The sequence below is a fragment of the Heterodontus francisci genome, chromosome 39 (assembly GCF_036365525.1).
Source record: "Heterodontus francisci isolate sHetFra1 chromosome 39, sHetFra1.hap1, whole genome shotgun sequence".
In the NCBI taxonomy this organism is placed as follows: domain Eukaryota; kingdom Metazoa; phylum Chordata; class Chondrichthyes; order Heterodontiformes; family Heterodontidae; genus Heterodontus; species Heterodontus francisci.
The window spans coordinates 30,924,757-30,996,845 of record NC_090409.1 but is presented as its reverse complement, the minus strand read 5'-3'; positions in this window follow the sequence as shown (position 1 = coordinate 30,996,845).

Below are 72,089 nucleotides of genomic sequence, written 5' to 3'. Positions count from 1 at the left end.
CACAGTCCCACATCCCACTCACCGAGTCTAATTTACCACTCACCCAGTCCAATATCCCACACACACGGTACCGCATACTAATCACCCAGTCCCACATCCCACTAACCCAATCCATTATCCCACTCACCCAGTCCCACATTCCACTCACCCATTCCCACATCCCAATCACCCAGTCCCTCATCCCACTAACTGATTCCCACATCGCATTCACCCAGTCCAATATCCCACTCACCCAGTCCCACATGCCATTCACCCAGTCCCACATCCCACTCACCCAGTCCCACATCCCACTCACCCAGTCCCACATCCCTCTCACCCAGTCCGATATCCCACTCACCCAGTCCCTGATCCCTCTCTCCCAGTCCAATATCCCATACACCCAGTCTCGCATCCCACTCACCCAGTCCCACATCCCTCTCACCCAGTCCAATGTCCCACTCACCCAGTCCCACATCCCACTCACCCAGTCCAATATCCCATACACCCAGTCCCGCATCCCACTCACCTAGTCCCACATCCCTCTCACCCAGTCCAATATCCCACTCACCCAGTCCCACATCCCACTCACGCAGTCCCACATCCCACTCACCCAGCCCACATCCCAATCACCCAGTCCCACATTACACTCACCCAGTCCAATATCCCACTCACCCAGTCCAATATCCCACTCACACAGTCCCACATCCCTCTCACCCAATCCAATATCCCACTCACCCAGTGCCACATCCCACTCACACAGTCCCACATCCCTCTCACCCAATCCAATATCCCACTCACCCAGTGCCACATCCCACTCACCCAGTCCCACATCACACTCACCCATTCCAATACTGCACACACCCAGTCCAATATCCCACACACACAGTCCCGCAACCCACTCACCCATTCCCACATCCCACTCACCCAGTCCAATATCCCACTCACCCAGTCCAATATCCCACTCACCCAGTCCCGCATCCCACTCACCCATTCCCACATCACACTCACCCAGTGCAAAATCCCACTCACCCAGTCCCACCTCCCACTCACCCAGTCCCACCTCCCACTCACCCAGTCCCACATTCCACTCATCCAGTTCAATATCCCACTCTCCCAGTCCCACAATCCACTCTCCCAGTCCAATATCCCACTCACCCAGACCCACATTCCATTCACCCAGTCCCACATCCCACTCACCCAGTCCCACATCCCACGCACCCAGTTCCACATCCCTCTCACCCAGTCCGATATCCCACTCAACCTGCCCCTCATCCCTCTCCCCCAGTCCAATATCCCAGACACCCAGTCCAACATCCCTCTCAACCTGTCCAAAATCCCACTCACCCAGTCCCTCATCCCACTCACCCAGTCCCACATCCCACGAACCCAATCCAATATCCCACTCACCCAGTCCCACATCCCACTCACCCAGTCCAATATCCCACACACCCAGTCCCGCATCCCACTCACCCATTCCCACATCCCACTCACCCAGTCCAATATCTTACTCACCCAGTCCCTCATCCCACTCACTCAGTCCCACATCCCACTCACCCAGTCAAATATCCCACTCACCCAGTCCCACATCCCACTCACCCAGTCCAACATCCCACTTATGCAGTCCCTCATCCCATTCACCCAGTCCAATATCCCACTCACCCAGACCCACATTCCAATCACCCAGTTCCACATCCCTCTCACCCAGTCCGATATCCCACTCAACCTGTCCCTCATCCCTCTCTCCCAGTCCAATATCCCAGACACCCTGTCTAACATCCCTCTCAACCAGTCCAATATCCCACTCACCCAGTCCAATATCCCACTCACCCAGTCCAATATCCCACTCACCCAATCCAATATCCCACTCACCCAGTCCCAGATCCCACACACCCAGTCCCGCATCCCACTCACCCATTCCCACATCCCACTCACCCAGTCCAATATCTTACTCACCCATTCCCACATCCCACTCAGCCAGTCCAATATCCCACTCACCCAGTCCAATATCCCACTCACCCAGTCCAATATCCCACTCACCCAGTCCCGCATCCCACTCACCCAGTCCCGCATCCCACTCACCCATTCCCACATCACACTCACCCAGTGCAAAATCCCACTCACCCAGTCCCACCTCCCACTCACCCAGTCCCACATTCCACTCATCCAGTTCAATATCCCACTCTCCCAGTCCCACAATCCACTCTCCCAGTCCAATATCCCACTCACCCAGACCCACATTCCATTCACCCAGTCCCACATCCCACTCACCCAGTCCCACATCCCAGGCACCCAGTTCCACATCCCTCTCACCCAGTCCGATATCCCACTCAACCTGCCCCTCATCCCTCTCCCCCAGTCCAATATCCCAGACACCCAGTCCAACATCCCTCTCAACCTGTCCAAAATCCCACTCACCCAGTCCCTCATCCCACTCACCCAGTCCCACATCCCACGAACCCAATCCAATATCCCACTCACCCAGTCCCACATCCCACTCACCCAGTCCAATATCCCACACACCCAGTCCCGCATTACACTCACCCATTCCCACATCCCACTCACCCAGTCCAATATCTTACTCACCCAGTCCCTCATCCCACTCACTCAGTCCCACATCCCACTCACTCAGTCCCACATCCCACTCACTCAGTCCCACATCCCACTCACCCAGTCCCATATCCCACTCACCCAGTCCCACATCCCACTAACCCAATCCAATATCCCACTCACCCAGTCCCACATCCCACTCACCCAGTCCAATATCCCACTCACCCAGTCCCACATCCCACTCACCCAGTCCAACATCCCACTTATGCAGTCCCTCATCCCATTCACCCAGTCCAATATCCCACTCACCCAGACCCACATTCCAATCACCCAGTTCCACATCCCTCTCACCCAGTCCGATATCCCACTCAACCTGTCCCTCATCCCTCTCTCCCAGTCCAATATCCCAGACACCCTGTCTAACATCCCTCTCAACCAGTCCAATATCCCACTCACCCAGTCCAATATCCCACTCACCCAGTCCAATATCCCACTCACCCAATCCAATATCCCACTCACCCAGTCCCAGATCCCACACACCCAGTCCCGCATCCCACTCACCCATTCCCACATCCCACTCACCCAGTCCAATATCTTACTCACCCAGTCCCTCATCCCACTCACTCAGTCCCACATCCCACTCACTCAGTCCCACATCCCACTCACTCAGTCCCACATCCCACTCACCCAGTCCAATATCCCACTCACCCAGTCCCACATCCCACTAACCCAATCCAATATCCCACTCACCCAGTCCCACATCCCACTCACCCAGTCCAATATCCCACTCACCCAGTCCCACATCCCACTCACCCAGTCCAACATCCCACTTATGCAGTCCCTCATCCCATTCACCCAGTTCAATATCCCACTCACCCAGACCCACATTCCAATCACCCAGTTCCACATCCCTCTCACCCAGTCCGATATCCCACTCAACCTGTCCCTCATCCCTCTCTCCCAGTCCAATATCCCAGACACCCTGTCTAACATCCCTCACAACCAGTCCAATATCCCACTCACCCAGTCCAATATCCCACTCACCCAGTCCAATATCCCACTCACCCAGTCCAATATCCCACTCACCCAGTCCAATATCCCACTCACCCAGTTCCACATCCCTCTCACCTAATCAAATATCCCACTCACCCAGTGCCACATCCCACTCACGCAGTCCCTCATCCCACTCACCCAGTCCCTCATCCCACTCACCCAGTCCCACATCCCACTCACCCAGTCCCACATCCCACTCACCTAGTACCTCATCTCTCTCACCCAGTCCCACATCCCACGAACCCAATCCAATATCCCAGTCACCCAGTCCCACATCCCACTCACCCAGTCCAATATCCCACACACACGGTACCGCATACTAATCACCCAGTCCCACATCCCACTAACCCAATCCAATATCCCACTCACCCAGTCCCACATTGCACTCATCCAGTCCCACATCCCATTCACCCAGTCCCACATCCCACTCACCCAGTCCGACATCCCACTCACTCAGTCCCACATCCCACTCACCCAGTCCAATATCTCACTCACCCAGTCCCTCATCCCACTCACTCAGTCCCACATCCCACTCACTCAGTCCCACATCCCACTCACTCAGTCCCACATCCCACTCACTCAGTCCCACATCCCACTCACTCAGTCCCACATCCCACTCACTCAGTCCCACATCCCACTCACCCAGTCCAATATCCCACTCACCCAGTCCCACATCCCACTAACCCAATCCAATATCCCACTCACCCAGTCCCACATCCCACTCACCGAGTCCAATATCCCACTCACCCATTCCCACATCCCACTCACTCAGTCCAACATCCCACTTATGCAGTCCCACATTCCACTCTCCCAGTCCAATATCCCACTCACCCAGACCCACATTCCATTCACCCAGTCCCACAACCCACTCATCCAGTCCCACATCCCATGCACCCAGTTCCACATCCCTCTCACCCAGTCCGATATCCCACTCAACCTGTCTCTCATCCCTTTCTTCCAGTCCAATATCCCAGACACCCTGTCAAACATCCCTCTCAACCTGTCCAATATCCCACTCACCCAGTCCCTCATCCCACTCACCCAGTGCCACATCCCGCTCACCCAGTCCAATATCCCACTCACCCAGTGCCACATCCCCTCACCCAGTCCAATATCCCAATCACCCAGTCCCTCATCCCACTCACCCAGTGCCACATCCCCTCACCCAGTTCAATATCCCACTCAACCAGTGCCACATCCCCTCACCCAATCCAATATCCCACTCATCCAGTGCCACATCCCCTCACCCAATCCAATATCCCACTCACTCAGTCCCACATCCCAATTACCTAGTCCCACTTACCACTCACCCAGTCCAATATCCCACTCACCCAGTTCCACATTCCTCTCACTCAGTCCAATATCCCAATCACCCAGTCCCACATCCCACTCACCGAGTCCAATATCCCACTCACCCAGTCCCACATCCCACTCACCCAGTCCCACATCCCACTCACCTAGTACCTCATCTCTCTCACCCAGTCCCACATCCCACGAACCCAATCCAATATCCCAGTCACCCAGTCCCACATCCCACTCACCCAGTCCAATATCCCACACACACGGTACCGCATACTAATCACCCAGTCCCACATCCCACTAACCCAATCCAATATCCCACTCACCCAGTCCCACATTGCACTCATCCAGTCCCACATCCCATTCACCCAGTCCCACATCCCACTCACCCAGTCCCACATCCCACGCACCCAGTCCCACATCCCTCTCACCCAGTCCGATATCCCATTCACCCAGTCCCTCATCCTTCTCTCCCAGTCCAATATCCCATACACCCAGTCTCACATCCCACTCACCCAGTCCCACATCCCTCTCACCCAGTCCCACATCCCTCTCACCCAGTCCAAGATCCCACTCACCCAGTCCGACATCACACTCACTCAGTCCCTCATCCCACTCACTCAGTCCCACATCCCACTCACTCAGTCCCACATCCCACTCACTCAGTCCCACATCCCACTCACTCAGTCCCACATCCCACTCACCCAGTCCAATATCCCACTCACCCAGTCCCACATCCCACTAACCCAATCCAATATCCCACTCACCCAGTCCCACATCCCACTCACCGAGTCCAATATCCCACTCACCCATTCCCACATCCCACTCACTCAGTCCAACATCCCACTTATGCAGTCCCACATTCCACTCTCCCAGTCCAATATCCCACTCACCCAGACCCACATTCCATTCACCCAGTCCCACAACCCACTCATCCAGTCCCACATCCCATGCACCCAGTTCCACATCCCTCTCACCCAGTCCGATATCCCACTCAACCTGTCTCTCATCCCTTTCTTCCAGTCCAATATCCCAGACACCCTGTCAAACATCCCTCTCAACCTGTCCAATATCCCACTCACCCAGTCCCTCATCCCACTCACCCAGTGCCACATCCCGCTCACCCAGTCCAATATCCCACTCACCCAGTGCCACATCCCCTCACCCAGTCCAATATCCCACTCACCCAGTCCCTCATCCCACTCACCCAGTCCCACATCCAACTCACCCAGTCCCACATCCCCTCACCCAGTTCAATATCCCACTCAACCAGTGCCACATCCCCTCACCCAATCCAATATCCCACTCATCCAGTGCCACATCCCCTCACCCAATCCAATATCCCACTCACTCAGTCCCACATCCCAATTACCTAGTCCCACATACCACTCACCCAGTCCAATATCCCACTCACCCAGTTCCACATTCCTCTCACTCAGTCCAATATCCCAATCACCCAGTCCCACATCCCACTCACCGAGTCCAATATCCCACTCACCCATTCCCACATCCCACTCACTCAGTCCAACATCCCACTTATGCAGTCCCACATTCCACTCTCCCAGTCCAATATCCCACTCACCCAGACCCACATTCCATTCACCCAGTCCCACAACCCACTCATCCAGTCCCACATCCCATGCACCCAGTTCCACATCCCTCTCACCCAGTCCGATATCCCACTCAACCTGTCTCTCATCCCTTTCTTCCAGTCCAATATCGCAGACACCCTGTCAAACATCCCTCTCAACCTGTCCAATATCCCACTCACTCAGTCCCACATCCAAATTACCTAGTCCCACATACCACTCACCCAGTCCAATATCCCACTCACCCAGTTCCACATTCCTCTCACTCAGTCCAATATCCCAATCACCCAGTCCCACATCCCACTCACCCAATCCAATATCCCACTCACCCAGTCCCTCATCCCAAACACCCAGTCCCGCATCCCACTCACCCATTCCCACATCCCACTCACAGAGTCCAATATCCCACTCACACAGTTCCACATCCCACTCACCCAGTCCAATATCCCACTCACCCAGTCCAATATCCCACACACCCAGTCCCGCATCCCACTCACACATTCCCACATCCCACTCACCCAGTCCAATATCTCACTCACCCAGTCCCACATTCCACTCATCCAGTCCCGTATCCCACTCACCCAGTCCCTCATCCCAAACACCCAGTCCCGCATCCCACTCACCCATTCCCACATCCCACTCACAGAATCCAATATCCCATTCAAACAGTCCCACATCCCACTCACCCAGTCCAATATCCCACTCACCCAGTCCAATATCCCACACACCCAGTCCCGCATCCCACTCACCCAGTCCCTCATCCCACTCACCCAGTCCCACATCCCACTCACCCAGTCCCACATCCCACTCACCTAGTACCTCATCTCTCTCACCCAGTCCCACATCCCACGAACCAAATCCAATATCCCACTCACCCAGTCCAATATCCCACACACACGGTACCGCCTACTAATCACCCAGTCCCACATCCCACTAACCTAATCCAATATCCCACTCACTCAGTCCCACATCCCACTCACTCAGTCCCACATCCCACTCACTCAGTCCCACATCCCACTCACCCAGTCCAATATCCCACTCACCCAGTCCCACATCCCACTAACCCAATCCAATATCCCACTCACCCAGTCCCACATCCCACTCACCCAGTCCAACATCCCACTTATGCAGTCCCTCATCCCATTCACCCAGTCCAATATCCCACTCACCCAGACCCACATTCCAATCACCCTGTTCCACATCCCTCTCACCCAGTCCGATATCCCACTCAACCTGTCCCTCATCCCTCTCTCCCAGTCCAATATCCCAGACACCCTGCCCAACATCCCTCTCAACCAGTCCAATATCCCACTCACCCAGTCCAATATCCCACTCACCCAGTCCAATATCCCACACACACGGTACCGCATACTAATCACCCAGTCCCACATCCCACTAACCCAATCCAATATCCCACTCACCCAGTCCCACATTGCACTCATCCAGTCCCACATCCCATTCACCCAGTCCCACATCCCACTCACCCAGTCCCACATCCCATGCACCCAGTCCCACGTCCCTCTCTCCCAGTCCAATGTCCCACTCACCCAGTCCCACATCCCACTCACCCAGTCCAAGATCCCACTCACCCAGTCCGACATCCCACTCACTCAGTCCCACATCCCACTCACCCAGTCCAATATCTCACTCACCCAGTCCCTCATCCCACTCACTCAGTCCAATATCCCACACACCCAGTCCCGCATCCCACTCACCCATTCCCACATCCCACTCACCCAGTCCCTCATCCCACTCACTCAGTCCCACATCCCACTCACTCAGTCCCACATCCCACTCACTCAGTCCCACATCCCACTCACTCAGTCCCACATCCCACTCACCCAGTCCAATATCCCACTCACCCAGTCCCACATCCCACTAACCCAATCCAATATCCCACTCACCCAGTCCCAAATCCCACTCACCCAGTCCAATATCCCACTCACCCAGTCCCACATCCCACTCACCCAGTCCAACATCCCACTTATGCAGTCCCTCATCCCATTCACCCAGTCCAATATCCCACTCACCCAGACCCACATTCCAATCACCCAGTTCCACATCCATCTCACCCAGTCCGATATCCCACTCAACCTGTCCCTCATCCCTCTCTCCCAGTCCAATATCCCAGACACCCTGTCTAACATCCCTCTCAACCAGTCCAATATCCCACTCACCCAGTCCAATATCCCACTCACCCAGTCCAATATCCCACTCACCCAGTCCCACATCCCTCTCACCTAATCAAATATCCCACTCACCCAGTGCCACATCCCACTCACCCAGTCCATCATCCCACTCACCCAGTCCCACATCCCACTCACCCAGTCCCACATCCCACTCACCTAGTACCTCATCTCTCTCACCCAGTCCCACATCCCACGAACCCAATCCAATATCCCAGTCACCCAGTCCCACATCCCACTCACCCAGTCCAATATCCCACACACACGGTACCGCATACTAATCACCCAGTCCCACATCCCACTAACCCAATCCAATATCCCACTCACCCAGTCCCACATTGCACTCATCCAGTCCCACATCCCATTCACCCAGTCCCACATCCCAATCACCCAGTCCCACATCCCACGCACCCAGTCCCACATCCCTCTCACCCAGTCCGATATCCCATTCACCCAGTCCCACATCACTCTCTCCCAGTCCAATATCCCATACACCCAGTCTCGCATCCCACTCACCCAGTCCCACATCCCTCTCACCCAGTCCCACATCCCTCTCACCCAGTCCAAGATCCCACTCACCCAGTCCGACATCCCACTCACTCAGTCCCACATCCCACTCACCCAGTCCAATATCTCACTCACCCAGTCCCTCATCCCACTCACTCAGTCCCACATCCCACTCCCTCAGTCCCACATCCCACTCACTCACTCCCACATCCCACTCACTCAGTCCCACATCCTACTCACTCAGTCCCACATCCCACTCACTCAGTCCCACATCCCACTCACCCAGTCCAATATCCCACTCACCCAGTCCCACATCCCACTAACCCAATCCAATATCCCACTCACCCAGTCCCACATCCCACTCACCGAGTCCAATATCCCACTCACCCATTCCCACATCCCACTCACTCAGTCCAACATCCCACTTATGCAGTCCCACATTCCACTCTCCCAGTCCAATATCCCACTCACCCAGACCCACATTCCATTCACCCAGTCCCACATCCCACTCATCCAGTCCCACATCCCATGCACCCAGTTCCACATCCCTCTCACCCAGTCCGATATCCCACTCAACCTGTCTCTCATCCCTTTCTTCCAGTCCAATATCGCAGACACCCTGTCAAACATCCCTCTCAACCTGTCCAATATCCCACTCACCCAGTCCCTCATCCCACTCACCCAGTGCCACATCCCGCTCACCCAGTCCAATATCCCACTCACCCAGTGCCACATCCCCTCACCCAGTCCAATATCCCACTCACTCAGTCCCTCATCCCACTCACCCAGTGCCACATCCCGCTCACCCAGTCCAATATCCCACTCACCCAGTGCCACATCCCCTCACCCAGTCCAATATCCCACTCACCCAGTCCCTCATCCCACTCACCCAGTCCCACATCCAACTCACCCAGTCCCACATCCCCTCACCCAGTTCAATATCCCACTCAACCAGTGCCACATCCCCTCACCCAATCCAATATCCCACTCATCCAGTGCCACATCCCCTCACCCAATCCAATATCCCACTCACTCAGTCCCACATCCCAATTACCTAGTCCCACATACCACTCACCCAGTCCAATATCCCACTCACCCAGTTCCACATTCCTCTCACCCAGTCCAATATCCCACTCACCCAGTGCCACATCCCCTCACCCAGTCCAATATCCCACTCACCCAGTCCCTCATCCCACTCACCCAGTCCCACATCCAACTCACCCAGTCCCACATCCCCTCACCCAGTTCAATATCCCACTCAACCAGTGCCACATCCCCTCACCCAATCCAATATCCCACTCATCCAGTGCCACATCCCCTCACCCAATCCAATATCCCACTCACTCAGTCCCACATCCCAATTACCTAGTCCCACATACCACTCACCCAGTCCAATATCCCACTCACCCAGTTCCACATTCCTCTCACCCAGTCCAATATCCCAATCACCCAGTCCCACATCCCACTCACCCAATCCAATATCCCACTCACCCAGTCCCACATTCCACTCATCCAGTCCCGTATCCCACTCACCCAGTCCCTCATCCCAAACACCCAGTCCCGCATCCCACTCACCCATTCCCACATCCCACTCACAGAGTCCAATATCCCACTCACCCAGTTCCACATCCCACTCACCCAGTCCCACATCCAACTCACCCATTCCCACATCCCACTCACCCAGTCCAATATCTCACTCACCCAGTCCCACATTCCACTCATCCAGTCCCGTATCCCACTCACCCAGTCCCTCATCCCAAACACCCAGTCCTGCATCCCACTCACCCATTCCCACATCCCACTCACAGAATCCAATATCCCATTCAAACAGTCCCACATCCCACTCACCCAGTCCAATATCCCACTCACCCAGTCCCAAATCCCACTCACCCAGTCCAATATCCCACTCACCCAGTCCCACATCCCACTCACCCAGTCCAACATCCCACTTATGCAGTCCCTCATCCCATTCACCCAGTCCAATATCCCACTCACCCAGACCCACATTCCAATCACCCAGTTCCACATCCATCTCACCCAGTCCGATATCCCACTCAACCTGTCCCTCATCCCTCTCTCCCAGTCCAATATCCCAGACACCCTGTCTAACATCCCTCTCAACCAGTCCAATATCCCACTCACCCAGTCCAATATCCCACTCACCCAGTCCAATATCCCACTCACCCAGTCCCACATCCCTCTCACCTAATCAAATATCCCACTCACCCAGTGCCACATCCCACTCACCCAGTCCATCATCCCACTCACCCAGTCCCACATCCCACTCACCCAGTCCCACATCCCACTCACCTAGTACCTCATCTCTCTCACCCAGTCCCACATCCCACGAACCCAATCCAATATCCCAGTCACCCAGTCCCACATCCCACTCACCCAGTCCAATATCCCACACACACGGTACCGCATACTAATCACCCAGTCCCACATCCCACTAACCCAATCCAATATCCCACTCACCCAGTCCCACATTGCACTCATCCAGTCCCACATCCCATTCACCCAGTCCCACATCCCAATCACCCAGTCCCACATCCCACGCACCCAGTCCCACATCCCTCTCACCCAGTCCGATATCCCATTCACCCAGTCCCACATCACTCTCTCCCAGTCCAATATCCCATACACCCAGTCTCGCATCCCACTCACCCAGTCCCACATCCCTCTCACCCAGTCCCACATCCCTCTCACCCAGTCCAAGATCCCACTCACCCAGTCCGACATCCCACTCACTCAGTCCCACATCCCACTCACCCAGTCCAATATCTCACTCACCCAGTCCCTCATCCCACTCACTCAGTCCCACATCCCACTCCCTCAGTCCCACATCCCACTCACTCACTCCCACATCCCACTCACTCAGTCCCACATCCTACTCACTCAGTCCCACATCCCACTCACTCAGTCCCACATCCCACTCACCCAGTCCAATATCCCACTCACCCAGTCCCACATCCCACTAACCCAATCCAATATCCCACTCACCCAGTCCCACATCCCACTCACCGAGTCCAATATCCCACTCACCCATTCCCACATCCCACTCACTCAGTCCAACATCCCACTTATGCAGTCCCACATTCCACTCTCCCAGTCCAATATCCCACTCACCCAGACCCACATTCCATTCACCCAGTCCCACATCCCACTCATCCAGTCCCACATCCCATGCACCCAGTTCCACATCCCTCTCACCCAGTCCGATATCCCACTCAACCTGTCTCTCATCCCTTTCTTCCAGTCCAATATCGCAGACACCCTGTCAAACATCCCTCTCAACCTGTCCAATATCCCACTCACCCAGTCCCTCATCCCACTCACCCAGTGCCACATCCCGCTCACCCAGTCCAATATCCCACTCACCCAGTGCCACATCCCCTCACCCAGTCCAATATCCCACTCACTCAGTCCCTCATCCCACTCACCCAGTGCCACATCCCGCTCACCCAGTCCAATATCCCACTCACCCAGTGCCACATCCCCTCACCCAGTCCAATATCCCACTCACCCAGTCCCTCATCCCACTCACCCAGTCCCACATCCAACTCACCCAGTCCCACATCCCCTCACCCAGTTCAATATCCCACTCAACCAGTGCCACATCCCCTCACCCAATCCAATATCCCACTCATCCAGTGCCACATCCCCTCACCCAATCCAATATCCCACTCACTCAGTCCCACATCCCAATTACCTAGTCCCACATACCACTCACCCAGTCCAATATCCCACTCACCCAGTTCCACATTCCTCTCACCCAGTCCAATATCCCACTCACCCAGTGCCACATCCCCTCACCCAGTCCAATATCCCACTCACCCAGTCCCTCATCCCACTCACCCAGTCCCACATCCAACTCACCCAGTCCCACATCCCCTCACCCAGTTCAATATCCCACTCAACCAGTGCCACATCCCCTCACCCAATCCAATATCCCACTCATCCAGTGCCACATCCCCTCACCCAATCCAATATCCCACTCACTCAGTCCCACATCCCAATTACCTAGTCCCACATACCACTCACCCAGTCCAATATCCCACTCACCCAGTTCCACATTCCTCTCACCCAGTCCAATATCCCAATCACCCAGTCCCACATCCCACTCACCCAATCCAATATCCCACTCACCCAGTCCCACATTCCACTCATCCAGTCCCGTATCCCACTCACCCAGTCCCTCATCCCAAACACCCAGTCCCGCATCCCACTCACCCATTCCCACATCCCACTCACAGAGTCCAATATCCCACTCACCCAGTTCCACATCCCACTCACCCAGTCCCACATCCAACTCACCCATTCCCACATCCCACTCACCCAGTCCAATATCTCACTCACCCAGTCCCACATTCCACTCATCCAGTCCCGTATCCCACTCACCCAGTCCCTCATCCCAAACACCCAGTCCTGCATCCCACTCACCCATTCCCACATCCCACTCACAGAATCCAATATCCCATTCAAACAGTCCCACATCCCACTCACCCAGTCCAATATCCCACTCACCCAGTCCAATATCCCACACACCCAGTCCCGCATCCCACTCACCCAGTCCCTCATCCCACTCACCCAGTCCCACATGCCACTCACCCAGTCCCACATACCACTCACCCAGTCCCACATCCCACTCACCCAGTCCCACATCCCACTCACCTAGTACCTCATCTCTCTCACCCAGTCCCACATCCCACGAACCCAATCCAATATCCCACTCACCCAGTCCAATATCCCACACACACGGTACCGCCTACTAATCACCCAGTCCCACATCCCTCTAACCTAATCCAATATCCCACTCACTCAGTCCCACATCCCACTCACTCAGTCCCACATCCCACTCACTCAGTCCCACATCCCATTCACCCAGTCCCACATCCCACTAACCAAATCCAATATCCCACTCACCCAGTCCCACATCCCACTCACCCAGTCCAACATCCCACTTATGCAGTCCCTCATCCCATTCACCCAGTCCAATATCCCACTCACCCAGACCCACATACCAATCACCCAGTTCCACATCCCTTTCACCCAGTCCTATATCCCACTCAACCTGTCCCTCATCCCTCTCTCCCAGTCCAATATCCCAGACACCCTGCCCAACATCCCTGTCAACCAGTCCAATATCCCACTCACCCAGTCCAATATCCCACTCACCCAGTCCAATATCCCACTCACCAAGTCCCACATCCCTCTCACCTAATCAAATATCCCACTCACCCAGTCCCTCATCCCACTCACCCAGTCCCACATCCCACTCACCTAGTACCTCATCTCTCTCACCCAGTCCCACATCCCACGAACCCAATCCAATATCCCAGTCACCCAGTCCCACATCCCACTCACCCAGTCCAATATCCCACACACACGGTACCGCATACTAATCACCCAGTCCCACATCCCACTAACCCAATCCAATATCCCAGTCACCCAGTCCCACATTGCACTCATCCAGTCCCACATCCCATTCACCCAGTCCCACATCCCACTCACCCAGTCCCACATCCCATGCACCCAGTCCCACATCCCTCTCTCCCAGTCCAATGTCCCACTCACCCAGTCCCACATCCCACTCACCCAGTCCAAGATCCCACTCACCCAGTCCGACATCCCACTCACCCAGTCCCACATCCCACTCACCCAGTCCAATATCTCACTCACCCAGTCCCTCATCCCACTCACTCAGTCCCACATCCCACTCACTCAGTCCCACATCCCACTCACTCCGTCCCACATCCCACTCACTCCGTCCCACATCCCACTCACCCAGTCCAATATCCCACTCACCCAGTCCGACATCCCACTCACTCAGTCCCACATCCCACTCACCCAGTCCAATATCTCACTCACCCTGTCCCTCATCCCACTCACTCAGTCCCACATCCCACTCGCTCAGTCCCACATCCCACTCACTCAGTCCCACATCCCACTCACCCAGTCCAAGATCCCACTCACCCAGTCCGACATCCCACTCACTCAGTCCCACATCCCACTCACCCAGTCCAATATCTCACTCACCCAGTCCCTCATCCCACTCACTCAGTCCCACATCCCACTCGCTCAGTCCCACATCCCACTCACTCAGTCCCACATCCCACTCACCCAGTCCAAGATCCCACTCACCCAGTCCGACATCCCACTCACTCAGTCCCACCTCCCACTCACCCAGTCCAATATCCCACTCACCCAGTCCCACATCCCACTAACCCAATCCAATATCGCACTCACCCAGTCCCACATCCCACTCACCGAATCCAATATCCCACTCACCCATTCCCACATCCCACTCACTCAGTCCAATATCTCACTCACCCAGTCCCTCATCCCACTCACTCAGTCCCACATCCCACTCACCCAGTCCGACATCCCACTCACTCAGTCCAATATCTCACTCACCCAGTCCCACATCCCACTCACTCAGTCCAATATCTCACTCACCCAGTCCCACATCCCACTCACTCAGTCCCACATCCCACTCACTCAGTCCCACATCCCACTCACCCAGTCCAATCTCCCACTCACCCAGCCCCTCATCCCACTCACTCAGTCCCACATCCCACTCACCCAGTCCAATCTCCCACTCACCCAGTCCCTCATCCCACTCACTCAGTCCCACATCCCACTCACCCAGTCCAATATCCCACTCACCCAGTCCCACATCCCACTAACCCAATCCAATATCCCACTCACCCAGTCCCACATCCCACTCACCGAATCCAATATCCCACTCACCCATTCCCACATCCCACTCACTCAGTCCAATATCTCACTCACCCAGTCCCTCATCCCACTCACCCAGTCCCACATCCCACTCACCCAGTCCCACATCCCACTCACCCAGTCCCACATCCCACTCACCCAGTCCCACATCCCACTCACCCAGTCCCTCATCCCACTCACCCAGTCCCTCATCCCACTCACTCAGTCCCACATCCCACTCACTCAGTCCCACATCCCACTCACTCAGTCCCACATCCCACTCACTCAGTCCCACATCCCACTCACCCAGTCCAAGATCCCACTCACCCAGTCCAAGATCCCACTCACCCAGTCCGACATCCCACTCACCCAGTCCGACATCCCACTCACCCAGTCCGACATCCCACTCATTCAGTCCCACATCCCACTCACCCAGTCCAATATCTCACTCACTCAGTCCCACATCCCACTCACTCAGTCCCACATCCCACTCACTCAGTCCCACATCCCACTCACCCAGTCCAAGATCCCACTCACCCAGTCCGACATCCCACTCACCCAGTCCGACATCCCACTCACCCAGTCCGACATCCCACTCACTCAGTCCCACATCCCACTCACCCAGTCCAATATCTCACTCACCCAGTCCCTCATCCCACTCACTCAGTCCCTCATCCCACTCACTCAGTCCCACATCCCACTCACCCAGTCCAATATCCCACTCACCCAGTCCCACATCCCACTAACCCAATCCAATATCCCACTCACCCAGTCCCACATCCCACTAACCCAATCCAATATCCCACTCACCCATTCCCACATCCCACTCACTCAGTCCAACATCCCACTTATGCAGTCCCACATTCCACTCTCCCAGTCCAATATCCCACTCACCCAGACCCACATTCCATTCACCCAGTCCCACATCCCACTCATCCAGTCCAATATCCCACTCACCCAGTCCCTCATCCCACTCACCCAGTCCCACATCCAACTCACCCAGTCCCACATCCCACTCACCCAGTTCAATATCCCACTCAACCAGTGCCACATCCCCTCACCCAATCCAATATCCCACTCATCCAGTGCCACATCCCCTCACCCAATCCAATATCCCACTCACTCAGTCCCACATCCCAATTACCTAGTCCCACATACCACTCACCCAGTCCAATATCCCACTCACCCAGTTCCACATTCCTCTCACCCAGTCCAATATCCCACTCACCCAGTCCCACATTCCACTCATTCAGTCCCGTATCCCACTCACCCAGTCCCTCATCCCAAACACCCAGTCCCGCATCCCACTCACCCATTCCCACATCCCACTCACAGAGTCCAATATCCCACTCACACAGTTCCACATCCCACTCACCCAGTCCAATATCCCACTCACCCAGTCCAATATCCCACACACCCAGTCCCGCATCCCACTCACCCATTCCCACATCCCACTCACCCAGTCCAATATCTCACTCACCCAGTCCCACATTCCACTCATCCAGTCCCGTATCCCACTCACCCAGTCCCTCATCCCAAACACCCAGTCCTGCATCCCACTCACCCATTCCCACATCCCACTCACAGAATCCAATATCCCATTCAAACAGTCCCACATCCCACTCACCCAGTCCAATATCCCACTCACCCAGTCCAATATCCCACACACCCAGTCCCGCATCCCACTCACCCAGTCCCTCATCCCACTCACCCAGTCCCACATCCCACTCACCCAGTCCCACATACCACTCACCCAGTCCCACATCCCACTCACCCAGTCCCACATCCCACTCACCTAGTACCTCATCTCTCTCACCCAGTCCCACATCCCACGAACCCAATCCAATATCCCACTCACCCAGTCCAATATCCCACACACACGGTACCGCCTACTAATCACCCAGTCCCACATCCCACTAACCTAATCCAATATCCCACTCACTCAGTCCCACATCCCACTCACTCAGTCCCACATCCCACTCACTCAGTCCCACATCCCACTCACCCAGTCCCACATCCCACTAACCCAATCCAATATCCCACTCACCCAGTCCCACATCCCACTCACCCAGTCCAACATCCCACTTATGCAGTCCCTCATCCCATTCACCCAGTCCAATATCCCACTCACCCAGACCCACATTCCAATCACCCAGTTCCACATCCCTTTCACCCAGTCCGATATCCCACTCAACCTGTCCCTCATCCCTCTCTCCCAGTCCAATATCCCAGACACCCTGCCCAACATCCCTCTCAACCAGTCCAATATCCCACTCACCCAGTCCAATATCCCACTCACCAGTCCAATATCCCACTCACCCAGTCCCACATCCCTCTCACCTAATCAAATATCCCACTCACCCAGTCCCTCATCCCACTCACCCAGTCCCACATCCCACTCACCTAGTACCTCATCTCTCTCACCCAGTCCCACATCCCACGAACCCAATCCAATATCCCAGTCACCCAGTCCCACATCCCACTCACCCAGTCCAATATCCCACACACACGGTACTGCATACTAATCACCCAGTCCCACACCCCACTAACCCAATCCAATATCCCACTCACCCAGTCCCACATTGCACTCATCCAGTCCCACATCCCATTCACCCAGTCCCACATCCCACTCACCCAGTCCCACATCCCATGCACCCAGTCCCACGTCCCTCTCTCCCAGTCCAATGTCCCACTCACCCAGTCCCACATCCCACTCACCCAGTCCAAGATCCCACTCACCCAGTCCGACATCCCACTCACCCAGTCCCACATCCCACTCACCCAGTCCAATATCTCACTCACCCAGTCCCTCATCCCACTCACTCAGTCCCACATCCCACTCACTCAGTCCCACATCCCACTCACTCAGTCCCACATCCCACTCACTCCGTCCCACATCCCACTCACTCCGTCCCACATCCCACTCACCCAGTCCAATATCCCACTCACCCAGTCCGACATCCCACTCACTCAGTCCCACATCCCACTCACCCAGTCCAATATCTCACTCACCCAGTCCCTCATCCCACTCACTCAGTCCCTCATCCCACTCACTCAGTCCCACATCCCACTCGCTCAGTCCCACATCCCACTCACTCAGTCCCACATCCCACTCACCCAGTCCAAGATCCCACTCACCCAGTCCGACATCCCACTCACTCAGTCCCACATCCCACTCACCCAGTCCAATATCTCACTCACCCAGTCCCTCATCCCACTCACTCAGTCCCACATCCCACTCACCCAGTCCAATATCCCACTCACCCAGTCCCACATCCCACTAACCCAATCCAATATCGCACTCACCCAGTCCCACATCCCACTCACCGAATCCAATATCCCACTCACCCATTCCCACATCCCACTCACTCAGTCCAATATCTCACTCACCCAGTCCCTCATCCCACTCACTCAGTCCCACATCCCACTCACTCAGTCCCACATCCCACTCACCCAGTCCAATCTCCCACTCACCCAGTCCCTCATCCCACTCACTCAGTCCCACATCCCACTCACCCAGTCCAATATCCCACTCACCCAGTCCCACATCCCACTAACCCAATCCAATATCCCACTCACCCAGTCCCACATCCCACTCACCGAATCCAATATCCCACTCACCCATTCCCACATCCCACTCACTCAGTCCAATATCTCACTCACCCAGTCCCTCATCCCACTCACCCAGTCCCACATCCCACTCACCCAGTCCCACATCCCACTCACCCAGTCCCACATCCCACTCACCCAGTCCAATATCTCACTCACCCAGTCCCTCATCCCACTCACTAAGTCCCACATCCCACTCACTCAGTCCCACATCCCACTCACTCAGTCCCACATCCCACTCACCCAGTCCAAGATCCCACTCACCCAGTCCAAGATCCCACTCACCCAGTCCGACATCCCACTCACCCAGTCCGACATCCCACTCACCCAGTCCGACATCCCACTCACCCAGTCCGACATCCCACTCACTCAGTCCCACATCCCACTCACCCAGTCCAATATCTCACTCACTCAGTCCCACATCCCACTCACTCAGTCCCACATCCCACTCACTCAGTCCCACATCCCACTCACCCAGTCCAAGATCCCACTCACCCAGTCCGACATCCCACTCACCCAGTCCGACATCCCACTCACTCAGTCCCACATCCCACTCACCCAGTCCAATATCTCACTCACCCAGTCCCTCATCCCACTCACTCAGTCCCTCATCCCACTCACTCAGTCCCACATCCCACTCACCCAGTCCAATATCCCACTCACCCAGTCCCACATCCCACTAACCCAATCCAATATCCCACTCACCCAGTCCCACATCCCACTCACCAAATCCAATATCCCACTCACCCATTCCCACATCCCACTCACTCAGTCCAACATCCCACTTATGCAGTCCCACATTCCACTCTCCCAGTCCAATATCCCACTCACCCAGACCCACATTCCATTCACCCAGTCCCACATCCCACTCATCCAGTCCAATATCCCACTCACCCAGTCCCTCATCCCACTCACCCAGTCCCACATCCAACTCACCCAGTCCCACATCCCCTCACCCAGTTCAATATCCCACTCAACCAGTGCCACATCCCCTCACCCAATCCAATATCCCACTCATCCAGTGCCACATCCCCTCACCCAATCCAATATCCCACTCACTCAGTCCCACATCCCAATTACCTAGTCTCACATACCACTCACCCAGTCCAATATCCCACTCACCCAGTCAGACATCCCACTCACCCAGTCCGACATCCCACTCACTCAGTCCCACATCCCACTCACCCAGTCCAATATCTCACTCACCCAGTCCCTCATCCCACTCACTCAGTCCCTCATCCCACTCACTCAGTCCCACATCCCACTCACCCAGTCCAATATCCCACTCACCCAGTCCCACATCCCACTAACCCAATCCAATATCCCACTCACCCAGTCCCACATCCCACTCACCAAATCCAATATCCCACTCACCCATTCCCACATCCCACTCACTCAGTCCAACATCCCACTTATGCAGTCCCACATTCCACTCTCCCAGTCCAATATCCCACTCACCCAGACCCACATTCCATTCACCCAGTCCCACATCCCACTCATCCAGTCCCACATCCCATGCACCCAGTTCCACATCCCTCTCACCCAGTCCGATATCCCACTCAACCTGTCCCTCATCCCTTTCTTCCAGTCCAATATCCCAGACACCCTGTCAAACATCCCTCTCAACCTGTCCAATATCCCACTCACCCAGTCCCTCATCCCACTCACCCAGTGCCACATCCCGCTCACCCAGTCCAATATCCCACTCACCCAGTGCCACATCCCCTCACCCAGTCCAATATCCCACTCACCCAGTCCCTCATCCCACTCACCCAGTCCCACATCCAACTCACCCAGTCCCACATTCCCTCACCCAGTTCAATATCCCACTCAACCAGTGCCACATCCCCTCACCCAATCCAATATCCCACTCATCCAGTGCCACATCCCCTCACCCAATCCAATATCCCACTAACTCAGTCCCACATCCCAATTACCTAGTCCCACATACCACTCACCCAGTCCAATATCCCACTCACCCAGTCCCACATTCCTCTCACCCAGTCCAATATCCCAATCACCCAGTCCCACATCCCACTCACCCAATCCAATATCCCACTCACCCAGTCCCACATTCCACTCATCCAGTCCCGTATCCCACTCACCCAGTCCCTCATCCCAAACACCCAGTCCCGCATCCCACTCACCCATTCCCACATCCCACTCACCCATTCCCACATCCCACTCACACAGTTCCACATCCCACTCACCCAGTCCAATATCCCACTCACCCAGTCCAATATCCCACACACCCAGTCCCGCATCCCACTCACCCATTCCCACATCCCACTCACCCAGTCCAATATCTCACTCACCCAGTCCCACATTCCACTCATCCAGTCCCGTATCCCACTCACCCAGTCCCTCATCCCAAACACCCAGTCCTGCATCCCACTCACCCATTCCCACATCCCACTCACAGAATCCAATATCCCATTCAAACAGTCCCACATCCCACTGACCCAGTCCAATATCCCACTCACCCAGTCCCACATTGCACTCATCCAGTTCCACATCCCATTCACCCAGTCCAATATCCCACTCACCCAGTCCCACATCCCTCTCACCCAGTCCAATATCCCACTCACCCAGTCCCACATCCCACTCACCCATTCCCACATCCCACGCACCCAGTCCCACATCCCTCTCACCCAGTCCGATATCCCACTCACCCAGTCCCTCATCCCTCTCTCCCAGTCCAATATCCCATACACCCAGTCTCGCATCCCAATCACCCAGTCGCACATTCCTCTCACCTAGTCCCACATCCCACTCACCCAGTCCAATATCCCATACACCCAGTCCTGCATCCCACTCACCTCGTCCCACATCCCTCTCACCCAGTCCAATATCCCACTCACCCAGTCCCACATCCCACTCACCCAGTCCAATATCCCACTCACACAGTCCAATATCCCACTCACACAGTCCCACATCCCTCTCACCCAATGCAATATCCCACTCACACAGTCCCACATCCCACTCACCCAGTCCCACATCCCACCCACTCAGTCCAAAATCACACTCACCCATTCCAATATTGCACACACCCAGTCCAATATCCCACACACCCAGTCCCGCAACCCACTCACCCATTCCCACATCCCACTCACCCAGTCCAATATCACACTCACCCAGTCCAATATCCCACTCACCCAGTCCAATATCCCACACACCCAGTTCCGCATCCCACTCACCCATTCCGACATCGCACTCACCCAGTGCAAAATCCCACTCACCCAGTCCCACATCCCACTCACCCAGTCCCACATCCCACTCACCCAGTCCCACATCCCACTCACCCAGTCCCACATCCCATTCACCCAAACCCACATCCCTCTCACCCAGTCCAATATCCCAACCAGACATTCCCACCTCCCACTCACCCAGTCCCACATTCCACTCATCAGTTCAATATCCCACTCTCCCAGTCCCACATTCCACTCTCCCAGTCCAATATCCCACTCACCCAGTCCCACATCCCACTCACCCAGTTCAATATCCCACTCATCCAGTGCCACATCCCCTCACCGAATCCAATATCCCACTCACTCAGTCCCACATCCCAATTACCTAGTCCCACATCCCTCTCACCCAGTCCAATATCCCACTCACCCAGTCCAATATCCCATTCACCCAGTCCCACATTCCTCTCACTCAGTCCAATATCCCAATCACCCAGTCCCACATCCCACTCACCCAATCCAATATCCCACTCACCCAGTCCCACATTCCACTCATCCAGTCCCGTATCCCACTCACCCAGTCCCTCATCCCAAACACCCAGTCCCGCATCCCACTCACCCATTCCCACATCCCACTCACAGAGTCCAATATCCCACTCACACAGTTCCACATCCCACTCACCCAGTCCAATATCCCACTCACCCAGTCCAATATCCCACTCACCCAGTCCCGCATCCCACTCACCCAGTCCCGCATCCCACTCACCCAGTCCAAGATCCCACTCACCCAGTCCGACATCCCACTCACCCAGTCCGACATCCCACTCACTCAGTCCCACATCCCACTCACCCAGTCCAATATCTCACTCACCCAGTCCCTCATCCCACTCACTCAGTCCCTCATCCCACTCACTCAGTCCCACATCCCACTCACCCAGTCCAATATCCCACTCACCCAGTCCCACATCCCACTAACCCAATCCAATATCCCACTCACCCAGTCCCACATCCCACTCACCAAATCCAATATCCCACTCACCCATTCCCACATCCCACTCACTCAGTCCAACATCCCACTTATGCAGTCCCACATTCCACTCTCCCAGTCCAATATCCCACTCACCCAGACCCACATTCCATTCACCCAGTCCCACATCCCACTCATCCAGTCCAATATCCCACTCACCCAGTCCCTCATCCCACTCACCCAGTCCCACATCCAACTCACCCAGTCCCACATCCCCTCACCCAGTTCAATATCCCACTCAACCAGTGCCACATCCCCTCACCCAATCCAATATCCCACTCATCCAGTGCCACATCCCCTCACCCAATCCAATATCCCACTCACTCAGTCCCACATCCCAATTACCTAGTCTCACATACCACTCACCCAGTCCAATATCCCACTCACCCAGTCAGACATCCCACTCACCCAGTCCGACATCCCACTCACTCAGTCCCACATCCCACTCACCCAGTCCAATATCTCACTCACCCAGTCCCTCATCCCACTCACTCAGTCCCTCATCCCACTCACTCAGTCCCACATCCCACTCACCCAGTCCAATATCCCACTCACCCAGTTCCACATCCCACTAACCCAATCCAATATCCCACTCACCCAGTCCCACATCCCACTCACCAAATCCAATATCCCACTCACCCATTCCCACATCCCACTCACTCAGTCCAACATCCCACTTATGCAGTCCCACATTCCACTCTCCCAGTCCAATATCCCACTCACCCAGACCCACATTCCATTCACCCAGTCCCACATCCCACTCATCCAGTCCCACATCCCATGCACCCAGTTCCACATCCCTCTCACCCAGTCCGATATCCCACTCAACCTGTCCCTCATCCCTTTCTTCCAGTCCAATATCCCAGACACCCTGTCAAACATCCCACTCACCCAGTCCAATATCCCACTCACCCAGTCCCTCATCCCACTCACCCAGTGCCACATCCCGCTCACCCAGTCCAATATCCCACTCACCCAGTGCCACATCCCCTCACCCAGTCCAATATCCCACTCACCCAGTCCCTCATCCCACTCACCCAGTCCCACATCCAACTCACCCAGTCCCACATTCCCTCACCCAGTTCAATATCCCACTCAACCAGTGCCACATCCCCTCACCCAATCCAATATCCCACTCATCCAGTGCCACATCCCCTCACCCAATCCAATATCCCACTAACTCAGTCCCACATCCCAATTACCTAGTCCCACATACCACTCACCCAGTCCAATATCCCACTCACCCAGTCCCACATTCCTCTCACCCAGTCCAATATCCCAATCACCCAGTCCCACATCCCACTCACCCAATCCAATATCCCACTCACCCAGTCCCACATTCCACTCATCCAGTCCCGTATCCCACTCACCCAGTCCCTCATCCCAAACACCCAGTCCCGCATCCCACTCACCCATTCCCACATCCCACTCACCCATTCCCACATCCCACTCACACAGTTCCACATCCCACTCACCCAGTCCAATATCCCACTCACCCAGTCCAATATCCCACACACCCAGTCCCGCATCCCACTCACCCATTCCCACATCCCACTCACCCAGTCCAATATCTCACTCACCCAGTCCCACATTCCACTCATCCAGTCCCGTATCCCACTCACCCAGTCCCTCATCCCAAACACCCAGTTCTGCATCCCACTCACCCATTCCCACATCCCACTCACAGAATCCAATATCCCATTCAAACAGTCCCACATCCCACTGACCCAGTCCAATATCCCACTCACCCAGTCCCACATTGCACTCATCCAGTTCCACATCCCATTCACCCAGTCCAATATCCCACTCACCCAGTCCCACATCCCTCTCACCCAGTCCAATATCCCACTCACCCAGTCCCACATCCCACTCACCCATTCCCACATCCCACGCACCCAGTCCCACATCCCTCTCACCCAGTCCGATATCCCACTCACCCAGTCCCTCATCCCTCTCTCCCAGTCCAATATCCCATACACCCAGTCTCGCATCCCAATCACCCAGTCGCACATTCCTCTCACCTAGTCCCACATCCCACTCACCCAGTCCAATATCCCATACACCCAGTCCTGCATCCCACTCACCTCGTCCCACATCCCTCTCACCCAGTCCAATATCCCACTCACCCAGTCCCACATCCCACTCACCCAGTCCAATATCCCACTCACACAGTCCCACATCCCTCTCACCCAATGCAATATCCCACTCACACAGTCCCACATCCCACTCACCCAGTCCCACATCCCACCCACTCAGTCCAAAATCACACTCACCCATTCCAATATTGCACACACCCAGTCCAATATCCCACACACTCAGTCCCGCAACCCACTCACCCATTCCCACATCCCACTCACCCAGTCCAATATCACACTCACCCAGTCCAATATCCCACTCACCCAGTCCAATATCCCACACATCCAGTTCCGCATCCCACTCACCCATTCCGACATCGCACTCACCCAGTGCAAAATCCCACTCACCCAGTCCCACATCCCACTCACCCAGTCCCACATCCCACTCACCCAGTCCCACATCCCACTCACCCAGTCCCACATCCCATTCACCCAAACCCACATCCCTCTCACCCAGTCCAATATCCCAACCAGACATTCCCACCTCCCACTCACCCAGTCCCACATTCCACTCATCAGTTCAATATCCCACTCTCCCAGTCCCACATTCCACTCTCCCAGTCCAATATCCCACTCACCCAGTCCCACATCCCACTCACCCAGTTCAATATCCCACTCATCCAGTGCCACATCCCCTCACCCAATCCAATATCCCACTCACTCAGTCCCACATCCCAATTACCTAGTCCCACATCCCTCTCACCCAGTCCAATATCCCACTCACCCAGTCCAATATCCCATTCACCCAGTCCCACATTCCTCTCACTCAGTCCAATATCCCAATCACCCAGTCCCACATCCCACTCACCCAATCCAATATCCCACTCACCCAGTCCCACATTCCACTCATCCAGTCCCGTATCCCACTCACCCAGTCCCTCATCCCAAACACCCAGTCCCGCATCCCACTCACCCATTCCCACATCCCACTCACAGAGTCCAATATCCCACTCACACAGTTCCACATCCCACTCACCCAGTCCAATATCCCACTCACCCAGTCCAATATCCCACTCACCCAGTCCCGCATCCCACTCACCCAGTCCCGCATCCCACTCACCCAGTCCCGCATCCCACTCACCCATTCCCTCATCCCAAACACCCAGTCCCGCATCCCACTCACCCATTCCCACATCCCACTCACCCATTCCCACATCCCACTCACCCAATCCAATATCCCACTCACCCAGTCCCACATTGCACTCATCCAGTTCCACATCCCATTCACCCAGTCCAATATCCCACTCACCCAGTCCCACATCCCTCTCACACAGTCCAATATCCCACTCACCCAGTCCCACATTGCACTCATCCAGTTCCACATCCCATTCACCCAGTCCAATATCCCACAACCCAGTCCCACATCCCACTCAGCCAGTCCCACATCCCACGCACCCAGTCCCACATCCCTCTCACCCAGTCCGATATCGCACTCACCCAGTCCCTCATCCATCTCTCCCAGTCCAATATCCCATACACCCAGTCTCGCATCCCACTCACCCAGTCGCACATCCCTCTCACCCAGTCCCACATCCCACTCACCCAGTCCAATATCCCATACACCCAGTCCTGCATCCCACTCACCTAGTCCCACATCCCTCTCACCCAGTCCAATATCCCACTCACCCAGTCCCACATCCCACTCACCCAGTCCAATATCCCACTCACCCAGTCCAATATCCCACTCACCCAGTCCAATATCCCACTCACCCAGTCCAATATCCCACTCACCCAGTCCAATATCCCACTCACACAGTCCCACATCCCTCTCACCCAATGCACTATCCCACTCACCGAGTGCCACATCCCACTCACCCAGTCCCACATCCCATCCACCCAGTCCAAAATCACACTCACCCATTCCAATATTGCACACACCCAGTCCAATATCCCACACACCCAGTCCCGCAACCCACTCACCCATTCCCACATCCCACTCACCCAGTCCAATATCCCACTCACCCAGTCCAATATCCCACTCACCCAGTCCAATATCCCACTCACCCAGTCCAATATCCCACACACCCAGTTCCGCATCCCACTCACCCAGTCCCACATCCCACTCACCCAGTCCAATATCCCACTCACCCAGTCCAATATCCCACTCACCCAGTCCAATATCCCACACACCCAGTTCCGCATCCCACTCACCCATTCCCACATCGCACTCACCCAGTGCAAAATCCCACTCACCCCGTCCCACATCCCACTCACCCAGTCCCACATCCCACTCACCCAGTCCCACATCCCATTCACCCAAACCCACATCCCTCTCACCCAGTCCAATATCCCAACCAGACATTCCCACCTCCCACTCACCCAGTCCCACATTCCACTCATCAGTTCAATATCCCACTCTCCCAGTCCCACATTCCACTCTCCCAGTCCAATATCCCACTCACCCAGACCCACATTCCATTCACCCAGTCCCACATCCCAATCACCCAATCCAATATCCCACTCATCCAGTGCCACATCCCCTCACCCAATCCAATATCCCACTCACTCAGTCCCACATCCCAATTACCTAGTCCCACATCCCACTCACCCAGTCCAATATCCCACTCACCCAGTCCAATATCCCACTCACCCAGTCCCACATCCCTCTCACCCAGTCCAATATCCCACTCACCCAGTCCAATATCCCACTCACCCAGTCCCATATCCCAATTACCTCGTCCCACATCCCACTCAAACAGTCCAATATCCCACTCACCCAGTCCCACTTTCCTCTCACCCAGTCCAATATCCCAATCACCCAGTCCCACATCCCACTCACCCAATCCAATATCCCACTCACCCAGTCCCACATTCCACTCATCCAGTCCCGTATCCCACTCACCCAGTCCCTCATCCCAAACACCTAGTCCCGCATCCCACTCACCCATTCCCACATCCCACTCACCCAGTCCAATATCCCACTCACCCAGTCCAATATCCCACACACCCAGTCCCGCATCCCACTCACCCATTCCCTCATCCCAAACACCCAGTCCCGCATCCCAAACACCCAGTCCCACATCCCACTCACCCAGTCCAATATCTCACTCACCCAGTCCCACATTCCACTCATCCAGTCCCGTATCCCACTCACCCAGTCCCTCATCCCAAACACCCAGACCTGCATCCCACTCACCCATTCCCACATCCCACTCACAGAATCCAATATCCCATTCACACAGTCCCACATCCCACTCACCCAGTCCAATATCCCACTCACCCAGTCCAATATCCCACACAACCAGTCCCGCATCCCACTCTCCCAGTCCCTCATCCCACTCACCCAGTCCCTCATCCCACTAACCCAGTCCCACATCCCACTCACCTAGTACCTCATCTCTCTCACCCAGTCCCACATCCCACGAACCCAATCCAATATCCCACTCACCCAGTCCCACATTGCACTCATCCAGTTCCAGATCCCATTCACCCAGTCCAATATCCCACTCACCCAGTCCCACATTGCACTCATCCAGTTCCAGATCCCATTCACCCAGTCCAATATCCCACTCACCCAGTCTCGCATCCCACTCACCCAGTCGCACATCCCTCTCACCCAGTCCGATATCCCACTCCCACTCACCCAGTCCAATATCCCATACACCCAGTCCTGCATCCCAATCACCTAGTCCCACATCCCTCTCACCCAGTCCAATATCCCACTCACACAGTCCCACATCCCTCTCACCCAATGCAATATCCCACTCACCGAGTGCCACATCCCACTCACCCAGTCCCACATCTTACCCACCCAGTCCAAAATCACACTCACCCATTCCAATATTGCACACTCCCAGTCCAATATCCCACACACCCAGTCCCGCATCCCACTCACCCATTCCCACATCCCACTCACCCTGTCCAATATCACACTCACCCAGTCCAAAATCCCACTCACCCAGTCCAAAATCCACTCACCCAGTCCAAAATCCCACTCACCCAGTCCAATATCCCACTCACCCAGTCCAATATCCCACACACCCAGTCCCGCATCCCACTCACCCATTCCCACATCGCACTCACCCAGTGCAAAATCCCACTTACCCAGTGCCACATCCCTCTCACCCCGTCCAATATCCCAACCAGACATTCCCACCTCCCACTCACCCAGTCCCACATTCCAATCTTCCAGTTCAAAATCCCACTCTCCCAGTCCCACATTCCACTCTCCCAGTCCAATATCCCACTCACCCAGACCCACATTCCATTCACCCAGTCCCACATCCCACTCATCCAGTCCCACATCCCACGCACCCAGTTCCACATACCTCTCACCCAGTCCGATATCCCACTCAACCTGTCCCTTATCCCTCTCTCCCAGTCCAATATCCCCGACACCCTGTCAAACATCCCTCTCAACCTGTCCAATATCCCACTCACCCAGTCCCTCATCCAACTCACCCAGTCCAATATCCCACTCACCCAGTCCCTCATCCCACTCACCCAGTGCCACATCCTGCTCACCCAGTCCAATATCCCACTCACCCAGTGCCACATCCCCTCACCCAGTCCAATATCCCACTCACCCAGTCCCACATCCCACTCACCCAGTCCCACATCCCCTCACCAAGGCCAATATCCCACTCACCCAGTGCCACATCCCCTCACCCAATCCAATATCCCACTCACCCAGTGCCACATCCCCTCACCCAATCCAATATCCCACTCAATCAGTCCCACATCCCAATTACCTAGTCCCACATCCCACTCACCCAGTCCAATATCCCACTCACCCAGTCCAATATCCCACTCATCCAGTCCCACATCCCTCTCACCCAGTCCAATATCCCACTCACCCAGTCCCACTTCCCAATTACCTAGTCCCACATCCCACTCACACAGTCCAATATCCCACTGACCCAGTCCCACATTCCTCTTACCCAGTCCAATATCCCAATCACCCAGTCCCACATCCCAATTACCCAGTCCCACATCCCACTCACCCAGTCCAACATCCCACTCACCCAGTCCAATATCCCACTCACGCAGTCCCACATCCCTCTCACCCAATCCAATATCCCACTCACCCAGTCCCACATTCCACTCATCCAGTCCCGTATCCCACTCACCCAGTCCCTCATCCCAAACACCCATTCCCACATCCCACCCACCCAGTCCAATATCCCACTCACCCAGTCCCACATTCCACTCATCCAGTCCCGTATCCCACTCACCCAGTCCCTCATCCCAAACACCCAGTCCTGCATCCCACTCACCCATTCCCACATCCCACTCACAGAGTCTAATATCCCACTCACACAGTCCCACATCCCACTCACCCAGTCCAATATCCCACACACCCAGCCCCGCATCCCACTCACCCAGTCCCTCATCGCACTCACCCAGTCCCACATCCCACTCACCCAGTCCCACATCCCACTCACCCAGTCCCACATCCCACTCACCTGGTACCTCCTCTCTCTCACCCAGTCCCACATCCCACGAACCCAATCCAATATCCCACTCACCCAGTCCGATATCCCACTCACCCAGTCCCTCATCCCTCTCTCCCAGTCCAATATCCCATACACCCAGCCTCGCATCCCTCTCACCCAGTCCAATGTCCCACTCACCCAGTCCCACATCCCACTCACCCAGTCCCACATCCCAATCACCCAGTCCCACATCCCAATCACCCAGTCCCACATTCCACTCACCCAGTCCCACATCCCACTCACCCAGTCCAATATCCCATACACCCAGTCCCGCATCTCACTCACCTTGTCCCACATCCCTCTCACCCAGTCCAATATCCCACTCACCCAGTCCCACATCCCACTCACCCAGTCCCACATCCCACTCACCCAGTCCCACATCCCACTCACCCAGTCCCACATCCCAATCACCCAGTCCCACATTCCACTCACCCAGTCCCTCATCCCAAACACCCAGTCCCGCATCCCACTCACCCATTCCCACATCCCACTCACAGAGTCCAATATCCCACTCACACGGTCCCACATCCCACTCACACAGTCCAATATCTCACTCGCCCAGTCCAATATCCCACTCACCCAGTCCCTCATCCCACTCAACCAGTCCCACTTCCCACTCACCCAGTCCCACATCCCACTCACCCAGTCCCACATCCCACTCACCCAGTCCCACAGCCCACTCACCCAATACCACATCCCATTAACCAAATCCAATATCACACTCACCCAGTCCCACATCCCACTCACCCAGTCCCACATCTCTCTCACCCAGTCCCACATCTCTCTCACCCAATCCCACATCTCTCTCACCCAGTCCCACATCTCTCTCACCCAGTCCCACATCCCACTCACCCAGTCCAATATCCCACACATACGGTCCCGCATACTCATCACCCAGTCCCACATCCCACTAACCCAATCCAATATCCCACTCACCCAGTCCCACATCCCGCTCACCCAGTCCAATATCCCACTCACTCAGTTCCACATCACACTAACCCAATCCAATATCCCACTCACCCGGTCCCACATCCCTCTCACCCAGTCCAATATCCCACTCACCCAGTCCCACATTCCTCTCACCCAGTCCAATATCCCACTCACCCAGTCCCACATCCCTCTCATGCAGTCCAATATCCCACTCACTCAGTCCCACATCCCAAACACCCAGTCCCACATCCCAATCACCCATGCCAATATCCCACTCACCCATCCCACATCCCACTCACCCATCCCACATCCCACTCACCCATCCCACATCCCACTCACCCATCCCACATCCCAAACACCCAGTCCCACATCCCAATCACCCAGTCCCACATCCCAAACACCCAGTCCCACATCCCAATCACCCATGCCAACATCCCACTCACCCATCCCACATCCCACTCACCCATTCCACATCCCACTCACCCATCCCACATCCCACTCACCCATCCCACATCCCAAACACCCAGTCCCACATCCCAATCACCCATGCCAATATCCCACTCACCCATCCCACATCCCACTCACCATCCCACATCCCAAACACCCAGTCCCACATCCCAAACACCCAGTCCCACATCCCAAACACCCAGTCCCACATCCCAATCACCCAGTCCCGCATCCCAATCACCCAGTCCCACATCCCAATCACCCATGCCAATATCCCACTCACCCAGTCCCGCATCCCACTCACCCAGTCAAATATGCCACTCACCCAGTCAAATATCCCACTCTCCCAGTCAAATATCCCACTCTCCCAGTCAAATATCCCACTCACCCAGTCCAATATCCCACTCACCCAGTCCAATATCCCACTCACCCAGTCCCACATCCCACTCACCCATTCCCACATCCCTCTCACCCAGTCCGATATCCCACTCAACCTGTCCCTCATCCCTCTCTCCCAGTCCAATATCCCAGACACCCTGTCCAACATCCCTCTCAACCTGTCCAAAATCCCACTCACCCAGTTCCTCATCCCACTCACCCAGTGCCACATCCCACTCACCCAGTCCAATATCCCACTCACCCGGTGCCACATCCCCTCACCCAGTCCAATATCCCACTCACCCAGTCCCTCATCCCACTCACCCATCCCACATCCCACTCACCCAGTCCCACATCCCCTCACCCAGTCCAATATCCCACTCACCCATCCCACATCCCACTCACCCAGTCCCACATCCCCTCACCCAGTCCAATATCCCACTCACCCAGACCCACATTCCAATCACCCAGTTCCACATCCCTCTCACCCAGTCCGATATCCCACTCAACCTGTCCCTCATCCCTCTCTCTCAGTCCAATATCCCAGACACACTGTCCAACATCCCTCTCAACCAGTCCAATATCCCACTCACCCAGTCCCACATCCCTCTCACCTAATCAAATATCCCACTCACCCAGTGCCACATCCCACTCACCCAGTCCCACATCCCACCCACCCTGTCCAAAATCATACTCACCCAGTCCAATATGCCACTCACCCAGTGCCACATCCCACTCACCCAGTCCCACATCCCACCCACCCTGTCCAAAATCATACTCACCCAGTCCAATATGCCACTCACCCAGTCCCACATCCCCTCACCCAGTCCAATATCCCACTCACCCATCCCACATCCCACTCACCCAGTCCCACATCCCCTCACCCAGTCCAATATCCCACTCACCCAGACCCACATTCCAATCACCCAGTTCCACATCCCTCTCACCCAGTCCGATATCCCACTCAACCTGTCCCTCATCCCTCTCTCTCAGTCCAATATCCCAGACACACTGTCCAACATCCCTCTCAACCAGTCCAATATCCCACTCACCCAGTCCCACATCCCTCTCACCTAATCAAATATCCCACTCACCCAGTGCCACATCCCACTCACCCAGTCCCACATCCCACCCACCCTGTCCAAACTCATACTCACCCAGTCCAATATGCCACTCACCCAGTGCCACATCCCACTCACCCAGTCCAATATTGCACACACCCAGTCCAATTTCCCACACACCCAGTCCCGCATCCCACCCACCCAGTCCAATATCCCACTCACCCAGTCCAATATGCCACTCACCCAGTGCCACATCCCACTCACCCAGTCCCACATCCCAGTCACCCAGTCCCACATCCCTCTCACCCCGTCCAATATCCCAACCAGACATTCCCACCTCCCACTCACCCAGTCCCACATTCCACTCTTCCAGTTCGAAATCCCACTCTCCCAGTCCCACATTCAACTCACCCAGTCCAATATCCCACTCACCCAGACCCACATTCCATTCACCCAGTCCCACATCCCACTCATCCAGTCCCACATCCCATGCACCCAGTTCCACATCCCTCTCACCCAGTCCGATATCCCACTCAACCTGTCCCTCATCCCTTTCTCCCAGTCCAATATCCCAGACACCCTGTCAAACATCCCTCTCAACCTGTCCAATATCCCACTCACCCAGTCCCTCATCCCACTCACCCAGTGCCACATCCCGCTCACCCAGTCCAATATCCCACTCACCCAGTGCCACATCCCCTCACCCAGTCCAATATCCCACTCACCCAGTCCCTCATCCCACTCACCCAGTCCCACATCCAACTCACCCAGTCCCACATCCCCTCACCCAGTTCAATATCCCACTCACCCAGTCCCACATCCAACTCACCCAGACCCACATCCCCTCACCCAATCCAATATCCCACTCATCCAGTGCCACATCCCCTCTCCCAATCCAATATCCCACTCACTCAGTCCCACATCCCAATTACCTAGTCCCACATCCCACTCACCCAGTCCAATATCCCACTCACCCAGTCCCACATCCCTCTCACCCAGTCCAATATCCCACTCACCCAGTCCCACATCCCAATTACCTAGTCCCACATCCCACTCAAACAGTCCAATATCACACTAACCCAGTCCCACATTCCTCTCACCCAGTCCAATATCCCAATCACCCAGTCCCACATCCCAAACACCCAGTCCCGCATCCCACTCACCCATTCCCACATCCCACTCACAGAGTCCAATATCCCACTCACTCAGTTCCACATCCCACTCACCCAGTCCAATATCCCACTCACCCAGTCCAATATCCCACACACCCAGTCCCGCATCCCACTCACCCATTCCCACATCCCACTCACCCATTCCAATACCTCACTCACCCAGTCCCACATTCCACTCATCCAGTCCCGTATCCCACTCACCCAGTCCCTCATCCCAAACACCCAGTCCTGCATCCCACTCACCCAGTCCCACATCCCACTCACAGAATCCAATATCCCACTCACCCAGTCCAATATCCCACACACCCAGTCCCGCATCCCACTCACCCAGTCCCTCATCCCACTCACCCAGTCCCACATCCCACGAACCCAATCCAATATCCCACTCACTCAGTCCCACATCCCACTCACCCAGTCCAATGTCCCACACACACGGTATCGCCTACTAATCACCCAGTCCCACATCCCACTCACCCAGTCCAATATCCCACTCACCCAGTCCCACATCCCTCTCACCCAGTCCAATATCCCACTCACCCAGTCCCACATCCCACTCACCCAGTCCCACATCCCACGCACCCATTCCCGCATCCCTCTCACCCAGTCCGATATCCCACTCACCCAGTCCCTCATCCCTCTCTCCCAGTCCAATATCCCATACACCCAGCCTCGCATCCCACTCACCCAGTCCCACATCCCTCTCACCCAGTCCGATATCCCACTCACCCAGTCCCACATCCCACTCACCCAGTCCAATATCCCATACACCCAGTCCTGCATCCCACTCACCTAGTCCCACATCCCTCTCACCCAGTCCAATATCCCACTCACCCAGTCCCACATCCCACTCACCCAGTCCCACATCCCACTCACCCAGTCCAATATCCCACTCACACAGTCCCACATCCCTCTCACCCAATGCAATATCCCACTCACCGAGTGCCACATCCCACTCACCCAGTCCCACATCCCACCCACCCAGTCCAAAATCACACTCACCCATTCCAATATTGCACACACCCAGTCCAATATCCCACACACCCAGTCCCGCAACCCACTCACCGATTCCCACATCCCACTCACCCAGTCCAATATCCCACTCACCCAGTCCTATATCCCACTCACCCAGTCCAATATCCCACACACCCAGTTCCGCATCCCACTCACCCATTCCCACATCGCACTCACCCATTCCCACATCGCACTCACCCATTCCCACATCGCACTCACCCAGTGCAAAATCCCACTCACCCAGTCCCACATCCCACTCACCCAGTCCCATATCCCATTCACCCAAACCCACATCCCTCTCAACCAGTCCAATATCCCAACCAGACATTCCCACCTCCCACTCACCCAGTCCCACATTCCACTCATCAGTTCAATCTCCCACTCTCCCAGTCCCACAATCCACTCTCCCAGTCCAATATCCCACTCACCCAGACCCACATTCCATTCACCCAGTCCCACATCCCACTCACCCAGTCCAACATCCCACGCATCCAGTTCCACATCCCTCTCACCCAGTCCGATATCCCACTCAACCTGTCCCTCATCCCTCTATCCCAGTCCAATATCCCAGACACCCTGTCCAACATCCCTCTCAACCTGTCCAAAATCCCACTCACCCAGTTCGTCATCCCACTCACCCAGTGCCACATCCCACTCACCCAGTCCAATATCCCACTCACCCAGTGCCACATCCCCTCACCCAGTCCAATATCCCACTCACCCTGTCCCTCATCCCACTCACCCAGTCCCACATCCCACTCACCCAGTCCCACATCCCCTCACCCGGTCCAATATTCCACTCACCCAGTGCCACATCCCACTCACCCAGTCCAATATCCCACTCACCCAGTGCCACATCCCCTCACCCAGTCCAATATCCCACTCACCCAGTTCCTCATCCCACTCACCCAGTGCCACATCCCACTCACCCAGTCCCACATCCCTCTCACCCCGTGCAATATCCCATCCAGACATTCCCACCTCCCACTCACCCAGTCCCACATCCCACCCACCCATTCCCACATCGCACTCACCCAGTGCAAAATCCCACTCACCCAGTGCCACATCCCTCTCACCCCGTCCAATATCCCAACCAGACATTCCCACCTCCCACTCACCCAGTCCCACATTCCAATCTTCCAGTTCAAAATCCCACTCTCCCAGTCCCACATTCCACTCTCCCAGTCCAATATCCCACTCACCCAGACCCACATTCCATTCACCGAGTCCCACATCCCACTCATCCAGTCCCACATCCCACGCACCCAGTCCCACATACCTCTCACCCAGTCTGATATCCCACTCAACCTGTCCCTTATCCCTCTCTCCCAGTCCAATATCCCAGACACCCTGTCAAACATCCCTCTCAACCTGTCCAATATCCCACTCACCCAGTCCCTCATCCAACTCACCCAGTCCAATATCCCACTCACCCAGTCCCTCATCCCACTCACCCAGTCCCACATCCCCTCACCAAGGCCAATATCCCACTCACCCAGTGCCACATCCCCTCACCCAATCCAATATCCCACTCACCCAGTGCCACATCCCCTCACCCAATCCAATATCCCACTCAATCAGTCCCACATCCCAATTACCTAGTCCCACATCCCACTCACCCAGTCCAATATCCCACTCATCAAGTCCCACATCCCTCTCACCCAGTCCAATATCCCACTCACCCAGTCCCACTTCCCAATTACCTAGTCCCACATCCCACTCACACAGTCCAATATCCCACTGACCCAGTCCCACATTCCTCTCACCCAGTCCAATATCCCAATCACCCAGTCCCACATCCCAATTACCCAGTCCCACATCCCACTCACCCAGTCCAATATCCCACTCACGCAGTCCCACATCCCTCTCACCCAATCCAATATCCCACTCACCCAGTCCCACATTCCACTCATCCAGTCCCGTATCCCACTCACCCAGTCCCTCATCCCAAACACCCAGTCCCGCATCCCACTCACCCATTCCCACATCCCACACACCCAGTCCAATATCCCACTCACCCAGTCCCACATTCCACTCATCCAGTCCCGTATCCCACTCACCCATTCCCACACTCCACTCATCCAGTCCCTTATCCCACTCACCCAGTCCCTCATCCCAAACACCCAGTCCTGCATCCCACTCACCCATTCCCACATCCCACTCACAGAGTCCAATATCCCACACACCCAGCCCCGCATCCCACTCACCTAGTACCTCATCTCTCTCACCCAGTCCCACATCCCACGATCCCAATCCAATATTCCACTCACCCAGTCCCACAACCCACTAACCCAATCCAATATCCCACTCACCCAGTCCCACATCCGACACACCCAGTCCCGTATCCCACTCACCCAGTCCCACATCCCTCTCATGCAGTCCAATATCCCACTCACGCAGTCCCACATCCAACTAACCCAATCCAATATCCCACTCACTCAGTCCCACATCCCAAACACCCAGTCCCACATCCCAAACACCCAATCCCACATCCCAATCACCCATGCCAATATCCCACTCACGCATCCCACATCCCACTCACCCATCCCACATCCCAAACACCCAGTCCCACATCCCAATCACCCATGCCAATATCCCACTCGCCCAGTCCCGCATCCCACTCACCCAGTCAAATATGCCACTCACCCAGTCAAATATCCCACTCTCCCAGTCGAATATCCCATTCACCCAGTCCAATATCCCACTCACCCAGTCCAATATCCCACTCACCCATTCCAATATCCCACTCACCCAGTCCAATAGCCCACTCACCCAGTCCAATATCCCACTCACCCAGTCCAATATCCCACTCACCCAGTCCAATATCCCACTCACCCAGTCCAATATCCCACTCACCAAGTCCAATATACCACTCACCAAGTCCAATATCCCACTCACCAAGTCCAATATCCCACTCACCAAGTCCAATATCCCACTCACTCAGTCCCAAATTCCATTCACCCAGTCCCACATCCCTCTTTCCCAGTCCCGCATCCCACTCACCCAGTCCCACATCCCACTCACCCAGTCCTATATCCCACTCACCCAGTCCCAGATCCCACTAACCCAATCCAATATCCCACTCACCAAGTCCCACATTCCATTCACCCAGTCCCACATTCCATTCACCCTGTCCCACATCCCTCTTTCCCAGTCCCGCATCCCACTCAGCCAGTCCCACATCCCAATCACCCATTCCCACATCCCACTCACCCAGTCCCTCATCCCACTCACCCAGTGCCACATCCCCTCACCCAGTCCAATATCCCACTCACCCAGTCCCTCATCCCACTCACCCAGTCCCACATCCCCTCACCAAGGCCAATATCCCACTCACCCAGTGCCACATCCCCTCACCCAATCCAATATCCCACTCACCCAGTGCCACATCCCCTCACCCAATCCAATATCCCACTCAATCAGTCCCACATCCCAATTACCTAGTCCCACATCCCACTCACCCAGTCCAATATCCCACACACACGGTCCCGCATACTCATCACCCAGTCCCACATCCCACTAACCCAATCCAATATCCCACTCACCCAGTCCCACATCCCACTCACCCAGTCCCAGATCCCACTAACCAAATCCAACATCCCACTCACCCAGTCCAATATCCCACTCACTCAGTCCCACATCCCACTAACCCAATCCAATATCCCACTCACCCAGTCCCACATCCCTCTCACCCAGTCCAATATCCCACTCACTCAGTTCCACATCACACTAACCCAATCCAATATCCCACTCACCCGGTCCCACATCCCTCTCACCCAGTCCAATATCCCACTCACCCAGTCCCACATCCCTCTCACCCAGTCCAATATCCCACTAACCCAGTCCCACATCCGACACACCCAGTCCCGTATCCCACTCACCCAGTCCCACATCCCTCTCATGCAGTCCAATATCCCACTCACCCAGTCCCACATCCAACTAACCCAATCCAATATCCCACTCACTCAGTCCCACATCCCAAACACCCAGTCCCACATCCCAAACACCCAATCCCACATCCCGATCACCCATGCCAATATTCCACTCACCCATCCCACATCCCAAACACCCAGTCCCACATCCCAATCACCCATGCCAATATCCCACTCACGCATCTAACATCCCACTCACCCATCCCACATCCCAAACACCCAGTCCCACATCCCAGTCACCCATGCCAATATCCCACTCACCCAGTCCCGCATCCCACTCACCCAGTCAAATATGCCACTAACCCAGTCAAATATCCCACTCTCCCAGTCAAATATCCCATTCACCCAGTCCAATATCCCACTCACCCAGTCCAATATCCCACTCACCCAGTCCAATATCCCACTCACCCAGTCCAATATCCCACTCACCCAGTCCAATATCCCACTCACCCAGTCCAATATCCCGCTCACCCAGTCCAATATCCCACTCACCCAGTCCAATAGCCCACTCACCCAGTCCCACATCCCACTCACCCAGTCCAATATCCCACTCACCCAGTCCCTCATCACACTCACCCAGTCAAATATCCCACTCTGCCAGTCAAATATCCCACTCACCCATTCCAATATCCCACTCACCCAGTCCAATATCCCACTCACCCAGTCCAATATCCCACTCACCCAGTCCAATATCCCACTCACCCAGTCCAATATCCCACTCACCAAGTCCAATATCCCACTCACCAAGTCCAATATCCCACTCACCAAGTCCAATATCCCACTCACTCAGTCCCAAATTCCATTCACCCAGTCCCACATCCCTCTTTCCCAGTCCCGCATGCCACTCACCCAGTCCCACATCCCACTCACCCAGTCCCACATCGCACTCACCCAGTCCTATATCCCACTCACCCAGTCCCACATCCCACTAACCCAATCCAATATCCCACTCACCCAGTCCCACATTCCATTCACCCAGTCCCACATTCCATTCACCCAGTCCCACATCTCTCTTTCCCAGTCCCGCATCCCACTCAGCCAGTCCCACATCCCAATCACCCATTCCCACATCCCACTCACCCAGTCCCTCATCCCACTCACCCAGTCCAACATCCTACTCACTCAGTCCCACATCCTACTCACCCAGTCCAATATCCCACTCACTCAGTCCCACTTCCCACTATCCCAATCCAACATCCCACTCACCCAGTCCAATATCCCACTCACTCAGTCCCACATCCCATTAACCCAATCCAATATCCCACTCACCCATTCCCACACCCCTTTCACCCAGTCCAATATCCCACTCACTCAGTTCCACATCCCACTAACCCTATCCAATATCCCACTCACCCAGTCCCACATCCCACTCACCCAGTCCCACATCCCACTCACTCTGTCCAATATCTCACAAACCCAGTCCTGCATCCCACTCACCCATTCCCACATCTCTCTCACCCAGTCAAACATCCCACTCACCCAGTCCAATATCCCACACACCCAGTCCCGCAGACTACTCACCCAATCCCACATCCCACTAACCCAGTCCAATATCCCACTCACCCAGTCCCACATCCCACCAACCCAATCCAATATCCCACTCATCCAGGCCCGCAGACTGCTCACCCAGTTCCACATCCCACTAATCCAATCCAATATCCCACTCACCCATTCCCAAATTGCACTCTTCCAGTCCCATATCCCACTCACCCAGTCCAATAAACCACTCACCCAGTCCAATATCCCACTCAACCTGTCCAATATCCCACTCACCCATTCCCACATCCCACTCACCCAGTCCCACATCCCACTCAACCAGTCCAATAGCCCACTCACCCAGTCCAATATCCCACACACCCAGTCCAATATCCCACTCACCCAGTCTAAAATCCGACTCACCCAGTCCCACATCCCTCTTTCCCAGCCCCACATCCACACACCCAGACCCGCATCCCACTCACCCAGTCCCACACACCATTTACCCAGTCTCACATCCCACTCACCCAGTCCCACATCCCTCTCACCCAGTCCGATATCCCACTCAACCAGTCCCTCATCCCTCTCTCCCAGTCCAATATCCCAGTCACCCAGTCCAATATCCCAGTCACCCAGTCCAATATCCCACTCACCCAGTCCAATATCCCACTCACCCAGTCCAATATCCCACTCACCCAGTCCAATATCCCACTCACCCAGTCCAATATCCCACTCACCCAGTCCAATATCCCACTCACCCAGTCCAATATCCCACTCTCCCAATCCAATATCCCACTCTCCCTGTCCAATATCCCACTCACCCATTCCAATATCCCACTCACCCAGTCCAATATCCCACTCACCCAGTCCAATATCCCACTCACCCAGTCCAATATCCCACTCACCCAGTCCAATATCCCACTCACCCAGTCCAATATCCCACTCACCCAGTCCAATATCCCACTCTCCCAGTCCAATATCCCACTCTCCCAGTCCAATATCCCACTCACCCAGTCCAATATCCCAGTCACCCAGTCCAATATCCCACTCACCCAGTCCAATATCCCACTCACCCAGTCCAATATCCCACTCACCCAGTCCAATATCCCACTCTCCCAGTCCAATATCCCACTCTCCCTGTCCAATATCCCACTCACCCATTCCAATATCCCACTCACCCAGTCCAATATCCCACTCACCCAGTCCAATATCCCACTCACCCAGTCCAATATCCCACTCACCCATTCCAATATCCCACTCACCCAGTCCAATATCCCACTCACTCAGTCCCACATCCCACTAACCCAATCCAATATCCCACTCACCCGGTCCCACATCCCTCTCACCCAGTCCAATATCCCACTCACCCAGTCCCACATCCCTCTCACCCAGTCCAATATCCCACTAACCCAGTCCCACATCCGACACACCCAGTCCCGTATCCCACTCACCCAGTCCCACATCCCTCTCATGCAGTCCAATATCCCACTCACCCAGTCCCACATCCAACTAACCCAATCCAATATCCCACTCACTCAGTCCCACATCCCAAACACCCTGTCCCACATCCCAAACACCCAATCCCACATCCCAATCACCCATGCCAATATCCCACTCACCCATCCCACATCCCAAACACCCAGTCCCACATCCCAATCACCCATGCCAATATCCCACTCACGCATCCCACATCCCACTCACCCATCCCACATCCCAAACACCCAGTCCCACATCCCACTAACCCAATCCAATATCCCACTCACCCAGTCCCACATTCCATTCACCCAGTCCCACATTCCATTCACCCAGTCCCACATCTCTCTTTCCCAGTCCCGCATCCCACTCAGCCAGTCCCACATCCCAATCACCCATTCCCACATCCCACTCACCCAGTCCCTCATCCCACTCACCCAGTCCAACATCCTACTCACTCAGTCCAACATCCTACTCACCCAGTCCAATATCCCACTCACTCAGTCCCACTTCCCACTATCCCAATCCAACATCCCACTTACCCAGTCCAATATCCCACTCACTCAGTCCCACATCCCATTAACCCAATCCAATATCCCACTCACCCATTCCCACACCCCTTTCACCCAGTCCAATATCCCACTCACTCAGTTCCACATCCCACTAACCCTATCCAATATCCCACTCACCCAGTCCCACATCCCACTCACCCAGTCCCACATCCCACTCACACTGTCCAATATGCCACAAACCCAGTCCTGCATCCCACTCACCCATTCCCACATCTCTCTCACCCAGTCAAACATCCCACTCACCCAGTCCAATATCCCACACACCCAGTCCCGCAGACTACTCACCCAATCCCACATCCCACTAACCCAGTCCAATATCCCACTCACCCAGTCCCACATCCCACCAACCCAATCCAATATCCCACTCATCCAGTCCCGCAGACTACTCACCCAGTTCCACATCCCACTAATCCAATCCAATATCCCACTCACCCATTCCCAAATTGCACTCTTCCAATCCCATATCCCACTCACCCTGTCCAATAAACCACTCACCCAGTCCAATATCCCACTCAACCTGTCCAATATCCCACTCACCCATTCCCACATCCCACTCACCCAGTCCCACATCCCACTCAACCAGTCCAATAGCCCACTCACCCAGTCCAATATCCCACACACCCAGTCCAATATCCCACTCACCCAGTCTAAAATCCGACTCACCCAGTCCCACATCCCTCTTTCCCAGCCCCACATCCACACACCCAGACCCGCATCCCACTCACCCAGTCCCACACACCATTTACCCAGTCTCACATCCCACTCACCCAGTCCCACATCCCTCTCACCCAGTCCGATATCCCACTCAACCAGTCCCTCATCCCTCTCTCCCAGTCCAATATCCCAGTCACCCAGTCCAATATCCCAGTCACCCAGTCCAATATCCCACTCACCCAGTCCAATATCCCACTCACCCAGTCCAATATCCCACTCACCCAGTCCAATATCCCACTCTCCCAGTCCAATATCCCACTCACCCATTCCAATATCCCACTCACCCAGTCCAATATCCCACTCACCCAGTCCAATATCCCACTCACCCAGTCCAATATCCCACTCACCCAGTCCAATATCCCACTCACCCAGTCCAATATCCCACTCACCCATTCCAATATCCCACTCACCCAGTCCAATATCCCACTCACCCAGTCCAATATCCCACTCACCCAGTCCAATATCCCACTCACCCAGTCCAATATCCCACTCACCCAGTCCAATATCCCACTCACCCATTCCAATATCCCACTCACCCAGTCCAAAATTCCACTCACCCAGTCCCACATCCCACTCACCCAGTCCAATAGCCCACTCACCCAGTCCAAAATCCCACTCACCCAGTCCAAAATTCCACTCACCCATTCCCTCATCCCACTAACCGAGTCACACACACCATTCACTCAGTCCCTCATCCCTCTTTCCCCGTCCCGCATCCCACTCACCCAGTCCAATATCCCACTCACCCTGTCCCACATCCCACTAACCCAATCCAATATCCCACTCACCCAGTCCCACATTCCATTCACCCAGTCCCACATCCCTCTTTCCCTGTCCCGCATCCCACTCACCCAGTCCCACATCCCAATCACCCATGCCAATATCCCACTCACCCATCCCACATCCCACTCACCCAGTCCAACATCCCACTCACCCATTCCCATATCCCACTCACGCAGTCCAATAACCCACACACCCAGTCCCGCAACCCACTCACCCAGTCCAACATCACACTCACTAAGTCCCACATCCTACTCACCCAGTCCAATATCCCACTCATTCAGTCCCACATCCCACTAACCCAATCCAACATCCCCCTCACCCAGTCCAATATCCCACTCACTCAGTCCCACATCCCACTAACCCAATCCAATATCCCACTCACCCATGCCAATATCCCACTCACCCTTCCCACATCCCACTAACCCAATCCAATATCCCACACACCCAGTCCCGCAACCCACTCACCCATTCCCACATCCCAGTCACGCAGTCCAAAATCCCACTCACCCTGTCCAAACTTCCTGTCACCAAGTCCCACATCCCACTCACCCATTCCCTCATCCCACTAACTGAGTCCCACACACCATTCACCCAGTCCAATATCCCACTCACCCAGTCCCACATCCCACACACCCAGTCCCACATCCCACTCACACTGTCCCGCATCCCACTCACCCAGTCCCACATTCCTCTCACACAGTCCAATATCCCACTCACCCAGTCCCACATCCCACTCACCCAGTCCAATATCCCACTCACCCAGTCCAATATCCCACTCACCCAGTCCCACATCCCACTCACCCAGTCCAATACCCCACTCACCCAGTCCCACATCCCACTCACCCATTCCAATATCCCACTCACCCATCCCACATCCCACTCACCCAGTCCCACATCCCACTCACCCAGTCCCGCATCCCTCTTTCCCAGTCCCGCATCCCACTCACCCAGTCCCACATCCCACTCACCCAGTCCAATATCCCACTCACCCAGTCCCACATCCCACTAACCCAATCCAATATCCCACTCACCCAGTCCCACATTCCATTCACCCAGTCCCACATCCCTCTTTCCCAGTCCTGTATCCCACTCACCCAGTACCACATCCCACTAACTCAATCCAATATCCCACTCACAGAGTCCCACATTCCATTCACCCAGTCCCACATCCCTCTTTCCCAGTCCCGCATCCCACTCACCCAGTCCAACATCCCACTCACGCAGTCCAATAACCCACTCACACAGTCCCACATCCCACTCACCCATTCCCACATCCCACTCATGCAGTCCAATAACCCACACACCCAGTCCCTCATCCCACTCACCCAGTCCAACATCCCACTCACTCAGTCCAATACCCCACTTACCCAGTCCCACATCCCACTCACCCATTCCAATATGCCACTCACCCATCCCACATCCAACTCACCCAGTCCCACATCCCACTCACCCAGTCCCACATCCCTCTTTCCCAGTCCCGCATCCCACTCACCCAGTCCCACATCCCACTCACCCAGTCCAATATCCCACTCACTCAGTCCCACATCCCACTAACCCAATCCAATATCCCAGTCACCCAGTCCCACATTCCATTCACCCAGTCCCTCATCCCTCTTTCCCAGTCCCGTATCCCACTCACCCAGTACCACATCCCACTAACTCAATCCAATATCCCACTCAGAGTCCCACATTCCATTCACCCAGTCCCACATCCCTCTTTCCCAGTCCCGCATCCCACTCACCCAGTCCAACATCCCACTCACGCAGTCCAATAACCCACTCACACAGTCCCACATCCCACTCACCCATTCCCACATCCCACTCATGCAGTCCAATAACCCACACACCCAGTCCCTCATCCCACTCACCCAGTCCAACATCCCACTCACTCAGTCCCACAGCCTACTCACCCAGTCCAATATCCCACTCACTCAGTCCCACATCCCACTAACCCAATCCAACATCCCCCTCACACAGTCCAATATCCCACTCACAGTCCCACATCCCACTAACCCAATCCAATATCCCACTCACCCAGTCCCAAATCCCTCTCACACAGTCCAGTATCCCACTCACTCAGTTCCACATCCCACGAACCCAATCCAATATCCCACTCACCCAGTCCCACATCCCACACACCCAGTCCCACATCCCACTCACACTGTCCCGCATCCCACTCACCCAGTCCCACATTCCTCTCACACAGTCCAATATCCCACTCACCCAGTCCCACATTCCACTCACCCAGTCCAATAGCCCACTCACCCAGTCCCACATCCCACTCACCCATTCCCTCATCCCACTAACTGAGTCCCACACACCATTCACCCAGTCCAATATCCCACTCACCCAGTCCCACATCCCACACACCCAGTCCCACATCCCACTCACACTGTCCCGCATCCCACTCACCCAGTCCCACATTCCTCTCACACAGTCCAATATCCCACTCACCCAGTCCCACATCCCACTCACCCAGTCCAATATCCCACTCACCCAGTCCAATATCCCACTCACCCAGTCCCACATCCCACTCACCCAGTCCAATACCCCACTCACCCAGTCCCACATCCCACTCACCCATTCCAATATCCCACTCACCCATCCCACATCCCACTCACCCAGTCCCACATCCCACTCACCCAGTCCCGCATCCCTCTTTCCCAGTCCCGCATCCCACTCACCCAGTCCCACATCCCACTCACCCAGTCCAATATCCCACTCACCCAGTCCCACATCCCACTAACCCAATCCAATATCCCACTCACCCAGTCCCACATTCCATTCACCCAGTCCCACATCCCTCTTTCCCAGTCCTGTATCCCACTCACCCAGTCCAACATCCCACTCACGCAGTCCAATAACCCACTCACACAGTCCCACATCCCACTCACCCATTCCCACATCCCACTCATGCAGTCCAATAACCCACACACCCAGTCCCTCATCCCACTCACCCAGTCCAACATCCCACTCACTCAGTCCAATACCCCACTTACCCAGTCCCACATCCCACTCACCCATTCCAATATCCCACTCACCCATCCCACATCCCACTCACCCAGTCCCACATCCCACTCACCCAGTCCCACATCCCTCTTTCCCAGTCCCGCATCCCACTCACCCAGTCCCACATCCCACTCACCCAGTCCAATATCCCACTCACTCAGTCCCACATCCCACTAACCCAATCCAATATCCCACTCACCCAGTCCCACATTCCATTCACCCAGTCCCTCATCCCTCTTTCCCAGTCCCGTATCCCACTCACCCAGTACCACATCCCACTAACTCAATCCAATATCCCACTCAGAGTCCCACATTCCATTCACCCAGTCCCACATCCCTCTTTCCCAGTCCCGCATCCCACTCACCCAGTCCAACATCCCACTCACGCAGTCCAATAACCCACTCACACAGTCCCACATCCCACTCACCCATTCCCACATCCCACTCATGCAGTCCAATAACCCACACACCCAGTCCCTCATCCCACTCACCCAGTCCAACATCCCACTCACTCAGTCCCACAGCCTACTCACCCAGTCCAATATCCCACTCACTCAGTCCCACATCCCACTAACCCAATCCAACATCCCCCTCACACAGTCCAATATCCCACTCACTCAGTCCCACATCCCACTAACCCAATCCAATATCCCACTCACCCAGTCCCAAATCCCTCTCACACAGTCCAGTATCCCACTCACTCAGTTCCACATCCCACGAACCCAATCCAATATCCCACTCACCCAGTCCCACATCCCACACACCCAGTCCCACATCCCACTCACACTGTCCCGCATCCCACTCACCCAGTCCCACATTCCTCTCACACAGTCCAATATCCCACTCACCCAGTCCCACATTCCACTCACCCAGTCCAATAGCCCACTCACCCAGTCCCACATCCGACTCACCCATTCCCTCATCCCACTAAATGAGTCCCACACACCATTCACCCAGTCCAATATCCCACTCACCCAGTCCCACATCCCACACACCCAGTCCCACATCCCACTCACACTGTCCCGCATCCCACTCACCCAGTCCCACATTCCTCTCACACAGTCCAATATCCCACTCACCCAGTCCCACATCCCACTCACCCAGTCCAATATCCCACTCACCCAGTCCAATATCCCACTCACCCAGTCCCACATCCCACTCACCCAGTCCAATACCCCACTCACCCAGTCCCACATGCCACTCACCCATTCCAATATCCCACTCACCCATCCCACATCCCACTCACCCAGTCCCACATCCCACTCACCCAGTCCCGCATCCCTCTTTCCCAGTCCCGCATCCCACTCACCCAGTCCCACATCCCACTCACCCAGTCCAATATCCCACTCACCCAGTCCCACATCCCACTAACCCAATCCAATATCCCACTCACCCAGTCCCACATTCCATTCACCCAGTCCCACATCCCTCTTTCCCAGTCCTGTATCCCACTCACCCAGTACCACATCCCACTAACTCAATCCAATATCCCACTCACAGAGTCCCACATTCCATTCACCCAGTCCCACATCCCTCTTTCCCAGTCCCGCATCCCACTCACCCAGTCCAACATCCCACTCACGCAGTCCAATAACCCACTCACACAGTCCCACATCCCACTCACCCATTCCCACATCCCACTCATGCAGTCCAATAACCCACACACCCAGTCCCTCATCCCACTCACCCAGTCCAACATCCCACTCACTCAGTCCAATACCCCACTTACCCAGTCCCACATCCCACTCACCCATTCCAATATCCCACTCACCCATCCCACTTCCCACTCACCCAGTCCCACATCCCTCTCACCCAGTCCCACATCCCTCTTTCACAGTCCCGCATCCCACTCACCCAGTCCCACATCCCACTCACCCAGTCCAATATCCCACTCACTCAGTCCCACATCCCACTAACCCAATCCAATATCCCAGTCACCCAGTCCCACATTCCATTCACCCAGTCCCTCATCCCTCTTTCCCAGTCCCGTATCCCACTCACCCAGTACCACATCCCACTAACTCAATCCAATATCCCACTCAGAGTCCCACATTCCATTCACCCAGTCCCACATCCCTCTTTCCCAGTCCCGCATCCCACTCACCCAGTCCAACATCCCACTCACGCAGTCCAATAACCCACTCACACAGTCCCACATCCCACTCACCCATTCCCACATCCCACTCATGCAGTCCAATAACCCACACACCCAGTCCCTCATCCCACTCACCCAGTCCAACATCCCACTCACTCAGTCCCACAGCCTACTCACCCAGTCCAATATCCCACTCACTCAGTCCCACATCCCACTAACCCAATCCAACATCCCCCTCACACAGTCCAATATCCCACTCACAGTCCCACATCCCACTAACCCAATCCAATATCCCACTCACCCAGTCCCAAATCCCTCTCACACAGTCCAGTATCCCACTCACTCAGTTCCACATCCCACGAACCCAATCCAATATCCCACTCACCCAGTCCCACATCCCACACACCCAGTCCCACATCCCACTCACACTGTCCCGCATCCCACTCTCCCAGTCCCACATTCCTCTCACACAGTCCAATATCCCACTCACCCAGTCCCACATTCCACTCACCCAGTCCAATAGCCCACTCACCCAGTCCCACATCCCACTCACCCAGTCCCACATCCCACTCACCCAGTCCAAAATCCCACTTACCCAGTCCCACATCCCACTTACCCAGTCCCACATCCCACTCACCCATTCCCTCATCCCACTAACCGAGTCACACACACCATTCACTCAGTCCCTCATCCCTCTTTCCCAGTCCCGCATCCCACTCACCCAGTCCCACATCCCACTCACCCAGTCCCACATCCCCTCACCCGGTCCAATATCCCACTCACCCAGTGCCACATCCCACTCACCCAGTCCAATATCCCACTCACCCAGTGCCACATCCCCTCACCCAGTCCAATATCCCACTCACCCAGTTCCTCATCCCACTCACCCAGTGCCACATCCCACTCACCCAGTGCCACATCCCACTCACCCCGTGCAATATCCCATCCAGACATTCCCACCTCCCACTCACCCAGTCCCACATCCCACCCACCCATTCCCACATCGCACTCACCCAGTGCAAAATCCCACTCACCCAGTGCCACATCCCTCTCACCCCGTCCAATATCCCAACCAGACATTCCCACCTCCCACTCACCCAGTCCCACATTCCAATCTTCCAGTTCAAAATCCCACTCTCCCAGTCCCACATTCCACTCTCCCAGTCCAATATCCCACTCACCCAGACCCACATTCCATACACCCAGTCCCACATCCCACTCATCCAGTCCCACATCCCACGCACCCAGTGCCACATCCCTCTCACCCATTCCCTCATCCCACTAACTGAGTCCCACACACCATTCACCCAGTCCAATATCCCACTCACCCAGTCCCACATCCCACACACCCAGTCCCACATCCCACTCACACTGTCCCGCATCCCACTCACCCAGTGCCACATCCCTCTCACCCCGTCCAATATCCCAACCAGACATTCCCACCTCCCACTCACCCAGTCCCACATTCCAATCTTCCAGTCCAATATCCCACTCACCCAGTCCCACATCCCACTCACCCAGTCCAATACCCCACTCACCCAGTCCCACATCCCACTCACCCATTCCAATATCCCACTCACCCATCCCACATCCCACTCACCCAGTCCCACATCCCACTCACCCAGTGCCACATCCCACTCACCCCGTCCAATATCCCAACCAGACATTCCCACCTCCCACTCACCCAGTCCCACATTCCAATCTTCCAGTTCAAAATCCCACTCTCCCAGTCCCACATTCCACTCTCCCAGTCCAATATCCCACTCACCCAGACCCACATTCCATTCACCCAGTCCCACATCCCACTCACCCAGTCCCGCATCCCACTCACCCAGTGCCACATCCCTCTCACCCATTCCCTCATCCCACTAACTGAGTCCCACACACCATTCACCCAGTCCAATATCCCACTCACCCAGTCCCACATCCCACACACCCAGTCCCACATCCCACTCACACTGTCCCGCATCCCACTCACCCAGTGCCACATCCCTCTCACCCCGTCCAATATCCCAACCAGACATTCCCACCTCCCACTCACCCAGTCCCACATTCCAATCTTCCAGTCCAATATCCCACTCACCCAGTCCCACATCCAACTCACCCAGTCCAATACCCCACTCACCCAGTCCCACATCCCACTCACCCATTCCAATATCCCACTCACCCATCCCACATCCCACTCACCCAGTCCCACATCCCACTCACCCAGTCCCGCATCCCTCTTTCCCAGTCCCGCATCCCACTCACCCAGTCCCACATCCCACTCACCCAGTCCCGCATCCCACTCACTCAGTCCAATACCCCACTTACCCAGTCCCACATCCCACTCACCCATTCCAATATCCCACTCACCCATCCCACTTCCCACTCACCCAGTCCCACATCCCTCTCACCCAGTCCCACATCCCTCTTTCACAGTCCCGCATCCCACTCACCCAGTCCAACATCCCACTCACGCAGTCCAATAACCCACTCACACAGTCCCACATCCCACTCACCCATTCCCACATCCCACTCATGCAGTCCAATAACCCACACACCCAGTCCCTCATCCCACTCACCCAGTCCAACATCCCACTCACTCAGTCCAATACCCCACTTACCCAGTCCCACATCCCACTCACCCATTCCAATATCCCACTCACCCATCCCACTTCCCACTCACCCAGTCCCACATCCCTCTCACCCAGTCCCACATCCCTCTTTCACAGTCCCGCATCCCACTCACCCAGTCCCACATCCCACTCACCCAGTCCAATATCCCACTCACTCAGTCCCACATCCCACTAACCCAATCCAATATCCCAGTCACCCAGTCCCACATTCCATTCACCCAGTCCCTCATCCCTCTTTCCCAGTCCCGTATCCCACTCACCCAGTACCACATCCCACTAACTCAATCCAATATCCCACTCAGAGTCCCACATTCCATTCACCCAGTCCCACATCCCTCTTTCCCAGTCCCGCATCCCACTCACCCAGTCCAACATCCCACTCACGCAGTCCAATAACCCACTCACACAGTCCCACATCCCACTCACCCATTCCCACATCCCACTCATGCAGTCCAATAACCCACACACCCAGTCCCTCATCCCACTCACCCAGTCCAACATCCCACTCACTCAGTCCCACAGCCTACTCACCCAGTCCAATATCCCACTCACTCAGTCCCACATCCCACTAACCCAATCCAACATCCCCCTCACACAGTCCAATATCCCACTCACAGTCCCACATCCCACTAACCCAATCCAATATCCCACTCACCCAGTCCCAAATCCCTCTCACACAGTCCAGTATCCCACTCACTCAGTTCCACATCCCACGAACCCAATCCAATATCCCACTCACCCAGTCCCACATCCCACACACCCAGTCCCACATCCCACTCACACTGTCCCGCATCCCACTCTCCCAGTCCCACATTCCTCTCACACAGTCCAATATCCCACTCACCCAGTCCCACATTCCACTCACCCAGTCCAATAGCCCACTCACCCAGTCCCACATCCCACTCACCCAGTCCCACATCCCACTCACCCAGTCCAAAATCCCACTTACCCAGTCCCACATCCCACTTACCCAGTCCCACATCCCACTCACCCATTCCCTCATCCCACTAACCGAGTCACACACACCATTCACTCAGTCCCTCATCCCTCTTTCCCAGTCCCGCATCCCACTCACCCAGTCCCACATCCCACTCACCCAGTCCCACATCCCCTCACCCGGTCCAATATCCCACTCACCCAGTGCCACATCCCACTCACCCAGTCCAATATCCCACTCACCCAGTGCCACATCCCCTCACCCAGTCCAATATCCCACTCACCCAGTTCCTCATCCCACTCACCCAGTGCCACATCCCACTCACCCAGTGCCACATCCCACTCACCCCGTGCAATATCCCATCCAGACATTCCCACCTCCCACTCACCCAGTCCCACATCCCACCCACCCATTCCCACATCGCACTCACCCAGTGCAAAATCCCACTCACCCAGTGCCACATCCCTCTCACCCCGTCCAATATCCCAACCAGACATTCCCACCTCCCACTCACCCAGTCCCACATTCCAATCTTCCAGTTCAAAATCCCACTCTCCCAGTCCCACATTCCACTCTCCCAGTCCAATATCCCACTCACCCAGACCCACATTCCATACACCCAGTCCCACATCCCACTCATCCAGTCCCACATCCCACGCACCCAGTGCCACATCCCTCTCACCCATTCCCTCATCCCACTAACTGAGTCCCACACACCATTCACCCAGTCCAATATCCCACTCACCCAGTCCCACATCCCACACACCCAGTCCCACATCCCACTCACACTGTCCCGCATCCCACTCACCCAGTGCCACATCCCTCTCACCCCGTCCAATATCCCAACCAGACATTCCCACCTCCCACTCACCCAGTCCCACATTCCAATCTTCCAGTCCAATATCCCACTCACCCAGTCCCACATCCCACTCACCCAGTCCAATACCCCACTCACCCAGTCCCACATCCCACTCACCCATTCCAATATCCCACTCACCCATCCCACATCCCACTCACCCAGTCCCACATCCCACTCACCCAGTGCCACATCCCACTCACCCCGTCCAATATCCCAACCAGACATTCCCACCTCCCACTCACCCAGTCCCACATTCCAATCTTCCAGTTCAAAATCCCACTCTCCCAGTCCCACATTCCACTCTCCCAGTCCAATATCCCACTCACCCAGACCCACATTCCATTCACCCAGTCCCACATCCCACTCACCCAGTCCCGCATCCCACTCACCCAGTGCCACATCCCTCTCACCCATTCCCTCATCCCACTAACTGAGTCCCACACACCATTCACCCAGTCCAATATCCCACTCACCCAGTCCCACATCCCACACACCCAGTCCCACATCCCACTCACACTGTCCCGCATCCCACTCACCCAGTGCCACATCCCTCTCACCCCGTCCAATATCCCAACCAGACATTCCCACCTCCCACTCACCCAGTCCCACATTCCAATCTTCCAGTCCAATATCCCACTCACCCAGTCCCACATCCCACTCACCCAGTCCAATACCCCACTCACCCAGTCCCACATCCCACTCACCCATTCCAATATCCCACTCACCCATCCCACATCCCACTCACCCAGTCCCACATCCCACTCACCCAGTCCCGCATCCCTCTTTCCCAGTCCCGCATCCCACTCACCCAGTCCCACATCCCACTCACCCATTCCAATATCCCACTCACCCATCCCACATCCCACTCACCCAGTCCCACATCCCACTCACCCAGTCCCGCATCCCTCTTTCCCAGTCCCGCATCCCACTCACCCAGTCCCACATCCCATTCACCCAGTCCAATATCCCACTCACCCAGTCCCACATCCCACACACCCAGTCCCACATCCCACTCACACTGTCCCGCATCCCACTCACCCAGTGCCACATCCCTCTCACCCCGTCCAATATCCCAACCAGACATTCCCACCTCCCACTCACCCAGTCCCACATTCCAATCTTCCAGTCCAATATCCCACTCACCCAGTCCCACATCCCACTCACCCAGTCCAATACCCCACTCACCCAGTCCCACATGCCACTCACCCATTCCAATATCCCACTCACCCATCCCACATCCCACTCACCCAGTCCCACATCCCACTCACCCAGTCCCGCATCCCTCTTTCCCAGTCCAGCATCCCACTCACCCAGTCCCACATCCCACTCACCCAGTCCAATATCCCACTCACCCAGTCCCACATCCCACTAACCCAATCCAATATCCCACTCACCCAGTCCCACATTCCATTCACCCAGTCCCACATCCCTCTTTCCCAGTCCTGTATCCCACTCACCCAGTACCACATCCCACTAACTCAATCCAATATCCCACTCACAGAGTCCCACATTCCATTCACCCAGTCCCACATCCCTCTTTCCCAGTCCCGCATCCCACTCACCCAGTCCAACATCCCACTCACGCAGTCCAATAACCCACTCACACAGTCCCACATCCCACTCACCCATTCCCACATCCCACTCATGCAGTCCAATAACCCACACACCCAGTCCCTCATCCCACTCACACAGTCCAATATCCCACTCACCCAGTCCCACATCCCACTCACCCAGTCCAATATCCCACTCACCCAGTCCAATATCCCACTCACCCAGTCCCACATCCCACTCACCCAGTCCAATACCCCACTCACCCAGTCCCACATCCCACTCACCCATTCCAATGTCCCACTCACCCATCCCACATCCCACTCACCCAGTCCCACATCCCACTCACCCAGTCCCGCATCCCTCTTTCCCAGTCCCGCATCCCACTCACCCAGTCCCACATCCCACTCACCCAGTCCAATATCCCACTCACCCAGTCCCACATCCCACTAACCCAATCCAATATCCCACTCACCCAGTCCCACATTCCATTCACCCAGTCCCACATTCCATTCACCCAGTCCCACATCCCTCTTTCCCAGTCCTGTATCCCACTCACCCAGTCCCACATCCCACTCACCCATTCCCTCATCCCACTAACTGAGTCCCACACACCATTCACCCAGTCCAATATCCCACTCACCCAGTCCCACATCCCACACACCCAGTCCCACATCCCACTCACACTGTCCCGCATCCCACTCACCCAGTCCCACATTCCTCTCACACAGTCCAATATCCCACTCACCCAGTCCCACATCCCACTCACCCAGTCCAATATCCCACTCACCCAGTCCAATATCCCACTCACCCAGTCCCACATCCCACTCACCCAGTCCAATACCCCACTCACCCAGTCCCACATCCCACTCACCCATTCCAATATCCCACTCACCCATCCCACATCCCACTCACCCAGTCCCACATCCCACTCACCCAGTCCCGCATCCCTCTTTCCCAGTCCCGCATCCCACTCACCCAGTCCCACATCCCACTCACCCAGTCCAATATCCCACTCACCCAGTCCCACATCCCACTAACCCAATCCAATATCCCACTCACCCAGTCCCACATTCCATTCACCCAGTCCCACATCCCTCTTTCCCAGTCCTGTATCCCACTCACCCAGTACCACATCCCACTAACTCAATCCAATATCCCACTCACAGAGTCCCACATTCCATTCACCCAGTCCCACATCCCTCTTTCCCAGTCCCGCATCCCACTCACCCAGTCCAACATCCCACTCACGCAGTCCAATAACCCACTCACACAGTCCCACATCCCACTCACCCATTCCCACATCCCACTCATGCAGTCCAATAACCCACACACCCAGTCCCTCATCCCACTCACCCAGTCCAACATCCCACTCACTCAGTCCAATACCCCACTTACCCAGTCCCACATCCCACTCACCCATTCCAATATCCCACTCACCCATCCCACATCCCACTCACCCAGTCCCACATCCCACTCACCCAGTCCCACATCCCTCTTTCCCAGTCCCGCATCCCACTCACCCAGTCCCACATCCCACTCACCCAGTCCAATATCCCACTCACTCAGTCCCACATCCCACTAACCCAATCCAATATCCCACTCACCCAGTCCCACATTCCATTCACCCAGTCCCTCATCCCTCTTTCCCAGTCCCGTATCCCACTCACCCAGTACCACATCCCACTAACTCAATCCAATATCCCACTCAGAGTCCCACATTCCATTCACCCAGTCCCACATCCCTCTTTCCCAGTCCCGCATCCCACTCACCCAGTCCAACATCCCACTCACGCAGTCCAATAACCCACTCACACAGTCCCACATCCCACTCACCCATTCCCACATCCCACTCATGCAGTCCAATAACCCACACACCCAGTCCCTCATCCCACTCACCCAGTCCAACATCCCACTCACTCAGTCCCACAGCCTACTCACCCAGTCCAATATCCCACTCACTCAGTCCCACATCCCACTAACCCAATCCAACATCCCCCTCACACAGGCCAATATCCCACTCACTCAGTCCCACATCCCACTAACCCAATCCAATATCCCACTCACCCAGTCCCAAATCCCTCTCACACAGTCCAGTATCCCACTCACTCAGTTCCACATCCCACGAACCCAATCCAATATCCCACTCACCCAGTCCCACATCCCACACACCCAGTCCCACATCCCACTCACACTGTCCCGCATCCCACTCTCCCAGTCCCACATTCCTCTCACACAGTCCAATATCCCACTCACCCAGTCCCACATTCCACTCACCCAGTCCAATAGCCCACTCACCCAGTCCCACATCCCACTCACCCAGTCCCACATCCCACTCACCCAGTGCAAAATCCCACTTACCCAGTCCCACATCCCACTTACCCAGTCCCACATCCCACTCACCCATTCCCTCATCCCACTAACCGAGTCACACACACCATTCACTCAGTCCCTCATCCCTCTTTCCCAGTCCCGCATCCCACTCACCCAGTCCCACATCCCACTCACCCAGTCCCACATCCCCTCACCCGGTCCAATATCCCACTCACCCAGTGCCACATCCCACTCACCCAGTCCAATATCCCACTCACCCAGTGCCACATCCCCTCACCCAGTCCAATATCCCACTCACCCAGTTCCTCATCCCACCCACCCAGTGCCACATCCCACTCACCCAGTGCCACATCCCACTCACCCCGTGCAATATCCCATCCAGACATTCCCACCTCCCACTCACCCAGTCCCACATCCCACCCACCCATTCCCACATCGCACTCACCCAGTGCAAAATCCCACTCACCCAGTGCCACATCCCTCTCACCCCGTCCAATATCCCAACCAGACATTCCCACCTCCCACTCACCCAGTCCCACATTCCAATCTTCCAGTTCAAAATCCCACTCTCCCAGTCCCACATTCCACTCTCCCAGTCCAATATCCCACTCACCCAGACCCACATTCCATTCACCCAGTCCCACATCCCACTCATCCAGTCCCACATCCCACGCACCCAGTTCCACATACCTCTCACCAAGTCTGATATCCCACTCAACCTGTCCCTTATCCCTCTCTCCCAGTCCAATATCCCAGACACCCTGTCAAACATCCCTCTCAACCTGTCCAATATCCCACTCACCCAGTCCCTCATCCCACTCACCCAGTGCCACATCCCCTCACCCAGTCCAATATCCCACTCACCCAGTCCCTCATCCCACTCACCCAGTCCCACATCTCCTCACCAAGGCCAATATCCCACTCACCCAGTGCCACATCCCCTCACCCAATCCAATATCCCACTCACCCAGTGCCACATCCCCTCACCCAATCCAATATCCCACTCAATCAGTCCCACATCCCAATTACCTAGTCCCACATCCCACTCACCCAGTCCAATATCCCACTCATCCAGTCCCACATCCCTCTCACCCAGTCCAATATCCCACTCACCCAGTCCCACATTCCTCTCACCCAGTCCAATATCCCAATCACCCAGTCCCACATCCCAATTACCCAGTCCCACATCCCACTCACCCAGTCCAATATCCCACTCACCCAGTCCCACATCCCTCTCACCCAATCCAATATCCCACTCACCCAGTCCCACATTCCACTCATCCTGTCCCGTATCCCACTCACCCAGTCCAATATCCCACTCACCCAGTCCAATATCCCACTCTCCCAGTCCAATATCCCACTCTCCCAGTCCAATATCCCACTCTCCCTGTCCAATATCCCACTCACCCATTCCAATATCCCACTCACCCATTCCAATATCCCACTCACCCAGTCCAATATCCCACTCACCCAGTCCAATATCCCACTCACCCAGTCCAATATCCCACTCACCCAGTCCAATATCCCACTCACCCATTCCAATATCCCACTCACCCAGTCCAATATCCCACTCACCCAGTCCAATATCCCACTCACCCAGTCCAATATCCCACTCACCCAGTCCAATATCCCACTCACACAGTCCAATATCCCACTCACCCAGTCCCACATCCCTCTCACCCAGTCCAATATCCCACTCACTCAGTTCCACATCACACTAACCCAATCCAATATCCCACTCACCCAGTCCCACATCCGACACACCCAGTCCCGTATCCCACTCACCCAGTCCCACATCCCTCTCATGCAGTCCAATATCCCACTCACCCAGTCCCACATCCAACTAACCCAATCCAATATCCCACTCACTCAGTCCCACATCCCAAACACCCTGTCCCACATCCCAAACACCCAATCCCACATCCCAATCACCCATGCCAATATCCCACTCACCCATCCCACATCCCAAACACCCAGTCCCACATCCCAATCACCCATGCCAATATCCCACTCACGCATCCCACATCCCACTCACCCATCCCACATCCCAAACACCCAGTCCCACATCCCACTAACCCAATCCAATATCCCACTCACCCAGTCCCACATTCCATTCACCCAGTCCCACATTCCATTCACCCAGTCCCACATCTCTCTTTCCCAGTCCCGCATCCCACTCAGCCAGTCCCACATCCCAATCAACCATTCCCACATCCCACTCACCCAGTCCCTCATCCCACTCACCCAGTCCAACATCCTACTCACTCAGTCCCACATCCTACTCACCCAGTCCAATATCCCACTCACTCAGTCCCACTTCCCACTATCCCAATCCAACATCCCACTTACCCAGTCCAATATCCCACTCACTCAGTCCCACATCCCATTAACCCAATCCAATATCCCACTCACCCATTCCCACACCCCTTTCACCCAGTCCAATATCCCACTCACTCAGTTCCACATCCCACTAACCCTATCCAATATCCCACTCACCCAGTCCCACATCCCACTCACCCAGTCCCACATCCCACTCACTCTGTCCAATATGCCACAAACCCAGTCCTGCATCCCACTCACCCATTCCCACATCTCTCTCACCCAGTCAAACATCCCACTCACCCAGTCCAATATCCCACACACCCAGTCCCGCAGACTACTCACCCAATCCCACATCCCACTAACCCAGTCCAATATCCCACTCACCCAGTCCCACATCCCACCAACCCAATCCAATATCCCACTCATCCAGTCCCGCAGACTACTCACCCAGTTCCACATCCCACTAATCCAATCCAATATCCCACTCACCCATTCCCAAATTGCACTCTTCCAGTCCCATATCCCACTCACCCAGTCCAATAAACCACTCACCCAGTCCAATATCCCACTCAACCTGTCCAATATCCCACTCACCCATTCCCACATCCCACTCACCCAGTCCCACATCCCACTCAACCAGTCCAATAGCCCACTCACCCAGTCCAATATCCCACACACCCAGTCCAATATCCCACTCACCCAGTCTAAAATCCGACTCACCCAGTCCCACATCCCTCTTTCCCAGCCCCACATCCACACACCCAGACCCGCATCCCACTCACCCAGTCCCACACACCATTTACCCAGTCTCACATCCCTCTCACCCAGTCCGATATCCCACTCAACCAGTCCCTCATCCCTCTCTCCCAGTCCAATATCCCAGTCACCCAGTCCAATATCCCACTCACCCAGTCCAATATCCCACTCACCCAGTCCAATATCCCACTCACCCAGTCCAATATCCCACTCTCCCAGTCCAATATCCCACTCTCCCAGTCCAATATCCCACTCACCCAGTCCAATATCCCACTCACCCAGTCCAATATCCCACTCACCCAGTCCAATATCCCACTCACCCATTCCAATATCCCACTCACCCAGTCCAATATCCCACTCACCCAGTCCAATATCCCACTCACCCAGTCCAATATCCCACTCACCCAGTCCAATATCCCACTCACCCAGTCCAATATCCCACTCACCCAGTCCAATATCCCACTCACCCAGTCCCACATCCCACCAACCCAATCCAATATCCCACTCATCCAGTCCCGCAGACTACTCACCCAGTTCCACATCCCACTAATCCAATCCAATATCCCACTCACCCATTCCCAAATTGCACTCTTCCAGTCCCATATCCCACTCACCCAGTCCAATAAACCACTCACCCAGTCCAATATCCCACTCAACCTGTCCAATATCCCACTCACCCATTCCCACATCCCACTCACCCAGTCCCACATCCCACTCAACCAGTCCAATAGCCCACTCACCCAGTCCAATATCCCACACACCCAGTCCAATATCCCACTCACCCAGTCTAAAATCCGACTCACCCAGTCCCACATCCCTCTTTCCCAGCCCCACATCGACACACCCAGACCCGCATCCCACTCACCCAGTCCCACACACCATTTACCCAGTCTCACATCCCACTCACCCAGTCCCACATCCCTCTCACCCAGTCCGATATCCCACTCACCCAGTCCCACACACCATTTACCCAGTCCCACATCCCTCTCACCCAGTCCGATATCCCACTCAACCAGTCCCTCATCCCTCTCTCCCAGTCCAATATCCCAGTCACCCAGTCCAATATCCCACTCACCCAGTCCAATATCCCACTCACCCAGTCCAATATCCCACTCACCCAGTCCAATATCCCACTCTCCCAGTCCAATATCCCACTCACCCAGTCCAATATCCCACTCACCCAGTCCAATATCCCACTCACCCAGTCCAATATCCCACTCACCCAGTCCAATATCCCACTCACCCAGTCCAATATCCCACTCACCCATTCCAATATCCCACTCACCCAGTCCAAAATTCCACTCACCCAGTCCCACATCCCACTCACCCAGTCCAATAGCCCACTCACCCAGTCCAAAATCCCACTCACCCAGTCCAAAATTCCACTCACCCAGTCCCACATCCCACTCACCCATTCCCTCATCCCACTAACCGAGTCACACACACCATTCACTCAGTCCCTCATCCCTCTTTCCCAGTCCCGCATCCCACTCACCCAGTCCAATATCCCACTCACCCTGTCCCACATCCCACTAACCCAATCCAATATCCCACTCACCCAGTCCCACATTCCATTCACCCAGTCCTACATCCCTCTTTCCCTGTCCCGCATCCCACTCACCCAGTCCCACATCCCAATCACCCATGCCAATATCCCACTCACCCATCCCACATCCCACTCACCCAGTCCAACATCCCACTCACCCATTCCCATATCCCACTCACGCAGTCCAATAACCCACACACCCAGTCCCGCAACCCACTCACCCAGTCCAACATCTCACTCACTAAGTCCCACATCCTACTCACCCAGTCCAATATCCCACTCACTCAGTCCCACATCCCACTAACCCAATCCAACATCCCCCTCACCCAGTCCAATATCCCACTCACTCAGTCCCACATCCCACTAACCCAATCCAACATCCCCCTCACCCAGTCCAATATCCCACTCACCCTTCCCACATCCCACTAACCCAATCCAATATCCCACACACCCAGTCCCGCAACCCACTCAACCATTCCCACATCCCAGTCACGCAGTCCAAAATCCCACTCACCCTGTCCAAACTTCCTGTCACCAAGTCCCACATCCCACTCACCCATTCCCTCATCCCACTAACTGAGTCCCACACACCATTCACCCAGTCCAATATCCCACTCACCCAGTCCCACATCCCACACACCCAGTCCCACATCCCACTCACACTGTCCCGCATCCCACTCACCCAGTCCCACATTCCTCTCACACAGTCCAATATCCCACTCACCCAGTCCCACATCCCACTCACCCAGTCCAATATCCCACTCACCCAGTCCAATATCCCACTCACCCAGTCCCACATCCCACTCACCCAGTCCAATACCCCACTCACCCAGTCCCACATCCCACTCACCCATTCCAATATCCCACTCACCCATCCCACATCCCACTCACCCAGTCCCACATCCCTCTCACCCAGTCCCGCATCCCTCTTTCCCAGTCCCGCATCCCACTCACCCAGTCCCACATCCCACTCACCCAGTCCAATATCCCACTCACCCAGTCCCACATCCCACTAACCCAATCCAATATCCCACTCACCCAGTCCCACATTCCATTCACCCAGTACCACATCCCTCTTTCCCAGTCCTGTATCCCACTCACCCAGTACCACATCCCACTAACTCAATCCAATATCCCACTCACAGAGTCCCACATTCCATTCACCCAGTCCCACATCCCTCTTTCCCAGTCCCGCATCCCACTCACCCAGTCCAACATCCCACTCACGCAGTCCAATAACCCACTCACACAGTCCCACATCCCACTCACCCATTCCCACATCCCACTCATGCAGTCCAATAACCCACACACCCAGTCCCTCATCCCACTCACCCAGTCCAACATCCCACTCACTCAGTCCAATACCCCACTTACCCAGTCCCACATCCCACTCACCCATTCCAATATCCCACTCACCCATCCCACATCCCACTCACCCAGTCCCACATCCCACTCACCCAGTCCCACATCCCTCTTTCCCAGTCCCGCATCCCACTCACCCAGTCCCACATCCCACTCACCCAGTCCAATATCCCACTCACTCAGTCCCACATCCCACTAACCCAATCCAATATCCCACTCACCCAGTCCCACATTCCATTCACCCAGTCCCTCATCCCTCTTTCCCAGTCCCGTATCCCACTCACCCAGTACCACATCCCACTAACTCAATCCAATATCCCACTCAGAGTCCCACATTCCATTCACCCAGTCCCACATCCCTCTTTCTCAGTCCCGCATCCCACTCACCCAGTCCAACATCCCACTCACGCAGTCCAATAACCCACTCACACAGTCCCACATCCCACTCACCCATTCCCACATCCCACTCATGCAGTCCAATAACCCACACACCCAGTCCCTCATCCCACTCACCCAGTCCAACATCCCACTCACTCAGTCCCACAGCCTACTCACCCAGTCCAATATCCCACTCACTCAGTCCCACATCCCACTAACCCAATCCAACATCCCCCTCACACAGTCCAATATCCCACTCACTCAGTCCCACATCCCACTAACCCAATCCAATATCCCACTCACCCAGTCCCAAATCCCTCTCACACAGTCCAGTATCCCACTCACTCAGTTCCACATCCCACGAACCCAATCCAATATCCCACTCACCCAGTCCCACATCCCACACACCCAGTCCCACATCCCACTCACACTGTCCCGCATCCCACTCACCCAGTCCCACATTCCTCTCACACAGTCCAATATCCCACTCACCCAGTCCCACATTCCACTCACCCAGTCCAATAGCCCACTCACCCAGTCCCACATCCCACTCACCCAGTCCCACATCCCACTCACCCAGTCCCACATCCCACTCACCCAGTCCAAAATCCCACTTACCCAGTCCCACATCCCACTTACCCAGTCCCACATCCCACTTACCCAGTCCCACATCCCACTCACCCATTCCCTCATCCCACTAACCGAGTCACACACACCATTCACTCAGTCCCTCATCCCTCTTTCCCAGTCCCGCATCCCACTCACCCAGTCCCACATCCCACTCACCCAGTCCCACATCCCCTCACCCGGTCCAATATCCCACTCACCCAGTGCCACATCCCACTCACCCAGTCCAATATCCCACTCACCCAGTGCCACATCCCCTCACCCAGTCCAATATCCCACTCACCCAGTTCCTCATCCCACTCACCCAGTGCCACATCCCACTCACCCAGTGCCACATCCCACTCACCCCGTGCAATATCCCATCCAGACATTCCCACCTCCCACTCACCCAGTCCCACATCCCACCCACCCATTCCCACATCGCACTCACCCAGTGCAAAATCCCACTCACCCAGTGCCACATCCCACTCACACAGTCCAATATCCCACTCACCCAGTGCCACATCCCCTCACCCAGTCCAATATCCCACTCACCCAGTTCCTCATCCCACTCACCCAGTGCCACATCCCACTCACCCAGTGCCACATCCCCTCACCCAATCCAATATCCCACTCACCCAGTGCCACATCCCCTCACCCAATCCAATATCCCACTCAATCAGTCCCACATCCCAATTACCTAGTCCCACATCCCACTCACCCAGTCCAATATCCCACTCATCCAGACCCACATCCCTCTCACCCAGTCCAATATCCCACTCACCCAGTCCCACATTCCTCTCACCCAGTCCAATATCCCAATCACCCAGTCCCACATCCCAATTACCCAGTCCCACATCCCACTCACCCAGTCCAATATCCCACTCACCCAGTCCCACATCCCTCTCACCCAATCCAATATCCCACTCACCCAGTCCCACATTCCACTCATCCTGTCCCGTATCCCACTCACCCAGTCCCTCATCCCAAACACCCAGTCCCGCATCCCACTCACCCATTCCCACATACCACACACCCAGTCCAATATCCCACTCACCCAGTCCCACATTCCACTCATCCAGTCCCGTATCCCACTCACCCATTCCCACACTCCACTCATCCAGTCCCTTATCCCACTCACCCAGTCCCTCATCCCAAACACCCAGTCCTGCATCCCACTCACCCATTCCCACATCCCACTCACAGAGTCCAATATCCCACACACCCAGCCCCGCATCCCACTCACCTAGTACCTCATCTCTCTCACCCAGTCCCACATCCCACGATCCCAATCCAATATCCCACTCACCCAGTCCCACAACCCACTAACCCAATCCAATATCCCACTCACCCAGTCCCACATTGCATTCATCCAGTCCTACATCCCATTCACCCAGCCCCACATCCCACTCACCCAGTCCCTCATCCCACGCACCCAGTCCCACATCCCTCTCACCCAGTCCAATGTCCCACTCACCCAGTCCCACATCCCTCTCTCCCAGTCCAATATCCCATACACCCAGTCTCGCATCCCACTCACCCAGTCCCACATCCCTCTCACCCAGTCCAATGTCCCACTCACCCAGTCCCACATCCCACTCACCCAGTCCAATATCCCATACACCCAGTCCCGCATCCCACTCACCTAGTCCCACATCCCTCTCACCCAGTCCAATATCCCACTCACCCAGTCCCACATCCCACTCACCCAGTCCCACATCCCAATCACCCAGTCCCACATTCCACTCATCAAGTCCCGTATCCCACTCACCCAGTCCCTCATCCCAAACACCCAGTCCCGCATCCCACTCACCCATTCCCACATCCCACTCACAGAGTCCAATATCCCACTCACACGGTCCCACATCCCACTCACCCAGTCCAATATCTCACTCGCCCAGTCCAATATCCCACTCACCCAGTCCCGCATCCCACTCACCCAGTCCCACTTCCCACTCACCCAGTCCCACATCCCACTCACCCAGTACCACATCTCTCTCACCCGGTACCACATCCCACTAACCAAATCCAATATCCCACTCACCCAGTCCCACATCCCACTCACCCAGTCCCACATCTCTATCACCCAGTCCCACATCTCTCTCACCCAGTCCCACATCCCACTCACCCAGTCCAATATCCCACACACACGGTCCCGCATACTCATCACCCAGTCCCACATCCCACTAACCCAATCCAATATCCCACTCACCCAGTCCCACATCCCACTCACCCAGTCCCACATCCCACTAACCAAATCCAACATCCCACTCACCCAGTCCAATATCCCACTCACTCAGTCCCACATCCCACTAACCCAATCCAATATCCCACTCACCCAGTCCCACATCCCTCTCACCCAGTCCAATATCCCACTCACTCAGTTCCACATCACACTAACCCAATCCAATATCCCACTCACCCGGTCCCACATCCCTCTCACCCAGTCCAATATCCCACTAACCCAGTCCCACATCCAACTAACCCAATCCAATATCCCACTCACTCAGTCCCACATCCCAAACACCCAGTCCCACATCCCAAACACCCAATCCCACATCCCAATCACCCATGCCAATATCCCACTCACCCATCCCACATCCCAAACACCCAGTCCCACATCCCAATCACCCATGCCAATATCCCACTCACCCAGTCCCGCATCCCACTCACCCAGTCAAATATGCCACTCACCCAGTCCCGCAGACTACTCACCCAATCCCACATCCCACTAACCCAGTCCAATATCCCACTCACCCAGTCCCACATCCCACCAACCCAATCCAATATCCCACTCATCCAGTCCCGCAGACTGCTCACCCAGTTCCACATCCCACTAATCCAATCCAATATCCCACTCACCCATTCCCAAATTGCACTCTTCCAGTCCCATATCCCACTCACCCAGTCCAATAAACCACTCACCCAGTCCAATATCCCACTCACCCAGTCCAATATCCCACTCACCCATTCCCACATCCCACTCACCCAGTCCCACATCCCACTCAACCAGTCCAATAGCCCACTCACCCAGTCCAATATCCCACACACCCAGTCCAATATCCCACTCACCAAGTCTAAAATCCGACTCACCCAGTCCCACATCCCTCTTTCCCAGCCCCACATCCACACACCCAGACCCGCATCCCACTCACCCAGTCCCTCACACCATTTACCCAGTCTCACATCCCACTCACCCAGTCCCACATCCCTCTCACCCAGTCCGATATCCCACTCAACCAGTCCCTCATCCCTCTCTCCCAGTCCAATATCCCAGTCACCCAGTCCAATATCCCAGTCACCCAGTCCAATATCCCACTCACCCAGTCCAATATCCCACTCACCCAGTCCAATATCCCACTCTCCCAGTCCAATATCCCACTCTCCCTGTCCAATATCCCACTCACCCATTCCAATATCCCACTCACCCAGTCCAATATCCCACTCACCCATTCCAATATCCCACTCACCCAGTCCAATATCCCACTCACCCAGTCCAATATCCCACTCACCCATTCCAATATCCCACTCACCCAGTCCAATATCCCACTCACTCAGTCCCACATCCCACTAACCCAATCCAATATCCCACTCACCCAGTCCCACATCCCTCTCACCCAGTCCAATATCCCACTCACTCAGTTCCACATCACACTAACCCAATCCAATATCCCACTCACCCGGTCCCACATCCCTCTCACCCAGTCCAATATCCCACTCACCCAGTCCCACATCCCTCTCACCCAGTCCAATATCCCACTAACCCAGTCCCACATCCGACACACCCAGTCCCGTATCCCACTCACCCAGTCCCACATCCCTCTCATGCAGTCCAATATCCCACTCACCCAGTCCCACATCCAACTAACCCAATCCAATATCCCACTCACTCAGTCCCACATCCCAAACACCCTGTCCCACATCCCAAACACCCAATCCCACATCCCAATCACCCATGCCAATATCCCACTCACCCATCCCACATCCCAAACACCCAGTCCCACATCCCAATCACCCATGCCAATATCCCACTCACGCATCCCACATCCCACTCACCCATCCCACATCCCAAACACCCAGTCCCACATCCCACTAACCCAATCCAATATCCCACTCACCCAGTCCCACATTCCATTCACCCAGTCCCACATTCCATTCACCCAGTCCCACATCTCTCTTTCCCAGTCCCGCATCCCACTCAGCCAGTCCCACATCCCAATCACCCATTCCCACATCCCACTCACCCAGTCCCTCATCCCACTCACCCAGTCCAACATCCTACTCACTCAGTCCCACATCCTACTCACCCAGTCCAATATCCCACTCACTCAGTCCCACTTCCCACTATCCCAATCCAACATCCCACTCACCCAGTCCAATATCCCACTCACTCAGTCCCACATCCCATTAACCCAATCCAATATCCCACTCACCCATTCCCACACCCCTTTCACCCAGTCCAATATCCCACTCACTCAGTTCCACATCCCACTAACCCTATCCAATATCCCACTCACCCAGTCCCACATCCCACTCACCCAGTCCCACATCCCACTCACCCAGTCCCACATCCCACTCACTCTGTCCAATATCCCACAAACCCAGTCCTGCATCCCACTCACCCATTCCCACATCTCTCTCACCCAGTCAAACATCCCACTCACCCAGTCCAATATCCCACACACCCAGTCCCGCAGACTACTCACCCAATCCCACATCCCACTAACCCAGTCCAATATCCCACTCACCCAGTCCCACATCCCTCCAACCCAATCCAATATCCCACTCATCCAGTCCCGCAGACTACTCACCCAGTTCCACATCCCACTAATCCAATCCAATATCCCACTCACCCATTCCCAAATTGCACTCTTCCAGTCCCATATCCCACTCACCCAGTCCAATAAACCACTCACCCAGTCCAATATCCCACTCACCCATTCCCACATCCCACTCACCCAGTCCCACATCCCACTCAACCAGTCCAATAGCCCACTCACCCAGTCCAATATCCCACACACCCAGTCCAATATCCCACTCACCCAGTCTAAAATCCGACTCACCCAGTCCCACATCCCTCTTTCCCAGCCCCACATCCACACACCCAGACCCGCATCCCACTCACCCAGTCCCACACACCATTTACCCAGTCTCACATCCCACTCACCCAGTCCCACATCCCTCTCACCCAGTCCGATATCCCACTCAACCAGTCCCTCATCCCTCTCTCCCAGTCCAATATCCCAGTCACCCAGTCCAATATCCCAGTCACCCAGTCCAATATCCCACTCACCCAGTCCAATATCCCACTCACCCAGTCCAATATCCCACTCACACAGTCCAATATCCCACTCACCCAGTCCAATATCCCACTCACCCAGTCCAATATCCCACTCTCCCAGTCCAATATCCCACTCACCCAGTCCAATATCCCACTCACCCAGTCCAATATCCCACTCACCCATTCCAATATCCCACTCACCCAGTCCAATATCCCACTCACCCAGTCCCACATCCCACCAACCCAATCCAATATCCCACTCATCCAGTCCCGCAGACTACTCACCCAGTTCCACATCCCACTAATCCAATCCAATATCCCACTCACCCATTCCCAAATTGCACTCTTCCAGTCCCATATCCCACTCACCCAGTCCAATAAACCACTCACCCAGTCCAATATCCCACTCAACCTGTCCAATATCCCACTCACCCATTCCCACATCCCACTCACCCAGTCCCACATCCCACTCAACCAGTCCAATAGCCCACTCACCCAGTCCAATATCCCACATACCCAGTCCAATATCCCACTCACCCAGTCCCACATCCCACTCAACCAGTCCAATATCCCAGTCACCCAGTCCAATATCCCACTCACCCAGTCCAATATCCCACTCACCCAGTCCAATATCCCACTCACCCAGTTCAATATCCCACTCACCCATTCCAATATCCCACTCTCCCAGTCCAATATCCCACTCTCCCAGTCCAATATCCCACTCTCCCAGTCCAATATCCCACTCTCCCAGTCCAATATCCCACTCACCCAGTCCAATATCCCACTCACCCAGTCCAATATCCCACTCACCCAGTCCAATATCCCACTCACCCAGTCCAATATCCCACTCACCCAGTCCAATATCCCACTCACCCAGTCCAAAATTCCACTCACCCAGTCCCACATCCCACTCACCCAGTCCAATAGCCCACTCACCCAGTCCAAAATCCCACTCACCCAGTCCAAAATTCCACTCACCCAGTCCCACATCCCACTCACCCATTCCCTCATCCCACTAACCGAGTCACACACACCATTCACTCAGTCCCTCATCCCTCTTTCCCAGTCCCGCATCCCACTCACCCAGTCCCACATCCCACTCACCCAGTCCCACATCCCCTCACCCGGTCCAATATCCCACTCACCCAGTGCCACATCCCACTCACCCAGTCCAATATCCCACTCACCCAGTGCCACATCCCCTCACCCAGTCCAATA